Source organism: Scyliorhinus canicula, chromosome 6 (assembly GCF_902713615.1).
Source record: "Scyliorhinus canicula chromosome 6, sScyCan1.1, whole genome shotgun sequence".
Lineage (NCBI taxonomy): Eukaryota > Metazoa > Chordata > Chondrichthyes > Carcharhiniformes > Scyliorhinidae > Scyliorhinus > Scyliorhinus canicula.
Window position 1 is genome coordinate 161613122 of NC_052151.1, and position 72089 is coordinate 161685210.

The 72089-nt window shown below is 47.7% G+C and overlaps 1 protein-coding gene across 1 annotated transcript; it reads left to right on the forward strand.

Moving 5' to 3' along the window:
* The first annotated feature begins 28021 nt into the window (after window positions 1-28021).
* On the forward strand, window positions 28022-44612 carry tmem18 (transmembrane protein 18). The gene is made up of 5 exons (XM_038800371.1): window positions 28022-28149; window positions 33203-33320; window positions 41275-41329; window positions 42861-42954; window positions 43051-44612. Exons 1-5 carry the CDS (start codon window positions 28063-28065, stop codon window positions 43147-43149), a joined length of 453 nt encoding a protein of 150 aa, XP_038656299.1. The 5' UTR covers window positions 28022-28062; the 3' UTR covers window positions 43150-44612.
* The last annotated feature ends 27477 nt before the right edge of the window (window positions 44613-72089 follow it).

A 72089-nucleotide genomic window follows, 5' to 3' on the forward strand; every position in this document is an offset into this window, starting at 1 on the left:
CCCCATATCCCCTTTCCCCATATTCCCTTCCCCCAAATCCCCTTCCCCAAAATCTCCCATATCCCCCTTCCCCATATTCCCTTCCCCCATACCCCCCTACCCCCATATCTCACTTCCCCCATATACCCTATATCCCCTTCCCCCTTACCCCCCTTCCCCCAAATCCCCCTTCCCCATATCCCCTTCCCCCATATCCCCTACCCCCATATCCCACTTCCCCCATATCCCCCTTCCCCATATACCCTATACCCCCCTTCCCCCATATCCCCCTTCCCCCAAATCCCCCATATCCGCCTTCCCCCAAATCCCCCATATCCCCCTTTCCCCATATTCCCTTCCCCAAAATCTCCCATATCCCCTTCCCCCAAATCCCCCATATCCGCCTTCCCCCAAATCCTCTTCCCCAAAATCTCCCATGTCCCCCTTCCCCATATTCCCTTCCCCCATACCCCCCTACCCCATATCTCACTTCCCCCATATACCCTATATCCCCCTTCCCCCATATCCCCTTCCCCCAAATCCCCCATATCTGCCTTCCCCCAAATCTCCCATATCCCTTTTCCCCATATCCCCTTCCCCATATACCCTATATCCCCCTTCCCCCATATCCCCTTCCCCAAAATCTCCCATATCCCCCTTCCCCATATTCCCTTCCCCCATACCCCCCTACCCTCATATCTCACTTCCTCCATATACCCTATATCCCCTTCCCCCTTACCCCCCTTCCCCTATATCCCCATGCCCCATATCTTCCTACACCCATATCCCCCTTCCCCCAAATCCCCCATATCCCCCTTCCCCATATCCCCCTTATCCCAAATCCCCCATATCCCCCTTCCCCATATCCCCTTCCCCCATATCCCCTACCCCCATATCCCACTTCCCCCATATCCCCCTTCCCCATATCCCCCATATCCCTCTTCCCCCTTACCCCTTTCCCCCATAACCCCTTCCCCCATAGCCACCAGATCCCCCATTCCCCAGATCCCCCTTCTACCATATCCCCCTCCCCCCAAATCCCCCATATTCCCCTTCCCCATATCCCCTTCCCCATATCCCCCTTCCCCATATCCCCCTTCCCCATATCCCCCTTCCCCCATATCCCCCATATCCCCCTTCCCCCATATCCACCTTCCACATATCCCCTTCCCCATATCCCCCTTCCCCCATATCCCCCATATCCCCCTTCCCCCATATCCACCTTCCACATATCCCCCTTCCCCCATATCCCCCTTCCCCCATATCCACCTTCCCCATATCCCCCTTCCCCATATCCCCCTTCCCCCATATCCCCCTTCCCCATATCCCCCTTCCCCCATATCCCCCATATCCCCCTTCCCCCATATCCCCCATATCCCCCTTCCCCATATTCCCCTTCTCCATATCCCCCTTCCCCCATATCCCCCATATCCCCCTTCCCCCATATCCACCTTGCCCCCGATCCCCGTCTGCGTGTCTAACCATGCTGCTGTATTGTGTGTTGCAGGACCAAACATTGAGGCACCCGTCCCCGCGGATGCCGACTGCCCCCAGGACGATCCAGGGCGGCCACGAGCCAGGGACAGACCCGGAGCACCAGGGAGACGACGTCCCCATCTCGTACGAGTGCGGCAGCGCCGGCGGGCCAGACCCAGCGATGAGGAGGGCAGCCACAGGAACAAGCCCCCGTCGCAGCTGACCCAGGACACCCCTACCTAGGACACACCTACCCAGGACACTGACACACAGGACACTGACACACAGGACACTGACACACAAGAACCACCATTCCAGGGGACCATGGACTTTGGGTCGGATGAGAAGCATGACACTACGCCACTGCTATCTCCTACACCCTCCATCATCACAGAGACACTCACCTCGGTTGGGCACTTTAGCGATGAGGCATCTGGTACACTAACTGGTGCGCACAACACAGCCGTCCCGGTACAGCAGGTGGAGGCAGGAGCGGTTGGAGGGCATCCCGGCGCGAGCAACCATCTGCTACCCAGACGGATCTCGGGTTCCTAGAGTTACCACACCCACCCATAGACCCGATGCAGTCACGGACCAAGGGACGACCGAAGGGGGTGACGGGCGGCTTGCGGCAGCTGCAGACGCAGGTGGAGGAGTCCACCCGCATGCAGGAGCAGGGAGTGGTTCCGGTCATACGTGTCACCCAGGTCGAAACCACAAGGGTGGCATCCGCGTGGGGGCAATGGGTGCGACGGTGTCAGACATGGGGAGCAGTATGCAAGGCCTGGGGCTTTCCGTGCAGGCGGCGTCTGTGGCCCAGGACATGGCTGCCCTCTCACAGGAAGCCATGAGCCAGAGCCAGCAGCAGATCACAGAGGTGCTCAATACCGTGGCCCTGTCTTAGCAGGCCCTGGCCCAGTCTCTGCAGGCAGTGGCCCAGTCTCAGCAGGCCATTGCTGAGGGCATCGGCGCCATTACCCAGGTGCTGGCCGGCGTCGCCCAGACACAGAGAGGGATGGCCAACACCCTGAGCTCCATGTTGATACCAGGGCTGGCCTCCAGGACTGGCAGCGCCAGGTGTCGGGGGGGCGTTGGATGGTTGGACCGTTCGCATCCCGACCCATGTAGAGGCCCGGGGGGCCATCGGAGACTGTGACACCTCGGACTCCCCCCCCTTCCGTGCCAGGTGCATCTGGTGGGCAACGGGCAGGACAGGCTGGCAGCTCGCCAACCCAGTTGCCCGAGCCGCAGCCTGGTCCATCTAGGCCGGGCCACCCCAGGAAACGACAGCCAAAGGGATCCCAAGTCACAGGGCAGGAATCACACGAGTCCACTTCCAGTTCTGCTGCACTGTCTAGGGAACCACCTGGACGTAGTCAAAGGGCCCGTAAGGCCAAACAATTAGACAATGAGTAAGTTGGGATGGGCACAGACGAGTTATAGGGACTAGGGACTAGTTAGTTTAATAACTGTTTGTTATTAAAATCACTTTCACAGCTACAGAAGCTGCCTTTATGCTCTGTCCGATGTGTGCGGGGGTGTGGTGTGAGGTGAGCGCCAGTTTGTGTGTGAGGGGCGATAGAACGTCAGCCTCAGGTGAGTGTGCCCCCCTGCCCCCGGGTCGCCCTCGCCATCCCCCCGGGCAGATGACAGGACCGTGCGCTGCAGTGTCACGGTCGCATGCAGGGACGGTCTGGGTGGAGGGTGGTACCATGGCCATGGGTCAGGCATTGTCCAGCGATGGAGAGCTCAGAGCTCATCGCAGAGCGGGTTGTCATCATCTTCCATTGCCTGCAATAGACACGCTTCCACCAGCAACCGTGTGAGACCGGCCTGTTGTGCCGCAGGTGGATATGCAATGGAGGGGTGGTACACCTGCGGGTGGGGTGAGGGTATTGGCGGTGGGTGGGTGGAGGGGATGAGGGTGGTTGGTGGTGGGTGGGTGGGTGAGGGTGGTTGGTGGTGGGTGGGTGGGTGGGGTGAGTGTGGTCGGCTGGTGCCGTGGTGTGCCGTCTGTGCCCATGCTCGGCGATTCCCACGCCCCACCAGCCCTTGAACCGGGCGGCTATCATACCGTCCCCTGCCCGCTGGCCCAGCCGGTAATAGTGGACAGCCTCCCGTCCATGTCCAGCCCGTCTGTCCTGACCATTGCCCCCCATCCTCCTCATCTGGGGAGGTCTGCGCCTCGTCTGGCTGCTCCTCCACTTTCCCCTCCTCTGCCTGCAGCACATCGCCCCTCTGCTGGGGTATGTTGTGCAAGACGCAGCAGACCACAATGATGCGGCCGGCCCTATCTGACGGGTACTGGAGGGCCCCTCCAGAGCGGTCCTGGCATCTGAAGTGCATCTTGAGCAGCCCAAAGCACCTCTGTATCAACCACTGCTGCATGGGCATCGTTGTAGCCGATCTCCATGACAGTCTGTGGCCTCCGTATAAGCGTCATCAGCCACGACCGCAACGGCTAATCCCTGTTGCCCAGCAACTAGCCCCTCAGCCGGGGTGGGGCATTCCTCGAACATGGTGGGGATGAAAAATTGCGCCAATACGAATGAGTCATGTACATTGCCCGGGTAGCGTGCGCAAACGTGCAGGATCATCATGCGGTGGTCACAGACCACCTAAATATTCATGGAATAGGTCCCCTTCCTATTCGTGAACACTGCCCTGTTATCCGCAGGTGGCCGCACGGCGACGTGCATCCCATCAATCGCGCCCTGGACCATGGGCATCCCGGCCGCTCCTCCTCCTGCTCCTCCAGTGCAACATGTAGAAGTGCGGCTCCCGTGACGGCGGCCAACATCGCTGGGTGATCACCGAACATAACGGCCTGCAGGGGGTGGGGGGGTAGATGACATGTCACCATTGCCCGTAAACCCCCCTCCCCCGACCCCCGCAGCCAGGTGCCATGGGCTGCATGTTCGCAACTGTTGGAAGCTGGCACCTGGCCAGGCGGACAACCTCCCCAACCCCCGCTCCTCCCCGGCACTCACACTCTCCTCCCCGGCACTCGCCCTCTCCTCTCCGGCACTCACCCTCTCCTCCCCGGCACTCGCTCTCCTCTCCCCGGCACTCGCCCTCCTCTCCCCGGCACTCGCCCCCTCTCCCCAGCACTCGCTCTCCTCTCCCCAGCACTTGCTCTCCTCTCCCCGACACTCGCCCTCCTCTCCCCGGCACTCACTCTCCTCTCCCCGTCACTCGCCCTGCTCTCCCCGGCTCTCGCCCCCTCTCCCCGGCACTCGCTCTCCTCTCCCCGGCACTCGCCCCCACTCCCTGGCACTCGCCCACTCCTCCCCGACACTCGCCCACTCCTCCCCAGCACTCGCCCTCTCCTCCACAGCACTCGCCCACTCCTTCCCAGCACTCGCCCTCCTCTCCCCGGCACTCGCCCACTCCTCCCCGGCACTCGCCCACTCCTCCCCGGCACTCGCCCACTCCTCCCCAGCACTCGCCCTCTCCTCCCCAGCACTCGCTCTCCTCTCCCCGGCACTCGCCCTCCTCTCCCCGGCACTCGCCTCCTATCCCCGGCACTCGCCCCCTCTCCCCGGCACTCGCCCCCACTCCCCGGCACTCGCCCCCACTCCCTGGCACTCGCCCCCACTCCCTGGCACTCGCCCACTCCTCCCCAGCACTCGCTCTCTCCTCCACAGCACTCGCCCACTCCTTCCCAGCACTCGCCCTCCTCTCCCCAGCACTCGTCCACTCCTCCCCGGCACTCGCCCTCCTCTCCCCGGCACTCGCCCACTCCTCCCCGGCACTCGCCCACTCCTCCCCGGCACTCGCTCTCCTCTCCCCGGCACTCGCCCTCCTCTCCCCGGCACTCGCCTCCTATCCCCGGCACTCGCCCCCTCTCCCCGGCACTCGCCCCCACTCCCTGGCACTCGCCCCCACTCCCTGGCACTCGCCCCACTCCTCCCCGACACTCGCCCACATCCTCCCCGGCACTCACCCTCCCCTGCCCGGCATTCGCCCCCTCTCCCCGGCACTCACTCACTCCTCCCCAGCACTCGCCTATTCCTCCCCGGCACTCGCCCTCTCCACCCCGGAAACGCACCCCCCCCCCCCATCCCCTCACTGGCACTGCCCCCCCTCCCAGGCAATCACCCACTCCTCCCCGGCATTCACCCCCTCTCCCCGGCACTCGCCCACTCCTCCCCGGCACTCGCCCCCTCTCCCCGGCACTCGCCCCCACTCCCCGGCCCTCGCCCACTCCTCCCTTGCACTCGCCCACTCCTCCCCGGCACTCGCCCCCTCTCCCCGACACTCGCCCCCACTCCCCGGCCCTCGCCCACTCCTCCCTTGCACTCGCCCACTCCTCCCCGGCACTCGCCCCTACTCCCCGGCACTCGCCCACTCCTCCCCGGCACTCGCCCCCTCTCCCCGGCACTCGCCCCCTCTCCCCGACACTCGCCCACTCCTCCCCGGCACTCGCCCCCACTCCCCGGCACTCACCCCCTCCTCCCCGGCACTCGCCCTCTCCTCCCTGGCACTCGCAACCCCCCCCCCCCCTCACGGCACTGCCCCCCCCCCCACCCCTCCCCGGCACTCGCCCTCTCCTCCCCGACACTCGCCCACTCCTCCCCGGCACTCGCCCTCTCCTCCCCAGCACTCTCCCCCTCTCCCCGGCACTCGCCCTCTCCTCCCCGGCACTCGCCCTCTCCTCCCCGGCACTCGCCCTCTCCTACGTGGCACTCTCCCCCTCTCCCCCGGCACTCGCCCCCCCTCCCCGGCACTCTCCCCCACTCTCCGGCACTCACCCTCTCCTCCCCGGCACTCGCCCTCTCCTCCCCGGCACTCGCCTTCTCCTACGTGGCACTCTCCCCCCTCTCCCCGGCACTCGCCCCCACTCCCCGGCACTCGCCCCCACTCTCCGGCACTCACCCTCTCCTCCCCGGCACTCGCCCCCCCCTCTCCCCGGCACTCGTTTCCCCCCCACCCCCGGCACTCGCCCCCACTCCCCGGCACTCGCCCCCACTCCCTGGCACTCGCCCACTCCTCCCCGACACTCGCCCACTCCTCCCCGGCACTCACCCTCCCCTGCCCGGCATTCGCCCCCTCTCCCCGGCACTCACTCACTCCTCCCCAGCACTCGCCTATTCCTCCCCGGCACTCGCCCTCTCCACCCCGGAAACGCACCCCCCCCCCCCCATCCCCTCACTGGCACTGCCCCCCCTCCCAGGCAATCACCCACTCCTCCCCGGCATTCACCCCCTCTCCCCGGCACTCGCCCACTCCTCCCCGGCACTCGCCCCCTCTCCCCGACACTCGCCCCCACTCCCCGGCCCTCGCCCACTCCTCCCTTGCACTCGCCCACTCCTCCCCGGCACTCGCCCCCTCTCCCCGACACTCGCCCCCACTCCCCGGCCCTCGCCCACTCCTCCCTTGCACTCGCCCACTCCTCCCCGGCACTCGCCCCTACTCCCCGGCACTCGCCCACTCCTCCCCGGCACTCGCCCCCACTCCCGGGCACTCGCCCCCTCTCCCCGACACTCGCCCACTCCTCCCCGGCACTCGCCCCCACTCCCCGGCACTCACCCCCTCCTCCCCGGCACTCGCCCTCTCCTCCACGGCACTCGCAACCCCCCCCCCACCTCACGGCACTGCCCCCCCCCCACCCCTCCCCGGCACTCGCCCTCTCCTCCCCGACACTCGCCCACTCCTCCCCGGCACTCGCCCTCTCCTCCCCGGCACTCGCCCTCTCCTCCCCAGCACTCTCCCCCTCTCCCCGGCACTCGCCCTCTCCTCCCCGGCACTCGCCCTCTCCTCCCCGGCACTCGCCCTCTCCTACGTGGCACTCTCCCCCTCTCCCCGGCACTCGCCCCCACTCCCCGGCACTCTCCCCCACTCTCCGGCACTCACCCTCTCCTCCCCGGCACTCGCCCTCTCCTCCCCGGCACTCGCCTTCTCCTACGTGGCACTCTCCCCCTCTCCCCGGCACTCGCCCCCACTCCCCGGCACTCGCCCCCACTCTCCGGCACTCACCCTCTCCTCCCCGGCACTCGCCCCCCCTCTCCCCGGCACTCGTTTCCCCCCCACCCCCGGCACTCGCCCCCACTCCCCGGCACTCGCCCCCACTCTCCGGCACTCACCCTCTCCTCCCCGGCACTCGCCCCCCCCTCTCCCTGGCACTCTTTCCCCCCCCCCCCAGCACTCGCCCTTCCCTCTCCACCTTCCCCGCCACCCCCCCTCCACATCCCCCCACTCCACACACCTCACTCCACACCCCCCATTCAACACACTCACCCCCCCACTCCACACACCCCACTCCACACACAACCCCCCCACTCCACACACAACCCCCCCCACTCCACAACCCCCCGCACTCCACACAACCCCCCACTCCACACACCCCCACTCCACACAACCCCCCACTCCACACACCCCCACTCCATATACCCCCCTCCCCCACTCCACAGACCCCCCTCCACACCCCCCCCACTCCACCGCCCACCCACTCCACAGACACCCCCCACGCCACATACACGCACACACCCTCCCCACCAATTGCAGCCGCGCCGTCACTTCTCCTGCGGCCACCCCATGCCGAGACCTCCCTCCGCGCTGGCCGGCGTCAACCATCACAACTGGTTGACGCCGTTAAATAGGTGATTTAATTTACCTGTGGTCACGTTGGCAGGACTTCGGCCCATCCGACCAGGGCCCATAGCGTCGCGCCGGTCCTCGCCATTCTCCGAGGCGGGTGGCGCAATTCGATTTTTTGGAGCCAGAGAATTCGGCAGCCGGCAGGGGTGGGATTCACGCCGACTCCCGACGATTCTCCGACCCAGCCTGATGTTACAGATTAAGTGCCAACGTGGCTGTAGTTCCAAAGGCAACTTCAATGTCAAGCCACGAGAGCTGGAAACATTCCTTCACTCACATGCTGACATATATTCAATCCAAAAGAATTTCCCCAGCTAATGAGCTGAAATGAAACAAAAAGAAAATGAGGCAAGCTCTATAACAGTAATGACCTCTGCCAGATTACTATTGAAGTGGAGTTAGGCAGGGAAAGCAAATATAGAGCATTACTGAAAAATTAGCCATTTACTTTTCATTGGAAGGAAAATTGGACGGGGTATATAATAAAATGAGCAGCCGATCTGATATCACCCAAGTTATACCATCGGCCAAAGTAAAAATTGTCCCCAGATTCGTGATTGTCTACTGGAGATGCAACTGGTCTCTGCTATAGATTACGAGAAGGGGTACAAGATGTGGCCTTAACACTAATGGAGGTATCTGTTTGATTTTGTTGATTGTCCATTGTTGAGAATATATCTGATCTCTGTATCAGTAACAAGTATGTGTCTGTTTTTCACGATGAACTGAATGATCCAGAGGAAAGTCTGCTTCTAGCCTCTTGATGGGTTTTAGCTAAAGGTACATGTCGGTGATATAATGGTTCTCCCATGTAGTCGAAGGAGATTTATATTCCCGGTACCTTTGTGATTTGCCCAACTTTAGTCATAATGAGGCAAAACACTGCGGACGCTGGAAATCTAAAATAAAAACAAAATGCTCAATCGTTCTGGCAGCATCTGTGGAGAGAGTTAACATTTCAAGTCTGTATGAGTCTACTTCAGTAGTTTAATCCTAATGAATCCTGTTTCCTCAATGGATAAACATCCAACATACTGTTCGGGACAAGAGAAGTCAGCAAAGGTTAGCATTCAGTCACCATGCTTTAATTTCCCAGGGAAATAAATAAATCTTCGAGTGCATAATCATCCTTGAAGAATCTCTGAATTGGTGTCATTTTCATTCCTATTCTGTTAATTTCCTGCTCAAGGCGGGAAGGAGAGATTTATTCCCAATGCCTTCTGCACTGTCACGAACATCAGCTGCAATATTTTTGTTGGCAATATTTATGGATGCATAATTAACAAGCTTGGGTGACAATGTTATGTCCACTATTTTAATGGAAGTATTAACCATTATGTTTTATGGTCCATGTGTTCAATAATAGAGAAACATTATTTGAATATTTTAGGTGCTCCTTAGCTATTATTTTAAACAGTAACTAGTAGCTAAATATAGGTTAAGCAAAGTATAAATTAGGCTCCGGTTAGGCTTTTACGTTTTATGTAGATGCACAGGATTTGCAGGAATGGTGCATCTTATGGTGCCAGCTCCTGTCAGAATATTTTCTCTCTGGCAGCATGGTGGCGCAGTGGTTAGCCTGCTGCATCACAGCGTCGAGGTCCCAGGTTTGATCCCGGCTCTGGGTCACTGTCCGTGTGGAGTTTGTACATTCTTCCTGTGTTTGCATGGGTTTCGCCCTCACAACCCAAAGATGTGCAGAATAGGTAGATTGGCCACACAAAATTGCCCCTCAATTGGAAAAGAAAAATGAATTGGGCACTCTAAATTGATATTTTAAAAAATATGTTCTCTCACCCTTCAGCTTAAAATGTTTGTCACTGTAAATTTGCTGGAGGTGCAAGCTAACAAGAGCGGAATGAGGGTCACGGGGCACCTGGGACTTTGCTGATTCATGGGTGCAATTGTCTTCACCACTGAAATCTAAGACTAGAAAATGGAACAGTGGAGAAGAGACAGACAGTAAAGTAAAAAACAAAAATTCACATGGTGGCACGGTGGTACAATGGTCAGCACTGCTGCCTCACAGTGCCAGGGATCTGGGATTGATCCTGACCTTGGGTGACTGTCTAGGTGGAGTATGCACATTCTCCACCTGTCTGCGTGTGTTTCCTCCCATAGTCCAAGAATTGCAGGTGAGATGGATTGGCCATGCTAAATTTCCCCTTCATGTCCAAAGGGATGGGATAACGTAGTTGCGGGGATAGGGTAGGGATTGGGCCTGGGTGGGGTGTTCTTCCAGGGGCCTGGTACAGACTCAATGGGCTGAATGGCCTCCTTCTGCACTGTAGGGAACCTATGATTCTATGTTAAATTTGAAGTTATAGAAACCTGGCGCCCCCTCAAAAGCGGAGTACTCTGTGAGTATGCCGCGCCACGTAAACATGGGCGCCGACCCCTGATGTTCCACCCCTGAATGGTCCCAACGGTGTGGGTCTCTCATGGAACTTAGCGTGGCAGCTGTGTACTCAGTCCAGCGTCATCACAGTCAGGGGAGAGCCGATCCGCAGGTAGGGGGGATATTATTCGGGGCTGGGGGGACTGTGGTGGGGCGGTCCGGGGTGCCTACTTCCCCACCCTATCTTCATAACCCCACCTAACCTGCACATCTTTGGACACTAAGGGGCAATTTAGTATGGCCAATTCGCCCAACATGCACATCTTTGGAATGTGGGAGGAAACCGGATCATCCGGAGGAAACCCACGAGGACACAGGGAAAAAGTGCTAAATCTACACTGTCACCCAAGGCTGGAATTAAACACGGGTCCCTGGTGCTGTGAGACAGCAGTGCCACCGTCTGTCTGCCATAGCTGAATAATGGAGGTGTGTGGTGGCTAGAGAGGTGGGTGTGAAGCTGTAAGCATTAGTTCTAATATTCTAATAATAGTGATGCACCATCAATTGGACACGAGACGAAGATGTGATCCAAACAAAAGGCTTTAATGCACAAGATGTGTGCCCGGCAGCAGACGTACAGAAGAATGGCCGACTGCCAGGGAACACGGGTTCTTATATCCCGCCTTGTAGGCGGAGCTACCTACCTCTCAGCCAATCGGCTGAGAGGCACATGACTTACCCGGGCCAATGGGCAGCGAGTCATCTGCACCAATAGCAGCTCACCTCTGAGGTACCGTAATAACCCTAGTCATACTACCACATACAGTAATACAGTTCTAATATTGAAGCCCACTCTGATACTTATAGCCACCAGGTCAGACACTGGCATTTTGTTTGTCAGCTCTCCAGATGGTGAGGTTCTGCTGCAAAGGTGACAGATAAGAACATTGATGGGGAGGAAAATAGGAGCATACTAAATGGGCATGAGATGCTGCGTGCATTGGCTGGCTTACCAGATAGGTTCCTCACACTGTCAAGGAGTAGGAAGAAGGCAGCCTATATGTTGACTGAGGGCAAAATGCAGAGTTTTAACTTTGTGCAGCCTCTTCTCCTTCCCCTATGATGCTGTAGACCCTGAGTCACTGTCACAGTTGCTCTCAAAGCTGTGAGGACTGATGTGGAAAATCTACATGTTAGACATGAGATCTGATTGCTAGGAAGTGCTGCTGGGTAAAAGATTGAATGTATTGCATTGAGCAACACAAGAGGTCAGAGGGAGAGAGGATGGAGAAAATCATGTAAAGAAGCATTAACCAACATTGATCACCTATGCGAATTCTGCATGCCCTGGTGTTTATGTTTCAAGAATGTCCACCTTGCTTTTCCGAAGCAGTGTGCTTTTGGGAAAGAGCAGGTTGCTTGAACCACATGATCAGGAACCATGCTACCAGTGCCACCTGCTGTGTGCCCACCATACTGGCAATACTGCAAAGAGGAGAACAATGCTGGAGGCGCAGATTCATCTGTTGAAATCATTCAGATGAGGTAGGTAGACCAATTTTTGCCTTACCCAATTCAATCTGAACAGGCATGGGTATGCCACAAGCTTTTCATTTGCCAACAATCAAGGCCATTGAATTCTGCTGTCATCTAGGTTTGAAATCAGAACCCAAACCAGTGGACCAAACTCCCCGTTAGGATTTTGAAACCCTAATGTATATCTGTGATATCTGTAAATCTATACTTGGGTAATTTGGACATTCTGAATTCTCCCTCAGTGTACTGGAGTGTGGCGATTAGGGGCTTTTCATAGTAACATTGCAGTGTTAATGTAAGCCAACTTGTGACAATAAAGATTATTATTATTATTTAAGTATCCAGATACATATTCCATGATATTTTCTCTTCCTTTTCTGAATACGCTAACTCGTGTTTCCTTATAGTTTAAACAGACAGTTATTGTCCTTACATGATCCTAGACAACAAGTATCCACAGAGCTATTATCCAGGAGTGCATTACCCAACATCCAAACATGGACTTTCCAACAATCAGTTGGACTGGTTCATTTTTTTCTTCAGCCGAGACAGTGGGTTCACTGTCAGCCAATAGCAGTTAAGATAGCAAAAAAACAGGCATCAAAACTGCAATCGTCCTATTCTGGATGGCCCAGTAACAATCTGATGCTATATATAGAACATAGAACATACAGTGCAGAAGGAGGCCATTTGGCCCATCGAGTCTGCACCGACCCACTTAATCCCTCCCTTCCACCCTATCCCCGTAACCCAATAACCCCTCCTAACCTTTTTGGTCACTAAGGGCAATTTATCATGGCCAATTCACCTAACCTGCACATCTTTGGACTGTGGGAGGAAACCAGAGCATGTGGAAGAAACCCACGCAGACATGGGGAGAACGTGCAGACTCCGCACAGACAGTGACCCAGCAGGGAATCGAACCTGGGACCCTGCCGCTATGAAGCCACAGTGCTATCCACTTGTACTACCGTGCTGCCCTATATACTGTCAGAGCTCTTGGAAGTGTTCCAATATTTCTATCGTTGACATGATAAAAGCTCCACTAATGATACACAGTTTTGTAAGCATGGTTGCAAGTTGTTTAATGAAATTAGTAGCTAATTATTACTTGATATTTGAAAATATATATCATTGATTTATCAGCCTTTGGCACTGTGGAAAGTTACATATTACATCAGAAACAAACATGGATTTGCTGCTGTATGCATTATTTAGCAATTAACTGAGTTTTGCCAGCTGGAGCGTTGGTTTACTGTAAGCTGAGCATTTACCAGAACTTGTAAAAACTAACCTTGCAGATCTCTCATTACCTCTCATTTTCTGTATTTAGCTCCAGGCTGGAGCAGATCTCCTAGGATATCAACAAATTTGGGGGTCTGGCAGTGAAGAATATCCAGAATATTAACACTTCGTAAATGACTGCAGCAAAGAGATGGACCTACTTGAAAATAAAAGGGTCAAAAATTTGTTGAATTCTTTTTAAAGCTGTGCAGTCAAAAGTAAATAGCTGCCATAAAAGAGTGGGTGGCATTATTGGGAAATTAGTCAATATTTTGAGGAAGATCGTCAAGGAGGAGAGAGAGCTGGAAAAATGGAGAGTTTTAGGGAAGGAATTCCAGAGTTTGTTGCCTTCGCAACTAAAAGTATGGCCGATAATTGTGGAACATAGGTAATCAGGGATGCATCGGGTGCCAGAATTGGAAGAATGCTGGACAGTTGGAGGAGCTCAGAGATATAGTGAAGAGAGTGGCTATGGAGGAATAAGCACATAGCAACGTCCCTCTGGTTTTTCCACCTCCACTATCCAGTTTTCAATGAAGGCCCATGTTCTTACATGGCCTGAATCCAATTGGCTAATAAAAATATTTAACAATAAGTCTTTTCAAGCAAACAGTGCTGCTTTTCTTCCAGTTCATGATCACATTATAGTTGCAATGATGTTAAAGCGGAGAGTGCAGCACAAAATCGCAGATGTGGCAGAATTCTTGTCTGTAAATTGAAAAACCTAGCGGAAAAGCTAAGGCCAAAGTGCAGAATGATACAAAGGCTGAAAGACTCAACAACAAAAAAGGTGATTTGATAATGTCAAGCTTGTTGGAGGAAAGAAAGACTGAGGAAGGTAATCAAAACAGAAAATGCTTGAAAAAGGGGGCGGCACGTGGCACAGTGGTTAGCACTGCAGCCTACAGCGCTGAGGACCCGGGTTCGAATCCCAGCCCCGGGTCACTGTCTGTGTGGAGTTTGCACATTCTCCCCGTGTCTGCATGGGTCTCATCCCCAAAACGTGCAGGTTAGGTGGATTGGCCATGCTAAATTGCCCCTTAATTGGAAATAAAATTTGGGTACGCTAAAATTAAAAAAAAAAGAAAATGCTGGAAATGTTCAGCATGCCGGGCGGGTGGAGAGAGAAACTGAATTAACATTTTGGGTATTGAATCATTGAATAACAGAATCAGAGAATGATTACTGCACAGTAGGAGATCATTTGGCCCATCATGTCTGTGCGAACCCTCTGAAAGAACAATTCACCTTGTGCCACTCCCTGCCTTCTTCTCTAAACCCTGCAAAGATTTCCTTTTCAGATAATGATCCAACTCCCTTTTGAAAGCCTCAATCTGTGCATGCCTCCACCGTAATAGACCCTCACTGCCGAGGACCCGGGTTTGATCCTGGCCCCAGGGTCACTGTCCATGTGGAGTTTGCACGTTCTCCCCATGTCTGTGTGGGTCTCACACCCGCAACCCAAAAAGATGTGCAGGGTAGGTGGATTGGCCACGCTAAATTGCCCCTTAATTAGAAAAAACAATTCGGTACTCTAAATTTTAAAAACATTTCCGTACTCTCACTAATTCTTTCGCCTCGTTCCTAATATGTGGTGCGTGGAACTGAACAAAATATTTCAGTTGAGGCTGAAAAAGTGTTTAGTACAGGTTGAACAGAGAATCATAGAATCCCTACAATGCAGAAGGAGGCCATTCGGCCCATCGAGTCTGCACTGACCCTCTGAAAGAGCATCCCACCCTATCCTCATAACCCAGTAACCCCAACTAACCTTTTGGACACTGAGAGACGGTTTAGAGTGGCCAATCCTGCACATCTTTTTACTGTGGGAGGAAACCGGAACACCCAGAGTAAACCTATGCAGACATGGGGAGAAAGTGCAAACTCCACACTTACCCAAGGCCAGAATTGAAATCGGGTTCCTGGTGCTGTGAGGAAGCAGTGCTATCCACTGTGCTACCGTGCCACCCATAATGCCTTTGCTTTTGTGCTCTATACTCCTATTGATAGATCCTAGGATACTGTATGCTTTAACTGTTCTCTCAACTTGTCTCGCCACCTCAATGACTCATGTCAATATACACCCTTGTCTCTCTGATCCTGCACCTCATTTAGAATTATGCCCTTTATTCTATATTGTATCTCTACATCCTTCCTACCAAAATGCACCCCTTCAGATTTCTCTGCATTAAACTACATCTGCCACTGATCCACCCATTCCACAAACCTCTCTAGATCCTTTGGAAGGTCTACACTATCTTCCTCACAGTCTGTAATGCTTCTAGGTTTTGTACCATCCATAAATTTACAAATTGTGCCCTGTACAATAAGGTCTAGGTCATTAATATATCAGGAACAGCAAAGGTCCTAACATTGACCCCTCAGGAACTTCACGATAAATGTTCCTCCAGTCTGAAAACATCCATTAACCTCTGCTCTTCCTTTCCTGTCACTCAGCCAATTTTGTATCGATGTTGATCCTGCCCTTCTATTCCATATAAGTCTGTTGTGAGGCACTTTACAAATGCCTTTGAAAATCATGTACACCATATTAACCGCATTACCTATTCAAGCCTCGGATATCTCATCAAAAGACTCAAGGAAGTTAGTTAAACACTCTAGTCCCTTAACAAAGCCGTGCTGGCTTCTTTTAATTCATCTGCATTTGCCAAAGTGACTATTATTATGTACCAAATTATCATTTCCAGACGTTTTCCCACTATGGACTGGACTATAGTTGCTGGGTTTATCTTTACACCCTTGTGTGAACAAGGGTCTTTGAACAACATTTGAAATTCTCCAATCCTCTGATATGTGATATTTGAAAATTATGGCCAGTGCCTCTGCAATTTCCACCCCTATGTCCTTTAACATCTTGGTTGTATCTCATTCAGTCCTGCTGCCTTACCAACGTCAAGTATAGACAGTCCTATCCATTCCACAGGGACTGTTCCCTCTGGGATATGCTGGTCCACTCCTCCATCACCCCCAACAGCTCACCGTCTTCCCACGGCACCTTCCCATACAATCGCAGAAGGTGTAACACCTGCCCCTTTATCTCCTCCCTGCTCACCAATTAAGGGCCTAAACACTCTTTTCAGGTGAGGCGTTTCACGTACACATCCTTTAATCTGATCTATTGCATTCGCTGCTCCCAATGTGGTCTACTCTACACTGGAGAGACTAAATGCAGAATGGATGAAGGCTTTGCGGAACACCTTTGGTCCGTCTATAAGCAGGACCCAGACCTGCCATTTTCTGTCACTTGCCATTTCAGTTCACCGTCCATCTCTCATGTCCACATGGCCGTCCTTGGCCTGCTGCAATGTTCCAGTGAAGCTCAGCGCAAACTGAAGGAAAAGCACCCCATTTTCCGATTAGGTACATTACGGCCTTCCGGAGTTAAACGTTGAGTTCAACAGCTTCCGACTCCGAACTCTCTCCTCCACCTTCGCCCCATTTTTATTTCTATCAATTCACTTTCTCCATCTATCGATTTTCCCTCACTAATGTGCCCCCTCCCCCCACCCCACACCACTCTGTTCCCCGTCCCTAGTTGTCCTTTGACACACTGCTTTACCTTTGTTCTTCCATTAATATATTCTGATCTCTTGATGTGCCACAATCAGAACCCTTCTTAGCTTCGATCACCACCATTTACATCCCATTTGTCTTTCTGTTCACAACATCATTGTCTATCTCCACCTATCGCTGGCCCTCTATCCAGCCCCGCTGCCCCATCCCCCACCACAACAGTTTAAATCTGACTCTATTTCCAGTTCTCTCTAACTTTGACAAAGAGTCATCCAGACTTGAAACTTTAGCTCCCTTCTCTCTCCACAGATGCTGTCAGACCTGCTGACATTGTCCGGTATTTTCTGTTTTTGTTCCTACCTAATACCTACTCCTTGTCAATCTAAACCCTTCATGTGTCTGATTTACCTCATCTTTCACCAAGAACTTCTCAAGGTCCCTGTGAAGCAGACGGAGGTCCCTGTGAAGCAGACCGGGAGCCATGTGAAGGTGGTTAAGGGCCATGTGAAGCTGGGTGACCCTTTTTCCTTGGTAAAGACAGATGAAAGAATTAATTTAATACCTCAGACATGTTCTTGCCTGAAGATGTAAATCTGATTTCTGGCCCCTAATTGGCCTTATCTCTCCTTTTACCAGCCTTTTACTATGTACATGCCCACAGAAAACTGGATTCCCTTCTGTGTTATTTTCCAGTCTCTTCTCATACTATCGCTTTGTCTCACTGATTTGTTTCTTCATTTCCCCTCCAGAGCAGATACATTCAGCTTGATTTTCTCTTGTTATCTATCTGACAAGTGCCATATACACACGTTCTCTGCTTCATGTTAATCTCTATCTCTTTCACCCTCCTCCCTGTCTGTAACTGTGATGCTGACCCACCCCAGGCTCCTCCCAATCTGCCTCACAGTCATCCTGACCTGCTTCACACTCCTCCAGTCTACTCCTTTGAGATCCGGTACTGATGGAGCATGACTCCGAACTGCTGCAGACCCATCCTGGTCTACTTCACAGTGACCCCTACCTACTTCACATTCTTCCCGGTCTGCTTCACAGGATGCCAACATGTTTCACACTCCCAGTCTGATTCACAGCGAACCCTCCCCGTCTGCTTCACAGTGATCCCACTAGCTTCACAGTGATAATAACATGCTTCACAGTGATTCCTCCTGGTCTGCTTCACAGTGACCACGACCTGCTGCAAACTCTTCCCTATCTATTTCGCCCTTACCCAAGGACATTAGACTTCTCCTTGATCAGTTTCACAATGATCCTGACCTGCTTTACACTCCTCCCAGTCCCCTTCACGGTGATCACGTGCTTCACACTCCTGCTCTACTTCACAGTGATTCCATCCAGCTTTACCCATCTCCAGTCTGCTTCACAGTGATCCCAACCGGCCGCACTCTCGTCCAAGTCAGCTCACACTCCTCCGGGTTTGCTTCACAGTGATGTTGACCTTCTTCACATTCAACCTAGTCTGGTTAACAGTGACCCCAGCACACTTCATAATCCCCACAATCTGCTTTGTAATGCTTCAGGTCAGCTTCACAGTCCTCGAAGACTGCTTCACAGAGACCACGATCTGCTTCACACTCCTCTTGGTCTGCATTACAGGGACGTCAATTAGCTTTACACGGATCTCAACCAGCTTCACATGGCTACCATATGCTTCTCAGAGAACCCGGTCTGATTCACAGGGACCCTGAGCAACATCACGGGGACATCAATCAGCTTTACATAAACGTCGACCAGCTTCACACTCCTCCCGGTCTGCTTCACAGTGATCCCGACCAGCTTCACACACCTCTAGATCTGCTTCACAGTTATCCCGACCAGCTTCACACTCCTCTCGGTCTGCTTCACAGTGATCCCAACCAGCTTCACACACCTCCCAGTTGGCTTCACGGTGAGCCTGACCTGCTTCATACTGCTCCCGATCTGCTTCACAGCGATCTGCACCAGCTTCAGATTCCTGTTGGTCTGCTTAACAGTGACCCTAACCTGCTTCGTACTCTTCCATGCCTGCTTCACAGTGATCCTGTCCTGTTTCGCATTCCTCCCGGTCTGCTTCACAGTGATCCTGACCTGTTTCGCATTCCTCCCGGTCTGCTTCACAGTGATCCTGTCCTGTTTTGCATTCCTCCCGGTCTGCTTCACAGTGATCCTGTCCTGTTTTGCATTCCTCCCGGTCTGCTTCACAGTGATCCTGACCTGTTTCGCATTCCGCCCGGTCTGCTTCACAGTGATCCTGTCCTGTTTCGCATTCCTCCCGGCCTGCTTCACAGTGATCCTGTCCTGTTTTCCATTCCTCCCGGTCTGCTTCACAGTGATCCTGTCCTGTTTTGCATTCCTCCCGGTCTGCTTCACATTGATCCTGACCTGTGTTGCATTCCTCCCGGCCTGCTTCAGTGATCCTGTCCTGTTTTGCATTCTTCCCGGCCTACTTCACAGTGATCCTGACCTGCTTCACAGTGATCCTAACCTACTTTGCATTCCTCCTGGTCTGTTTCACAGTGATCCTGTCCTGTTTCGCATTCCTCCTGGTCTGTTTCACAGTGATTCAAACCTAAGTCACATTCCTCCATATCTGATTCACAATGATGCCGACCTAATTCACAGTGATCCTGACCTGCGTCACACTCCTCCAGGTCTGCTTCCTGGTCACCCTGATTTGCTGCACACTCCTCCAGGTCTGCTTCATAGCGATCCCGACCTGCTTCACAGTGATTCCAACCTGATTCACTCTCCTCCCGATCTACTTCACAGGGATCCAGACCTGCCTCACAGTGATCCTGGTCTCCTTTACTATGATTCCAATCTGCTTCATTTTCTTTCCGCCTACTTCACAGTGATCCCGGTCTGTTTCAATCCTGAGTCACATTCCTCCCGGTCTGCTTTCCGGTCACCCCGACTTGCTACACACTCCTCCTGGTCTGCTTCATAGTGATCCTGACTTGATTCACTCGCTTCCCGACCTGTTTCACACTCCTCCCGCCCTTCTTCACAGTGATTCAAACCTGCTTCACACTCCTCTCGTTTGCTTCACAGTGATCCCAACTTGATTCACTCTCCTCCCGGTCTGCTTCAGTCATCGGGACCTGCTTCACATGCTCCCAGTCTGCTTCAAAGGGTTCCCAACTAGTTTCACATTCATCTCAGTCTGTTTCAGTTATCACTACCTGTCACACTCCTCCCAGTTGGTTTCACAGTGATCCCGACCTGCTTGACACTCCTCCTGGTCTGGTTAACAGTGATCCCGACCTGCTTCACATGCCTCCAGGTCTGCTTCACAGTGATTCTGACCTGCTTCACATGCCTCCAGGTCTGCTTCACAGCGATTCTGACCTGCTTCACATGCCTTCAGGTCTGCTTCACAGTGATCGAGGTCTGTTTCACAGTGAATCAAACCTGCATCAGACTTGTCCCAATCTGCTTCCTGGTCACCCTAACTTGCCTCACACCCCTCACAGTCTGCAAGACAGTGATCCCATACTGCTTGATAGTGACCCTAATGTGCTGCACATTCCTCCCGGCCTGTGACCTTTCATCAGAATTGGAAGTATTGCTGATATCACAGGTTTTAAGCAAGAGTGGACAAAAGAACAAAAACTGAAGTTATGTGATGAGGTGAAAGGTAGGAGTGATTTACTGTACAGCTGATTCATTACTAACAGCAGTTGATCTTGTAAATGGGAGCAATGCTTACGATCTGAAATTGTTGAACTCTTATGTTGAGTCCAGCACACTGAAAAATGAGGAAGGTAAACAATGTCAAGATCCTAGGAGGAATCAGTTGAAATAAAGATGTTACAATAAATCTTGATTCCAGCCTGGTCAGTATACAGGGAGAAAGAACAAGAGGAATGTCAGGAATACAATACTCATTTAAAAAGAGCCAAGAAAGCATGTGGAAAAAAGAGAGCGAGGTTCAAGGTTACAGGTAAGAGGATTGTTATCAGACTACAAGCTTCTTCTGTATCCTGTCCAGAGAGGAACGTCAGAATGATGGATGCAGTCTTCAGGTCGATTGAAAAAGAATGAATGAAAGTGTACACACTCCAGCTAATTTTGAGGAAGATGATTCAGTAAAAACTAAGGTAGGAATGTATTACCGGCCATGTGAGCCTTTGGATCTTAAAGAAAACAAACACAATAAAGTAATGAAGCAGTCGCTGGTAATAGCAAGTATGCACATTTGTTGTTTTTTTTTCAATAGATCTGCAAATGCAACAAGATCAGGCACCCAAGAGTCTTGTTACATAACTGATCAATATTAACAGTAAATGTATCATTTAATTTTTTCTAAAATCTCATTGATACTAAAAATGTTCAAAATCTGTGCGATCAACAGGGCATCTTTCCGGCACTTACATTTTTTTTCACCTCCGCCACTGAGTGGGAGAATTTTTCACTCGTTAGTCTGTAAACAATATATCTTAAAAATGAGTGGATGGACTCAACTTAATTTGGTACACAGGAATGAGGTGGCCTGTTGCTCTGTTTACTTGCTATAAATATGGCAGTCAATATGGTCGCCTTCCTTAATCCTAGTTATGTTTACACTTAGAGTCGCCAGGTATCTCTCAATACCGCCACAAGGTTCAAGCCCGAATACTGATCAAAGAGCCAATACACCAGTTAGTTAGTTCAAAGTCAATACTATTTATTTACACACACAGTAAGATCTACTCATGCACAAAGTACTACAAACTAAACTATCTCTAACATTAACACCTATACTTAACTTTGGATGCCCACTCAGAGGAACAATGGATCTGTTGTTCGGATCTGAGGTTGTTGGGTTCGAAGTGGTACAGGAGAACAGCTAAGGTCGTCTATCTGGTAGCGAGCGTTGACCTTGAACTTACTTGCTTCTGCTGCAGCTGGTGGAAGGGTCTCTCCGCTTTGAGAGCCAATTCCAAGAGGCCGAATATCTCGTGGGGGTTCCTTCTTATACCTGGAGGGGCTTCGCGCGCTTTTAGGCGGGCCTTGAACATGGTCCCAATTAATTGGCCCGCATCTTGATCACTGGTATTGATCTTGACCAATAAAGCGGTGTGCCCTGATGGCTGGGCGTGTCTTTGGTGGCCGTTGGCTTTGCTTTGTTTACGCTTTCGGTTTGGGGAACTGGCACCGGGATGTCTGAAACAGTATCGGTTGCTTGAGTGTCTTTCCTTTGTTCCCGGAGATGGGCCACCAATATGTTAATTGACCTACAGTTTCAGTCCCGTCTGGGAGCTGCCTTCTCAATACGCATACAGGCTCTTTGCCTGCTTGCTTTCCTAACATTGTCCACAGTTCCCTACATTATTTGCGAGCATCCATTTTGTATTCTGGAAGTGGCCATCCCAATTGGCTACAGGCCCAAGAAGAACTGTTTAGTTTATGACATTAATACGAATTTGCAACAAGATCCCAAAATCGGAAAAGGATCTGTTGACACTGGGAGATAGGGTGGTTTGACTTTTTAAAAAGTGAGTTGTCTCAGCTGCTGTGGCAAAATTTGACACAGCTGTCAAAATGTGTGCAGAGTTTTCAAAGCAGGTTGTTGGATGTGGATTGACTTGAGGCCTCCTCAGTGAGATGGAAGGTTTAAATAAAAATATTTATTTCAAAGTGCCTTCTTCACTTGTAAATGTCAACATTTTTGCAAAATATTTTGTGTTCATTAAGGGCTGGGATATCTTTCTTTGTCCTTTTGTCCTAATGCCAGCAAAAGGCAATTAAGGTAGGCTCAGACGAGACAATTAAATTAGGCTCAGAAGAGGCATTTAAGTTAGGCCCAGAAAAGGCAATTAGGTTTGGCTCAGAATATTTAGCAGTAAATTAATGATACTTCAACAACTTCTCAACAATATGTCTCCAGTGTAAATAATGTACCACTATTATACACAATGTTCTTGACACTATGTTATTATCAGTGTCTGCTGCTGAAGTAGTAAAGCTTTGTGCAAAACAAGTGATCCACAACCAGATGCATCTGGAGAGACAATGGGCCATTGGCAATCTTTGCCCAATGTCTGTATTCTTAGCTATTTGTAACTGACAAAGGGACCCCAAATTAAGGAACTAGTAAGGAATGAGGAAGGACATGTTTCAATGTGGCTGGACTATTGACCCCATGACTTTATGTAACCATTATCTATGTAATGAATTGATCGGGTAAGGAAAACTGCCAATTGGAGGCTATAGGAGCTAATTTGTAGCCATTTATCGCATTGAAGATGCATGTTATGAATTGTGATGCGAACAGAAATGATTGGGTATATGTAAATGCGAATGCAAACTAATTACGCTTTCCTTCTGTATATTAACCCAGTGCGACCTCCGCCTTGGCGAGAAAAGGTGCTACACAGACCGTGGGGATCAAAAGCCTTTTCTCCCAGAGCTCCGAAAATTAATAAATTGCTTCACTCAATGGTCTATTCGGGAATATTTTCACCTACATTGTATATACAAAATGAAACAAAAGACCAACACTTTAAAATCACGGATTTACTTAGAGATTAAAACATTTGTCACTCATAATACAGAATCACTCTAGTTATATATCAATCAAGACGTTTCTTCAAAGTCCACTTTCTCATAAGGATAAATTAACACTAGTAATAACTCATGGTCACTAGTCAGTTTTCCCAAACAGGATTTTCTATTTGCACCTGTACAAGTGAATTGTAGAGCCCAGGGCCATTATAAAGCTCAGGACCATACATTTACGAACTTTTGTTTTAGCTACTTTCCATTGCTGGTTTTGGTGGCCCCTGGTGAACTGTGATTGGTTAGATATTGTGCCAAAAATATTGTGAACTGCTAATGAAGTTAATTCAAAGTGCAATAGCAACACTTACTGGCAAGGGTACTGTACTGCATGAACTGCAACAGTGGGGTTGATAACACACCACAAAATCCTATGCACAGTTGGTGCAAATGTGAGCATTTTGAGATACAGAGAAAAGAAACGAAATAAAGGTTTGACAAAATATAAGTAACGACAATGAAGGCTGAAAACATAAAGCACCGACTTGAACTGTTCCTTGGGGTTTATTATTTGTTATTAAATCTAGGTTAAACTTTCCAACCTTATCAATTGCCTGTGGAGGGAACATACTAGTGCAGAAATAGGACAAATCCGAATATACCAAGGATACCTCAGCCAAATGTAACTTTACCTCAAGGTTAAAAACTGAACAAACAAGGTAAACAAGTTGAACAGAGTGAAGTAGGCAGTAAGGGAAGATAGAAAAGAAAATAATTTAACTGAATTCCAAACAAACTGAATGGAATACATTTGCTCATCGCTTGCTAGTACCAATAAGCAGTGTCGGAGGTGGATTTCAAACTCAATTTAAGTTTTAGACTGTGTAATTCAACTCTGAATGGGCTACAAAAATTTCAAAAAGCATTTAAGTGGAATGTCAAAATGTTGGGTTCTTGAATCAAATGGGGTCAATTTTTTACACTTCAGCCACAATTTGGCACAATTCTGTTCCCATAATAGAAGAAATAAATCCAAATTATAGAATCAGCCCAATTGTGTTAAAGCCCTAGTTGTCTGAGAGAGATAAACACAGGAACAGCAGTGGGCCATTCAGACCATTTAGCCAGTTCTGCCATTGAATTGTTCCTCACCTCCATTTACCTGCCTTTGATCCATATATTTTGATTATCTTACCCCAATAAACATCTGCCGCACTCAGTTTTGATAAATTCATTTAATACAGCATACACTGCCTTTTAAGATGAGAAAATTCCATATTTATATTGCCCTTTGTGTGAAAAGGTCCTTCTTCATTTCACTTCTCTCTAACTTTAAAATTGTGGACCCTTGTTCAGGATTCCTGCGCCACGGGAAATTAATTCTCTGTATCTTTTCTATTGAAGATTTTTGATATTCTTATCACTTTAACTCGATCGCCCTAAAATGGAAGGTAACTGTCCGGGACAATAAATCCTTCCTGAGGTGCATTGCCCAAAACAGAAACCAACTCGAGATAAGGAACAACATTCAAACTGCATCTTTTAAAAAAAATCTATTTTATTCCAAATAACACAGAAAGTTCAACAAACATATAAAACATGTCCAAATATATTAGAGTTTTTCATTTTTGTTTTTATATAACTAATTATCACTCCAAAGAAAACCCTCAGTTCCCCCATCCCTTCCCCCCTCTCCGCACCCCCCCCCCCCTCCCTTCCCCCCTCAATTTGCTGGAGACAAACAAATATGTGCATTTTAGTCATGTCAGCTCTATGGACATCTTTAAATTGTATCAGGCTCAGCCTGGCATAAGAGGGAATCGAGTTCACTCGATACAATATCGCACTCCAGGTTCCTCCCTCCAGTACCAGTTCTTCCTCCCACTTCCCCTTTATCGCTGCTAACAGAGCTGTAGCATCCTGCAAGGGACCTACGGGTTGCGAAAGCTTGTCTTCCCTGTGCTCTTTGTGGGGTACAAGCTCACGCACTGGGGGCAGGGTATCTCAATTCCCCAGTGTATATAAGATCGGCCAGTAAGCACCGACCAAGGAAGTGTAGATATATTGTTTGTAAATGAAACTTTGTTCTTATTTTTACTTGGTGTGGACTCCCCGTGTCCTTATTAAGGAGCCTTCCCCGTCTCCAGCAACCACCCACATATTTCCGAGATCCTCTCTCTCCCCCCAGCTCAATGCACGATAACAACCCATCCATCAATCTGTGATTCAGCAATTGGGGAACAAAGGAGGTTCTTTGTGAGCAAAGTCTGCACCTGCCTATACCTAAGCTCACTCTCCCTTGGGGGTTGGTATTTTTCATTCAACTCCTCATCCCGCGAACCTACCCTGAACAAACAGATCCCTAATCCTTCCGACTCCCTCCTTCTTTCAAATTCTATAAGTTGCGTTGGAGCAAATCTATGATTTTGGCAGATTGGTGACAATACCGACACTAACCCCACCCCCCCCCCCCCCCACCCCCCATCCGCAATGACGTCTAAACTGATTCTACCAGGCTCGTTGTATACCTGAAGTAGTCATCTCTATAGATGCTTTCGTACGGGTGGAGTGGAGGTGAATCTTTGAGATCCTAGGACATTTGGGTTTGGGCCAGCACCTTCTTAATAAAATCCGTGCCATTCCAATTTGGAGCATAAATGTTGATTACGACTGTCAAGACCCCACACACCATCACATACCGTCCCCCTGGATCCAGCACTATTGTAGCTGTCTTAAAGGCCACCCACATTAAACAGGATCACAGCCCTTCTCGACTTCGAATCACCATTTGAGATGAGTGCCTGCACCACCCATACCTTTCTTAGCCTTGTCTGATCCCTCACCCTCAAATGTGTCTCCTGCAAGAAAATAATATCTGCTTTCAAGCTCTTCAAATGCGCAAATACCTAGGATCTTTTGAGCAGGCCATTTAACCCCCTCACGTTCCATGTAATCATCCTAATAATAATATTTATTATTGTCACAAGTATGCTTACATTAACACTGCAATGAAGTTACTGTGAAAATCCCCGAGTCGCCACACTCCGGCGCCAGTTCGGGGACACTGAGGGAGAATTCAGAGTATCCAATTCACCCAACGACACATCTTTCTGGACTTGTGGGAGGAAACCGGAGCACTCGGAAGAAACCCATGGAGATACGGGGAGAACGTGCAGACTCCCCACATGCAGTGACCCAAGCAGGGAATCGAACCTGAGACCATGGTGCTGTGAAGCAATAGTGCTAGCTCAACTCCCGGAATTCCCTCTCTTAACGACACTGTGGGTGCACCTACACCTCAGGGACTGCAGTGGTTCATGAAGGCAGATCACCACCACCTTATGAAAGGCATCAAGGGATGGGCAATAAATGCCTGCGATGCCCACATCCCGCAAAACACAATTTTAGACTATTTTAGCTGGTGAAGTTTATTTTTGCTTAGAAACATGGTGGGCGGATCCTCTATCTAAAGATCATACTCCTGCATTTCCCCCACACCTCTTGATGACTGCAGTTTCGAAATCTATTTCCTTTTAAATATATTCAGTGACTTGCCTCTGCAACCTTCTGTGGTAGAGAATTCCACAGGTCTACTTATCTCATGTTGTACATGGCCTACCCTGTATCCTGATACTGTGACCCTTTCATAGAATTCCTACAGTGCAGGAGTCTATTCGGCACATCGGGTCTGCACCAACCCTCCACTCTACCCTGGTTTATTTACCGGCCCACTCTGCCCTGCCCCATAACCTAGCCTGCACTACCCTGAACACTGAGGAACAATTTAGCATGGCCAATCCACCTAACCTGCACATGTTCTGACTGTAGGAGGAAACCGGAGCATACAGAGGAAACCCATGCGTATATGGGGAGAATGTGCAGACCCCAAGGCTGGAATCAACTCAGGGTCCCTGGCGCTGTGAGGCAGCAGCGCTAACTATTGTTCCAAATTGATCCCCCAGCCAGAGGAAATAACATCCCCACATCCAGCCCTGTCAGAATGTTGTATGTTTCAATGACATCCCCTCATTCTTCCAAACTCCAATGAATACAGGCCTAGTCAACCCAATTTCTCCTCATCGGACAATGCTGCCATCCCAGGAACCAGTCTACTTTGTTTAAAACTCGAGGAATCTTGTGGTTTTATTAAATTAGTGGTTTGAATGCCAAACTTTGTTTTCTTCAAACAAAAGGGCGGAATTCCCAGGAGGGGGAGGCGCAACAATCGCATTGCACCGCCCTGACGCCAGCTCGCCGATTCTCCAGCGCCAATTTTCGAGCGCCCGCATGATCGCTGCCGTGCCGGTCTGGGGCCATTGAAAGCGGCCCCTCCAGCGCCGACCTAGCCCCCTAGAAAGGGGAGCATACTGGATAATTGAGGACCATTGACGCAGGAGTGGTTCACGCCGCTTTTCATGCTGCCGTCAGAACTTGGACGTGGGATTGGAGAATGTGGAGATTGGGCATGTGTTTGATGCCCAACTAGATCTTACCAAAAATCCTGGGGGTCTGGTCTCGGATCATAACAAGAGTTCATTGGATGTTGAGAGTTTATTAGGTTGACATGTCTGGTAGTGATTGATTACTAGCCAATTTAAATAGTTTGCCCAGTTTTTGTTTGCAGAAACACAGAAGTGAGCTCGATATGCTGCTGAGATTGCTGCAGGCACATCCTCACTCAGAGCCTTATCTGCGCCTGCTCCAGACTCACAATGTGTCGCGCGCTCGAGTGTGATTGACAGCTGGAACTGACCAATCGTGTCGCGACTTCCGCCCAGCCTGTGACGCCACTTGATTCATTAGCATAAACCGGATGGCCCGCCCTTTATCAGGCTGTTATGGAGAGGGAGGAGGAAGCGGCGGCGGTGCCGATTGACGAGTTCAGTAAACTGCGGATTACCGGCGTTTGGACCATCCTGCTGTCTGTGAGTCGGGGGAGGAGGGTGGGTTGTTTGGTTATAACGATCGGAATTGGGCTCAGATCCTGATCCCGCGGTAAGGCGGCGGCAGCAGCGGCGGCTGAACTTCCCTCTGGGGGCGGTCTCGGCGCTGTTGAGATGACGTCATTCACGGTGAACTTCATCCAGCTGCGACGGTGACGTCACCCGGTTGTCAGGAGCTGGGTGCTAGATAAATGCAATAACATGAATATCACTTTCCATTGAAACATCAGCAGGGATTAGCATATTGCATTGTGTTTATTTTGGAAATCAATCACAGCTTCATGCCTTCAATGAATTATCTTTTGCCATTCTGAAGAAGCTGTGGCTTGATGATCAACCCTCATGGAGAAAATTAGGTGACAGACTGCCATGGGGGACTGTGCAATGGTGGCTGTGTTGGCAGAGTTGTGGGGGTGAGAGTGTTGTTCTGTGAGCGGAGTAGGTGGGGGTCCTGGCAGAGCAGTGAGAGTGGAGCGGGTTGGTCGTCCTGGCAGAGCAGTGAGAGCGGAGCGGGTGGAGGTCCTGGCAGAGCAGTGAGAGTGGAGCGGGTGGGTCATCCTGGCAGAGCAGTGAGAGCGGAGCAGGTGGGGGTCCTGTCAGAGCAGTGAGAGCGGAGCGGGTTGGGGTCCTGGCAGAGCAGTGAGAGCGGAGTGGGTTCGGGTCCTGGCAGAGCAGTGAGAACGGAGTGGGTTCGGGTCCTGGCAGAGCAGTGAGAGCGGAGCGGGTGGGTCGTCCTGTCAGAGCAGTGAGAGCGGAGCGGGTTCGGGTCCTGGCAGAGCAGTGAGAGCGGAGTGGGTTCGGGTCCTGGCAGAGCAGTGAGAGCGGAGTGGGTTCGGGTCCTGGCAGAGCAGTGAGAGCGGAGTGGGTTCGGGTCCTGGCAGAGCAGTGAGAGCGGAGTGGGTTCGGGTCCTGGCAGAGCAGTGAGGGCGGAGTGGGTTCGGGTCCTGGCAGAGCAGTGAGAGCGGAGTGGGTTCGGGTCCTGGCAGAGCAGTGAGAGCAGAGCGGGTGGGGATCCTGGCAGAGCAGAGAGTTGACCGAGTGGGGGTCCTGGCAGAGCAGTGAGAGGGGAGCGGGTGGGGGTCCTGGCAGAGCAATGAGAGCGGAGCGGGTCGGGGTCCTGGCAGAGCAGTCAGAGGGGAGTGGGTGGGGGTCCTGTCAGAGCAGTGAGTGGAATGGGTGGGGTCCTGCCAGAGCAGTGAGAGGGGAGTGGGTGGGGGTCCTGGCAGAGCAGTGAGAGGGGAGTGGGTTGGGGTCCTGTCAGAGCAATGAGAGCGGAGCTGGTCGGGGTCCTGGCAGAGCAGTGAGAGGGGAGTGGGTTGGGGTCCTGTCAGAGCAGTGAGAGCGGAGCGGGGGGGGTCCTGGCAGAGCAGTGAGAGCGGAGTGGGTGGGTGTCCTGGCAGAGCAGTGAGAGGGGAGTGGGTGGGGATCCTGGCAGAGCAGTGAGAGGGGAGTGGGTGGGGGTCCTGGCAGAGCAGTGAGAGCGGAGTGGGTGGGGATCCTGGCAGAGCAGTGAGAGCGGAGTGGGTGGGGATCCTGGCAGAGCAGTGAGAGCGGAGTGGGTGGGGGTCCTGGCAGAGCAGTGAGAGGGGAGTGGGTGGGGGTCCTGGCAGAGCAGTGAGAGGGGAGTGGGTGGGGATCCTGGCAGAGCAGTGAGAGGGGAGTGGGTGGGGGTCCTGGCAGAGCAGTGAGCGGAGTGGGTGGGTGTCCTGGCAGAGCAGTGAGAGGGGAGTGGGTGGGGGTCCTGGCAGAGCAGTGAGAGCGGAGCGGGTGGGGATCCTGGCAGAGCAGTGAGAGGGGAGTGGGTGGGGGTCCTGGCAGAGCAGAGAGTTGACCGAGTGGGGGTCCTGGCAGAGCAGTGAGAGGGGAGCGGGTGGGGGTCCTGGCAGAGCAATGAGAGCGGAGCGGGTCGGGGTCCTGGCAGAGCAGTGAGTGGAATGGGTGGGGTCCTGCCAGAGCAGTGAGAGGGGAGTGGGTGGGGGTCCTGGCAGAGCAGTGAGAGGGGAGTGGGTTGGGGTCCTGTCAGAGCAATGAGAGCGGAGCTGGTCGGGGTCCTGGCAGAGCAGTGAGAGGGGAGTGGGTTGGGGTCCTGTCAGAGCAGTGAGAGCGGAGCGGGGGGGGTCCTGGCAGAGCAGTGAGAGGGGAGTGGGGGGGGGTCCTGTCAGAGCAGTGAGAGCGGAGTGGGTGGGGATCCTGGCAGAGCAGTGAGAGGGGAGTGGGTGGGGATCCTGGCAGAGCAGTGAGAGCGGAGTGGGTTCGGGTCCTGCCAGAGCAGTGAGAGGGGAGTGGGTGGGGGTCCTGTCAGAGCAGTGAGAGGGGAGTGGGTGGGGGTCCTGGCAGAGCAGTGAGAGCGGAGTGGGTGGGGGTCCTGGCAGAGCAGTGAGAGCGGAGCGGGTTCGGGTCCTGGCAGAGCAGTGAGAGCGGAGTGGGTGGGTCATCCTGGCAGAGCAGTGAGAGCGGAGTGGGTGGGGGTCCTGGCAGAGCAGTGAGAGGGGAGTGGGTGGGGGTCCTGGCAGAGCAGTGAGAGGGGAGTGGGTGGGGGTCCTGGCAGAGCAGTGAGCGGAGTGGGTGGGGATCCTGGCAGAGCAGTGAGAGCGGAGTGGGTGGGGATCCTGGCAGAGCAGTGAGAGGGGAGTGGGTGGGGGTCCTGGCAGAGCAGTGAGAGGGGAGTGGGTGGGGGTCCTGACAGAGCAGTGAGAGCGGAGTGGGTGGGGGTCCTGGCAGAGCAGTGAGAGTGGAGCGGGTGGGGGTCCTGGCAGAGCAGTGAGAGGGGAGTGGGTGGGGATCCTGGCAGAGCAGTGAGAGGGGAGTGGGTTGGGGTCCTGTCAGAGCAGTGAGAGCGGAGCGGGGGGGGTCCTGGCAGAGCAGTGAGAGGGGAGTGGGTGGGGGTCCTGACAGAGCAGTGAGAGCGGAGTGGGTGGGGGTCCTGGCAGAGCAGTGAGTGGAGTGGGTGGGTGTCCTGGCAGAGCAGTGAGAGCGGAGTGGGTGGGGGTCCTGGCAGAGCAGTGAGCGGAGTGGGTGGGGGTCCTGGCAGAGCAGTGAGAGGGGAGTGGGTGGGGGTCCTGGCAGAGCAGTGAGTGGAACGGGTGGGGTCCTGGCAGAGCAGTGAGAGGGGAGTGGGTGGGGGTCCTGGCAGAGCAGTGAGAGGGGAGTGGTTGGGGGCCCTGGCAGAGCAGTGAGCGGAGTGGGTGGGCATCCTGGCAGAGCAGTGAGAGGGGAGCGGGTGGGGGTCCTGGCAGAGCAGTGAGAGGGGAGTGGGTGGGGGCCCTGACAGAGCAGTGAGAGCGGAGCTGGTGGGGGTCCTGGCAGAGCAGTTGGAGCGGGTGGTGGTCCTGGCAGAGCAGCGAGAGGGGAGTGGGTGGGGGTCCTGGCAGAGCAGTGAGCGGAGTGGGTGAGGGTCCTGGCAGAGCAGTGAGCGGAGTGGGTGGGGGTCCTGGCAGAGCAGTGAGAGGGGAGCGGGTGGGGGTCCTGGCAGAGCAGTGAGCGGGGAGCGGGTGGGAGTCCTGGCAGAGCAGTGAGCGGAGTGGGTGGGGATCCTGGCAGAGCAGTGAGCAGAACGGGTGGGTCGTCTGGGCAATCTTCTTCATGTAAATGTCGCACCAAATTCCCTGTTTCCCTGTCTCTGTCCTTTTATACTCTTTTCCCCCATCCTCGCCAATCTTAACTCCACTGTAGGTAGCCATGCCATCAGCCGTAAGATATAGGAGCAGAATTAGGCCATAAGGCCCATCGAGTGTGCTCTACTATTCAATCATGGCTGCTCTGTTTCTCATCCTGATTCTCCTGCCCTCTCCCCATAACCCCTGATTCCATTATTAATCAATAACCTCATCAGGGTCTCTGCAGCACTATGTTTGTTTGTAGAATGCTGTCAGCAAAATAAGCCACTCTATCTCTGCTTGTCAAAACGAGTGATTAAGTTATGAGGTTTGCCAATGATCAAATCTACAACCTGCTAACAAACAAAATAAGATCTTTAGAAATAAAATGATGCAGTTTCAATATTTTTCATAGAATTTACAGTGCAGAAGGAGGCCATTCGGCCCATCGAGTCTGCACCGGCTCTTGGAAAGAGCACCCTACCCAAGGTCAACACCTCCACCCTATTCCCATAACCCAGTAACCCCACCCAACACTAAGGGCAATTTTGGACACTAAGGGCAATTTATCATGGCCAATCCACCTAACCTGCACATCTTTGGACTGTGGGAGGAAACCGGAGCACCCGGAGGAAACCCACGCACACACGGGGAGGATGTGCAGACTCCGCACAGTCAGTGACCCAAGCCGGAATCGAACCTGGGACCCTGGAGCTGTGAAGCATCTGTGCTATCCACAATGCTACTGTGGCTACCATGGTATGCTGCCATTGTATATGGGATCTTACTGAAAATACCGGACAGAAGAACAATTCGGGAATGAAATGGCAATAATAAATACCTCCGGCCTCACTTCCTGTGATATAGATCAATTTGTAATGATGTATCTTCTATGTCATCAGTACATTGCAAATTGCTTTGCAGGCAATAATTTTTGGTCTGGTCACTTGTCACACAAACAACTATGAAAATTAATTTGTTGACTCTCAGTACATTGCAATGCCATGTGAAATGTTTCAGTCAGGTGCTAGAGTGGGCCTTGAACCCGCTACGTTCTGACTCCAAAGTGAGAGTGCTATCATTGGGCCAAATGATTCCCTACCTGTTTCTTAACAAAATGTGGCAATGCAGTTGGGTAATTGAAGGGAAAAAGGAGTTTTGTTTAACGCAGGATATATTTTACTCCTCTGTGAGGAGCCATGTGGGATGGGTTGGCACATTGGGCACTTAGTAAATCATTATGCCCAATTTGTGACCCATGTTGTACACAACAATGTGATGAGAGAATTATTTTCCAAGGTCCACCCAAAGATCCTTTAATTGAGATCCATAACTTCGTAAAAATGTGCAACGGTTCGTATCAGAAGCCTTTTTCAATAGAAGTGATTAAGATGGCTTATTTTGTAAATCTTCTCTTCCCTGGTTTCTTTGCTTGACAGATTCAGTGGTCAGAGTCGTGGATAATTGGATTGCTAGCTTTTCATGCCGTTTGCTTCCTACTCACCTTGATAACCGTTAAATTCTACAAGTTCCAGATTGCTCATTTCCTTTTTATGAGTAAGTTGATTTTATGTCTGTATCAATGTGAAAAACACAAGGCCCGATAACCGACGTGTTGAAGCTGTAGAATAGATCGAGCACATATTTGTTGCATTTAATTCTGTTTACACCTTTTCATAGATTTTTAAACATGTCCAAAAGTGACTTGCGCAAACTAATTATTCTTGGATTCCTTGGTGACACCAGAAGACTTAGAAGGCCAAATTACTTTTTTTTTTGACATAGGCTATCAACATATTTTGAAATACTAAGTGGTTATTTTTAATATCATTTGGTGGAAATGCAAATCACTTTTATATTAGACAGTAGGGATGCATCAAATCCAAATCTTTCTTGCCCGATTGGAGATTGTTATTGAGCTAGTTTGCTTTTAAAATGTACTCCATCCCTTTCATCCCTTTCTCACTATTCTGACTTGGATCATGGTTCACTGACCATTCCATCTGTCACAGGGTTTCTGCACATCTCTAATCCCTCCCTAATTTCTGTAAATAAATAGCAGAGCACCTGGCATTGCATTGCTTTTTGACCATGAAAGGGAACGTGTGGCTCAGTGCTGAGGTGATACCTGGTTAACATTAGTTAAAGTTCTTCAAATATCTATTACTTATTCATTGGAAAAAAACTGGCCACTAAATGTTAGAAAAGGCTTTTCTGATATTCTAGTACTGCAGGTTCGTTCAAATAAATAACAGCGACATTGAGTCATAGAGGTCTACAGCACTGAAAAGGCCCTTTGGTCCACTGGTAAAAATTAACCACCTAACTATTCTAATCCCATTTTCCATCAAGGAATTCTCCGCACCTTTGGGGGCTAGGCCCGCGCCGGAGCGGTTGGCACCATGCTGACTGGCACCAAAACCGGCACCAGCGGCCTTTAACGCCTGGCGCTGGGGCTGGCCGAAAGGCCTTCGCCAGTTCGCGCATGCGCCGGTGATGACGTCAGCGGTAGCTGCTGCTAACGTCACCACCGGCGCATGCGCGCTGGGGGATTCTCTTCCGCCTCCGCCATGGTGTAGGCCGTGGCGGCGGTGGCGGAAGAGAAAGAGTGTCCCCACGGCACTGGCCCACCCGCCGATCGGTGGGCCCCGATCGCGGGCCTGGCCACCATGGGGGCACCCCCCGGGGTCCGATCGCCCTGCGCCCCCCCCCCCCCCCAGGGGCCCGCTCGCGCCGCCGATCCCGCCGCCACCAGAGGTGGTTCAAACCACGGCAGCGGGAGAGGCCTCCCAGCGGCGGGACTTCGGCCCATCGCGGGCCAGAGAATCGCCGCAGGGGGCTCGCCGCTCGACGTGGCGCGATTCCCGCCCCCGCCAATTCCCGGGTGGCGGAGAATTTCTGCCACGGCAGGGGCGGGATTTTCGGCAGCCCCGGGCGATTCTCCGACCCTGCGTGGGGTCGGAGAATTTCGCCCCAGACTTCTACCACCCTCAGAGTGAAAATGTTTTTCCTCATATTCTCTCTAAACTTCCTGCCCCATGCCTTAAATCTAAGCCCCCAGCCACTGATCCCTCCACCAAGTGGAAAAAGTTTCTTCTTGTCCCTCTATGACCCTCATAATTTTATACACCTCAATCATGTCCCCCTTCAGTCTCCTCTGCACCAAGGAAACAACCCCAGTCTATCCAATCTCTCTTCATAGCTAAAGCTCTCCAGCCAAGGCAACATCCTGATAAATCTCCTCTGTATCCTTTCCAGTGCTAACACATCCCTCCTATAATGTGGACTATAGAACTGCACACAATACTCTAGCTGCAGCCTAATCAATGTTTTATACAGTTCCAGCAAAACCTCCCTGGTCTTAACCGCTATGCCTCAGCTAATAAAGGCAAGTATGCCATATGCCTTCTTAACCACTGTATTCACCTGCTCTGTTACCTTAAGGGACCTGTACATGCACAGCAAAGTCCCTCTGATCCTCTATGCTTCCCAGGATACTGCCGTTTATCATGTATTCCCTTTCCTTGTTTGTCCTGCCCAAATACATCACCTTGCACTTATCCAGATTGAATTCCATTTACACCTGAACAGCCCATCTATATCCTCCAGCAATCTAAGGCTGTCCTCCTCACTATTTACCGCCTCACCAATTTCCGTATCATCCGCCAACTTACTGATCAACCCTCCGATGTTCATGTCTAAATCATTTATATAAACCACAATCAGCATGGGCCCCAACACTGATCCCTGCGGGACCCCACTGGACTGGCTTCCAGTCAGAAAAAACCCTCAACCAACATCCTCTGCCTCCTGCCCTCTGCCAATTCTGGATCCAATTTACAAGTTTTCCTTGTGCCCCATAGGCTCTTACCTTCGCTATACATCTGCCATGTGGACCTCATCAAAAGTCTTGCTGAAGTCCAAGTAGACTACGTCAAATGCTTTTTCCTCATCGTAGTCACCTCTTTGAAAAATTCAATCAAGTTGGTCAGACATGACATCGCCTTAAAAAAACATACTTACTGTTCCTGATTAATCCCTGTCTCTCCAAATGCAGATTAATTCTGTCTCTCCGAATTACTTCCAATAAATTGGCCACCACTGAAATTAGGCTGACTGGCCTGTAGTTTCCTGATTTATCCCTTCTGTCCTTCTTGAATAATGATACCACATTGACTGTCCTCCGGCACCTCTCCTGTGGCCAGAGAGGAATTGAAAATTATTGCTAGCGCCCCAGCTATTTCCTCCCTTGCCTCACTGAACAACCTGGTATATATTTCAGAGAAGTGCATAAGTAACAGGGGCGTGGTAGTGGAGCATTTCAACTTCCCCAACATTAACTGGGTCAGCCATAGTGTAAAAGGTTTAGAGGGAGCAACATTCTTAAATGCATCCAGGAGAACTTTTTAGGCCAGTACATAAAAGGTCCGAAATGAGAGGGGTCAGTCCGGGACTTAATTTTAGGTAAGAAAGTCGGGCAAGTAGTTGTAGCGTCGGCGTAAATCTGTGACAGAACAGTGGGGCACATTCAAGAAGGAATGTGCCTGGAGATTTGCCTATTTTAAGCCTGCCAGACCACTTAGAACCTCCTGTCTACGTTAATTTATTTAATTAACAGTCCTTTTCCCTGATTTCTATACCCACACCGTTCCTCACATGAGTTAACACTGACACAAAGTATTCATTTAGAACCTTACCTCTGTCCTCCTGCTCCATGCACAAATTACCACTGTGGTCCTTAATGGGCTCTACTCCTTCATTATCCTTTTTCCCTTAATGTAAAACAATTTTGGATTTTCCTTTATTTTACCTGCTAGTATTCTTTCATGTCCCCTTTCTGCTCCCCTAATTTCCCTTCAGCGCATTCTATAGGCCTCAAGGGCTTCTGCTGTTTTGAGACCTCAATATCTGCCATAAGCCTCCCTTTTTCTCCTTATCCAATGCTGTTTCTACCTCGATATCCAGGATACGCTGGAAATGTTGGTACCTCTCTTTGTCTTGATTAGAACATGTTGACCTTGTCCTTTGCCATTTCCTTCTTGAATGTGCCCCACTGTAATGTCACAGATTTACCTGAAAGTGTCTGCTCCCGATCCACTCTGGCCAAATCATTTCTGATCTTATTAAAATCGGCCGCCTTCCCTTGATCTCAGGCCCACCCTTGAGCTTTTCTACAACAATCTTGAACATAACGGAGTTAGGATCACTATCTGCAAAATGCACCCCACCCACGACGCTACAACTACTTGCCCGACTTTCTTATCTAAAATTAAGTCTGGGACTGACCCCTCTCATTTTGGACCTTTTATGAACTGACTTAAAAAGTTCTCCTGGATGCATTTTAAGAATGTTGCTCCCTCTAAACCTTTAACACTATGGCTGACCCAGTTAATGTTGGGGAAGTTGAAATGCTCCACTATCACTACCCTAATACATATGCACTTCTCTGAAATTTGCGAACATATCTGCTCTTCTATTTTTCTCGGCCTATTAGGGGGCCTATAGAACACTCCCCGCAATGTGATTGCTCCTTTTTGGTTATTAAGTTCTACCCATTTGGCTTCAGTTGAAGAGCTGTCTAAGGTGCCGACCCTCCTTACTGATGTAATTAATTATCTCCTTCCCTATCTTGCCTGAAGATCCTGTATCTGGAAATATTGAGCTGCCAATCCTGCCCCTCTGAACCATGTCTCAGTGACAGCAATGGCATCATACCCTCTTGTTTTAATTTGTGCCCTCAATTCATCTGCCTTGTTCGTCAGATACCAATAAAAACCATCCAATCTTGCCAAACTCCCTTGTGACTTAACTGGTCTAGACATTATGCGCCTACCTGACTCACTTGATGTCTCTTCTAATTTTGGCTGTGCATTTATCCCTGCTGAACCGTCTCGCAGGATCGCAGCCCTGTGCCAAGTAAGTTTAAACCCCCAACAGCACTAGCAAAGAGCCTTACAGTGAGTAATGTTGCTCCATCTTCAATAACATATTCTTGTTTTTACATTTTTTGATGTAGTGGTCCCCACGCTATCAAATATAGTAACATTAATGTTTCTATATTATAATACCTTTGTCCACCATTACTGGTTTGCAAGATTGTCTTCCAAAACATAGGGCAGGTCGGCTTGTAGGGAATGCAAACCTGGATACCTGATGTGGATTGGAAACACTGAAAATAGTGTTGCTGGCCAAATTGCTTGACGCCTTTGAAACTTTGTATGAACTGGTGTGAAGTTTGCAGTCAGGCTTGGCATTGCTGTATGGTTATTGCCACTGGAGGGCAGTGTGGTGCTTTGTAAATATTCTCCAAACCTCTTGCATCAAACGTTGAAGTACGTATACAAATAACCTGTTTAAATGTTACAAGACAATCAATTAACTGAAAAAAACTAAACAATTTATCTAACTGAATCCAAATTTCTTATCTTTTAGTTTGCACCTACTTTTTAGCATTTAGTACTTTGATCAGTATTGTCAAGAAATCGAGCCAGATTGGGAGCAGGTTGGAGGGAATCTTGACCAGTTGTTGTATTGGCCACCAGGTATCCACAAAATCCATCAGTCAGATAAGCCTTTGGTATATCTACATGTAATGCAATTTAATACCTATCTATAATATTTGTGGTTCATTACGAAATGATATATCATATACAAGGCTGTGAGATGCCGATAGATTTTATGACCTGCATCTTCCCTCAGTCCTCTGCAACCTCACGATGTTTTTATTGCCCCGACTTACTTTCCTTTCAAATTCCCCATTTAATAATTGACTCCATCATGGGCCTTGAGTTGTTACATTTAATTGTCTATTTTTGTTCAGTATCTGCATCTCATTGGTTATGAAGTTTTTTCAATTATGCTTTTTATAAAGCTGTTTAAAATATGTTGGAGTAAACTCATTAGAGATTATATTTTGCTGTATGTTAAGTTTCTATTTCACTGGAAACTGTACATGGAACGTGAGATATAGTGAGGAGTAGTTATAATTACCACTGAGTTATTTCCTTTGGTCAGGCACATTTTACAAAGCTAAATATGTTGGCATTGTGAATCTTAACCATTAGTATACAACTTGCAGATATATTATAATGTAAACGGATGTAAATATTTTGTAGTGAGATTCATTGCTGATGATGGCAGCTTAGTGGATTAATGCTTCTGAGTTTCGATTCCGCCTGGTATCTGCTACCTCAGTCATTTCGAGCTCTACTTGAGTGATAACCAAAATTTTGGACTGCTTAAGTTAGTTGCCATTGAGCTGTCTAAATAATTATACCATATATAAATAATTATAATATGGAATATCTTAAATTAAAATAACATTGCTGTACTACTTAAAAACTGATAACATAATTGGCATTAATTTTAATTCTATTTTCCAAAAAAACTTTAGTGAAAAGTGTAGAGCTACACCATAACTGAAGTGAAACATGATACTGTTATCTTTATCCAACCTGTCAATCCTGGGAGCCACGATGGAACTAATGACTGCTGTAGATGTACACATCAGCCCTGAAACACGGGGCTGGATTCTCTGCCAGCGTGATTCTCCATTTTGCTGGTGCCTGGGGGGTTCCCGACCGTGTAGGACTGCCCCACAATAGGAAACCCCATTGCCTGGCCGGCGTAACAAGAATCCTGCTGGCGGGTCAGAGCAGAAATGTGTCGTGGCGGGGGCGGAGAATCCAGCCCACGATCTCTCCGAATAAGTGCTTAAATAAGCAAGAGGCAGAGAAAATTAGCAAATGTTTGAATATTTATTAACATTCAGAAGAAATACAAGCATAGAGATCATGGTGTAGGTATATTTTGTCCTTTGAGGTTAAGTTTGTTTTAATGTAAAATAACATGTAATTTAATATTGATGGGAATGTGTGAACCCTTTGGCCTTATGGAGGTTGAATATATATGTTACATGACCATGGATTTGGATGGAAGATAACAGTACAGAGTTGTTTACAAAAACAGATAAAATGGGAAATGCTGCATGAAGTTGGTGCATGGACATTGGTGGGTGAGCAATCTGTATTGCAATGGCTTGCAGTTCCAATGCATCATAGGTTTGACAATGATCTACAGTTTTTATGTCCTTCGATTACAGTAAGTGGTGGTTGCTGATTCACATCAGTAAATGGTGTGTTATCATTGTCTTTGAAGTCGGGGCCCTTTTTTTGTAGACAGATGTACAATTTTAGAAAAGTAGTTTACAAAAAGAAAAAAATTCTCGAAATCTGCATTGATCAAGGTAGACTGAAAATACAATTGAAATTTTTTTAAATTAATGCTAGCCTTTGTATTAACTCAATTGAGGTATAAAGTATGACCAAATTTCATATCTGACTCAGATTCTGCTTTATTATATTTTGCACCTCAACACTGAATTCTTTGATTTAACTTATGTTAATGTATAATTTTCATCCTTCCAAAGTAAACACTGGATGCAACTTTCCAATCCTAACAGAACGTGTACAAATGTGTTTTATTTAAAGGTGAGCGCAGGGTTGCATTGCAGGGATTTAGAAAATAATATCTGTTCTATTCCAAAGCTTAGAATTGGGAAGTATTGAGAAACCACACTCCAGAACTGTGAATGTTACATTTCCCAAGTGTCCAAAATTTGAAAGATTATATAGAAAAAGCAGTAATTTTCAAGAAACATGATAGGTTGCATCCCCTGTCCTCCCACCTAAACAAAGCATCCCTGTCAAAGTCGGGGTCAATGTTGCTAACATCACTCTGCTTCTAATTTGTTAATTGACCTGCCTGGTCCAACATGGATTACATTTACTACTCAGCACGTACTCAGGGTATCATTCACTTTGACTGCACTCAAAACTGTTTACAATAGAATTGTACTGTTACTGCAAAGCAGAACAAGTTCACATGAATATCAAGTCACAGTCTTGAGCATTTTGAAGAAACCTGGTGTGACAAAATTATTACTGTGCCCAGTGTGAGGGAAAATGAAAATAAATTGATTTCCTTTACAAATATTGAATTCTATTATTCGCTTGATTTCCAATCACTTCCATGATTTTCATCCCTTCATTAATCCCCCACCACAAAACAATAATTTGAGGAATAAAGTGATCACATTCCTGAAGCTTCCTATGTTTTGATGTGCACAAGCTGTTGAAACAACTGTTAAATTGAGGTTACTCAATGGGATTGCATTTAACAGCAAAATCTGAAGCCAAGCCCCAAAACAATAACATCTGTTCTGGTTCTGTACTATTGGTTTGAGTCCACTTGTGCAAAATGCAGTTGGTATACCTTCCATATTAAATTCGCACCAATATAATGGATAAAGTATGTGTAGCTGACTGGCAATGATTTCTTTTAAAAACGTCAAATGCTGAAAACCTGATTTAAATTAATTGAACAATTTGAATATCGGGGAATATCTGCTGCCGATGACAACAGGTTGTTCATACAAGCTAAGTATTTTTAACTTGGTTGTTAAATGTTCATCCCCAACTAATTTTAATCACATTCTTTCTCTTTATTGCAGTTGTGTTGGTATACTGTGCAGAATACATTAACGAAATGGCAGCATTGAATTGGAGGTAAAGGCGTTGGGAATATTATGGCATAAAAACTGTTATTTAACCTTTCTAAACAGTTTATTATGCCATTGATTTCTCAGATTTAGACATTTTAGATATACCTTTCAAAAAGTCGCTGATAATTTGTCAAAGAAGAAATCAAATCCAATGTGTTAATTCAGTTGTGCATCAAATAGCTCTGCTCAGTTGAATACAGTTGTACGGTTTTGAATACTGTGAAGTATTGCAAAATATAGGTAGTTATTTACGTTGTTTAATCTGGGTTGAATCTGAAAAGCAGAAGTTGGTGTAAGACAGTAGTTGGTTTTAAAAGCTAGTTCTGACTCCATTGGGGGAGCAAGGGGCAATATCCAAGTTTGTAGATTATATTGAAAAAAGAAGAGGAGGAAATGGTTTTGATGAACAAAAAAAATGTTGCAAGGGGATATCGATAAAATGGCAAAATGGGCAAGAAAGTGGCAGATGGAATTAAATGTCAGCAAATCTGAAGTGCTTCATTTTCCAGCCAGAAAACAATATATAGTTATACTTTGGAAGGAAGGTGGATGAAGAGCAGAGCAATTTGGGGGATTCGGGTACAAAGATACCTTGACTCGAGTAAATAAAACTATGAAAATGCTGATGGAAAATTGAGTCTTTTGCTGATGGATGTAGAAAGTACAAATTGAGATGGAATGGTGATTTGATATAAAACCTTAAGGCCAGAGTACTTTGGGTTACCTGCTAAATTAAGAACATTGTATCCTCTATATTGCCCCAATGTAGATTTCCTGGGATGATGCCTGGTATAAAGAAATGCATATAAGAAGGTAGTCACGAAAACTTGGAACTGCTCATCAGAACAGAGGGTTTTGTGGGGTGACACGATAAGAGATGTTTTAAAATTTATTTTGAGACTGGATAAAAATAAACTGTTTCCAATGATAGACATATCTAGAATAAAGCGGCATGGTTCTAAGATTAAATGCGAAAGATGTACCATGAAAACAAGGAAAGCATCTTTGTACAGAAAGCTGAGTTAGAGATTGAAGCAGAGGCCATGCCAACCATGACGACATTTAAGAATAGAATAGATAGGTGATTGACTAAAAGGGGAATAAAGCAATTAATGTAAGTTCCTTGCATTAGGACGACTACTTGGGGGAGGATAAACACCAGCATAGACTAGTCGGACTGAATGGCACATTGCAGTAGTGCAGTTCTAAACTACTGTTTCTAAGTAGTGCAACTTGAATCTAGTATTTAATTTGATGAATCAAAATAATTCTAAATTCATTTTATTTGAACTTTTATCTAATTGTTAGAAATGGTAACATTTTATTTTAATAGTATGTGCTAACTGGAGATTTTTCGTTAATATTTGCTCTTTTGGAAAAAATGTAGCTGCAAGCACAAAGCACTTAATTGAAATAATTGAAACTTTCAGTTTTAGTTGTAAATCTTGTTTGTGTTGTTCAAATTAGTAGTACACTATAGTAAACTGCCTTATACTTTCAGACAAAAGCTCAGAATATAAAAAATCTTTTTCCAGATCATTTTCCACGCACCAGTACTTTGACTCCAATGGGATGTTTATTTCACTCGTCTTTTCAACTCCACTTTTACTGAACACGATGATCATTGTGGTATGAGTTCATTTCCATTTGCTTTGGTGCTTCCAGTTGCCTAAGAATTTAATCTTTTTCCCCCCTTAATTTAACCACTTTCTGCTGTTTTCTTAGATTGTGTGGGTGTACAGAACATTGGCAGAAATGACAGAACTGAAGTCACTGAAGCAGAGAAGGAAGGCAAACAAAGAAAAGGAAAATAAAGCTGCATAAGACTTTTTTTTTAACGTTCTAATCCTGTGCATAAACTCGCAATCATCTGGGATTTTTTTTTTTACTTCCATTCTTTCGCGTTAGTATAAAAAAAGTGTGAACACAAACCAGAGAAATGTTATAAATGCAAATTGTTGTTTCCACCCATGCTGACTTTTCACTAATATCAGTGAAAGGGGGAAAATACATCCCTTTCTGCTATAAATCTCTCTCCAATGGTATCCAGCATGGGATGTTCTTCTTGACTGAAGTGGATGGAGGGTAGGAAAACAAACCAGATCACTTGATTGGCCTGGATAACTCAGCAAACAATGATTTGGGGTTTTTGTTTTTAGCACTGCCAGTGTGGAGCTTCATGTAGTCAAGGTGTATACGTCTAAAACTGACCAAAGAGGGAGTGACATTTGTCTGAATCCAGGATATATACCTATGCAGGCGACGCTTTTCAGTGGAAGTCATAAATTGCCTTCATTGGAAAAACTTACACTTTGGTCCAGTGTGACCCCTACTTTCACAGCATGAAGAATTCCACAACTTGAAAGTGGTCTTGGGTTGGTGAACAGTACCGACTGAACTATGATATTTTACATCTGCTTTCATCATCAGTGTCTTTTTCACTCTTCTTTAGCCTGTAACAAGGGATTTTAATAACACTAAAACAGATGATCCTGAAAATACGAGTCCAGCACTAGGTGGAACATTTCCTGGAGTGTCTGTCTGTTGGTGTATCTGGTCCGAGGTGCTGCAGTGGATTATTTAACTCCAGCCACATGGGAAGTGGGGGTAGATTTAACCAAAATATCTGAAAGGGGTGATAGGCTATTTTTCCAAGTTCTTGCCGAAGGGGCATAGCCAAAACATTGTAGTTGTGTTAGAAGCACGTCTTGAAAGAAAATGACCTTCACTATCTGAATGGAATATGTCTCCGTAACTCACTGGAAACCTTTAGCACTGAACCTACCAGAGAATATAGTCCAGTGAAGATTACATAATCAAAATATCAACAATGAATGCCAAAAAGGGCTGGCATTTTTCTAAGACAGGCTTGGCTCTTAGGTGGGCTTCACTGGACAATATCCTGACATATTGTACATCCAACCATGATTCCCAGGCCACAAACAAGGAGATTCTTGCCCTTCCTCAGCCCTCCATCCTGCTGATGTAGTTTTCCTTTTTTTTCGGAAAGAACTTCCATCCAAACCAAACAAATCTCCATGGGAGCTGGTGGAGCTGGACAGGACCTGGTCCATCGGGGTTCCAGCCTGGTTTCCAGTCCTTGTTTCAAACTCCTGCCATACATGCTGTGTGGTGGAAAGGCCATAAATTATATGCTTCAATATATCTTGTGTAAAAAAATAAATTTGTAAATATATACATACATATATATCTGAAATGGATATTTGTGAGATTTTTGGAATGTGTTGTGCAACAAGATATTTAATTAAACCTCTTACTGCCCCATATTTTTGATTGTACTACTAAGGATACTTTAAAAGGGAAAAAAAAAAGTGCACCATATTATTAATTTTGAAATTTAGATTAGCAAGTCAGAAACAATTTTTATTATAAAGCAGTTATACCCATTTTGGCTGGATCTGAGTGCCAATTACTTTCCTTCCTTGGAAAAAAAAAACTCCTTTTCCGCAATCAGCTGACATTTTGCTAAGAAAGCAGAATCAATCAACCCCAAGGGAAGGATTTTTGGAAAAGTGAAAACATGACCAATAGGTCATTTGTTTCTGACATCACAATCAATGCCAAACACTTCATCTGAGTAATCCCATTGAGAAGCTTCAGATCTCCCTTTATCTTTAATACCAAATTTACATTTGTCATACCAGCTATTTTATGTGCTGTTTCAGGGCTGTCACATTGATTTCAATTAGTACCAAATTGCTGATAGTTTGTCATAAATGTATGCCTTGGAATCTTTACAAGAAATTGGATTGAAACTACTGAAGCTCACTATGTGAAACAAAATGAAACCAAATCTGTTGTTGACATGTACAGTTCTTAAGGAAAACTGTGGAGGATTAGATCTGAGTAATAACATATAGAAGTGGAAAGCCAAGGTTGTTTATCAAGACATTGGCAGTTAGTTCATCAGAGTTTTGTTTATTTTCTATTCTGCCTTAACACTGTCTTTAACACTTTTAAGACTCCCAAAAATGTTTTAACAGCTGCCTCTCCAGCTCTCGGTATGCATACCACTAGCCAACCTCTTGAACTCCTAAATTGAGAATAATAGCTACACTAATTTTTTTTTTTAACACAAAGAACATTTTCTTTTTGCTGTTAGAAATAGGTTTCTCCATACAAAGACAGGTTTTAAAATTCAAAAGTTAATACTTTTTGAACAGTTTGCTATTTCAATTTGATAGAGGACCATTAGTTTGGTGCTGTTTAATAAGGTGTCAGAATATATTTATTGTAGTGATAGAAAAGGGAATATGGTGACAAGTATTACTGTTATCACACGATGACATGTTTCACGTAATATCATTGTGTGATATGTTTTATATCATCAGAAATTAGTTAATCCATTTGAGATCCCATAAGAGTAGATCCGAGTAATTGCTAAATGGTGGAAAGCTAGGAACAGTGGAAGTCCAAAGACACATTAAAAACATTGGACAATATAGAAAAAGGCGAATAGAATTCTGACCTTGTATATCGAGAGAGCTACCAGCCTCCCCGAACAGGTGCTGGAATGTGGCGACTAGGGGCTTTTCACAGTAACTTCATTTGAAGCCTACTTGTGACAATAGTGATTTTCATTTCATTTCAAAATGCAAGGAGGTAGAAATTGTGACAGCCACGCAAAGTCCTGGTTCGACCATTCCTGGCAGTATTGTGAGCAGTTTTGGGCACCAGACCGTTGGAAGAATATCCTGAGCTTGTAGGTAGTGCAACATAGGATGCAGTTAAATTGCAAGGAGAGATTACGTGAACTAAGGTTAAATTTCCCTCTCATTTAGAAGAGGCGATTTGATTAAATGTTTCAAGAAGAGGGGAATGGATAGGGTAGCTAGAGATAAATTATTTCTGCTGGTTGCGGAGTCTAGTACTAGGGTACATAGTCCAAGTATTAGAGCAAGAGAGTTTCAGGATTGAAGGTGGGAAACGTTTTTACAAACAAGAGCTTTGTAACTGGTTAAAAAAAAATTGCAGCAGGCTGCTGTGCAGAGGAGCCTTGGTGTACTTGCACATGAATCGCAAAAAGTTGGTTTGCAGGTGCAAGCTGGCGGGTGAAACTAGAACTAGGGAGCATAGCCTCAAAATAAGAGGGAGCAGATTTAGGCACTCAAAGGGTTGTGAATCTGTGGAATTCCCATTTTTGAACAGTAAAGGAATTAAGAGTTATGATGAGCGGGTGGATAAATGAGGCCGAGTCCACAAAAAGATCAACCATGATCTTATTGAATAGTGGAGCAGGCTCAAGAGACCAGATGGCCCACTCCTGCTCTTGGTTCTTATGTAAAGGATTGGAACTCTCTTTAAACAGTGTTTGATGGTAGGTAGGTCAGTCATTAAATGTAAGATCAATATTTTTGTTAATCAGTGATAAAGAATTGTGGCAAAGGCAAGTCTATGGAGTTAAGTCACAGATCATTATCTTATTAAATAATGGAACAGGCTTTGGAGGAGTGGGAAACTAAATGCCCCTATTCCACATTGTCTAATGCTGAAATGAGCAAACCAATGACTCAATTATAAATATCAACCGAGGTTACAAATGTGAAGATGAGATTTTTCTTTCCGTAATATCAGTGGTACATAAGGGAAGATTTTTTGCAGCACCTTGCATAATAAAATGTTGTCTGAAATAATATACAAATGTGTTACATCAAAACAGAAAGGGCCATCGGGTCTCCGAATCGTAAAAGACTGGCCATATGACTGGGCATGCACGTGAGGATCCTGTGGAAGTCCTGATGTGGAACCAATGTGGGAATTGCTTGGGAAATTTCAACTTCTGATGGGCAATTCCCCTGCTCCCCAGGACCCTTTGTGAATGTCTCCAACTCTGAGTTAGAGTTGGACATTTATGTGGTACTTGCCTATTGGTTGGCCAGGGAACCTGGGTATTTATACAACTGACTCCCATCCCTCCGCCAAACATCACCCCTTGACTATCTCCCGAACCTGACTGCTACCTACCCTCCTGACTACCTCCCTGACCTGATCAAGTAGCACCCCCCCCCGCCCTGCTGTCTACAAAGACCCGACTAGCTCCCTGACCACCTTACCTAACCCAACTATGCCCCGATTACCCCTTAACCCAATCTGACTACCTGCCTGCCACATTGCCCTCTCTAGCCACCACATGCACCTGCCATCTCATCCACATCCATTCACTAACATTCAAACTGAATCTTTAAACTTGCCATATGGCTACTATGTGCCATAAAAAAGGAACATATCCTGCCCCCAGCTCTACTCCACTGACGTAGTGCCCTGAGGAACAGTGCATTGATCATTTCTGGGAAAGCAGAGTTTGCAAGGGTCCTGCAAGAAATGCAGAGCAATGTCTGGTCAGGGGAATTTGCAAAGCGGCAATGTGATGCTCATGGCCAGTGCTTGGAAAATCCAGACCGTTAGACATGAACGTAGTTCCAGCATTTAAGCATCTTATACTATATTAAGTAAGTACAGGACCTCTACTAAAATATTTCCTGAAAATGAACAACCACAAAAAACAGAACTTCCTTTTGTAACCTTATAATAATCAAAATGTTTTCCAACAAGTATTGAAGTGTGCCATTGCAAATATTAAGTTCAAAATTTGACGAATAACATTTCAATATTGCAGCAGGAGGTGGTGTGTCTGATGTCGCATCATTGCATTTTTTATCCATGGAATTATCTATCTGTTAATGGACATGTTACACTCAGTCATCTATTCTTGTCTGCATTGATGTAACACAATTCTCTGAGATACTTAACCAATTCCACCATAACAGCAGGAAACTAGTTCACGGGTTATGTAATGCTGCTTTAGGGCTGTGTACACACGGTCTACATCAATGACTCATAAAGTCAACATTGATTTACTTTTGGATAGCCCATGGTGCTTGCTTTTAGTATAATAGTCAAGATTGTACATGAAAGAGTATATAATGTGAAAGATTGTACATGAAGGAGTATATAATGTGATAGATCCTCTAATTTCCATCTCATATCCTCAGACCAGGTAATGTTTTCAAATATATCTCATATCACCTGTAGTAACATGGGATTAGAAGTAGGCCATTCTGTCTCTTTAGGCATTCAGCCCTTTAAGACTTTTATTTTTGGTTAGATCATGACAGATTTATATCTTCACTTGGCTCTGATAACTATTAATTCTGCCCAACAAAAATCTATCAATCTCTGTTTCCATTTGATCTAACCTCAACAGCTTTTTAAGAAGAGAGTTTCATATGTTCACTATCATTTAGATGCAGACATACTTCCTGACATCAATACTGAATGACATAGCTCCAGTTTTCATAGAATCATAAAATTTACAGTGCAGAAGGAGGCCATTTGGCCCATCGAGTCTGCACCGGCCCTTGGAAAGAGCATCTCTCTCCACCCTATCCCCGTAACCCCACTTAACCTTTATGGACACGAAGGGCAATTTAGCATAGCCAATCCACCTGACCCGCACATCTTTGGACTGTGGGAGGAAACCCACACAGACACGGGGAGAACATGCAGACTCCCCACAGACAATGACCCAAGCTGGGAATAGAACCTGACACCCTGGAGCTGTGAAGCAACTGTGCTAACCAGTGTGCTACCGTGTTGCCCTGTGCTACCATGCTTCCCCTTTACCGTTTTAAGGTTGTGATCCCTTATTCTGGATACTGCTACTGAAGAAACCATTTTCTTTCTCTGTAATACCATATCTTTAATCATCTGAACAAAAAATTTCAATTAGGTCACCCTTTTAATATTTTATAATCAAGAAATGCAAACCTAGACTATGCAAACTGTCCTCAAACTTTATTTCCTTTAGTCCCGTTATCATTCAGTGAATCTGCAACGCACCCACTCAAAAGGTCAAAAAATCAATCCTGAGATGCAGTGTCCAAAACTAAACATGGTACTCCAGTTGGGATCTAACAAGAGTTGTATGTAACTAACGAGATTTCCACTCCTTTGTATTCTCGCTCTCTTGAGATAAAGGATAATGTTCCATTAGCTTTTTTAATTACCCTTTGTACCAATTCCACTGGCCTTTAGTGGTTCCTGTACGTGGATCCCTAACATTCTTTTATTTATTCACAATGGGATATGGATGTCAATGGCAAGGCCAGCATTTATGGCCCATCCCTAATTGTCGTAATGATATCCCTCCACAATTCCAAGCTTCTCACCATTTGCAAAAATCCATGCTGTCACTCCAATGTGGTGGTCCTGAGGGTCCACTGCATTGCTGGAGGTGCCGCCTGTCAGGGGAAACCCCATCTATCCTCTTAGATGGATGTAAAAGATCACATGGCAATGTTCTGAAAAAGTACAGGAGAGTCATCCACTCTGTCCTGGCCAACATTCATCCCCCGATCAGCATTACAAAAATAAATTATCTGGTCTTTGTCACTATGTGGGAGCTTGTGTGCAAATTGGCTGCTGTATTTCCTAAATTACAAAATTGAACATACTTCAAGCGTACTTCATTGGCTGCAAAATGCTTTGAGATGCCCAGTGGTCATGAAAGTGCTATAGTCGGTTTTTAGAAAGTACTCTTGATCTATATTTCTTGGGTCCAAATTGGACAGCCTCACATTCCTTCACATGGAACTACATCTGTCACAGTCTTGCCTCTTCTTAATCTATCAGTATCCATTTTCAAACTTTGCTCCCATTTATTTCATTTACTATGCCACGCAATCGTATGTCAGCAAACTGAAATATATAGCTCTCCATTCCTTCATATATAAATTGAGCGAAACACTAAACGTCGTAATAATGATCACTGCAGGACACAACTAGTCATAAACTGCCAATTATAAGTATTTTCTTGTTTCCTAATCAATTTCCTACCCATGTTAACAGGTTACCTTTAATTTCATGTACTCCCATTTTTGTTAGTTGTCTCTTGTCAAATGCATGGTAGTCCAGAGACACATCTTTATCCATCAGGTTAGCGACTCCTCAAAAAATTCAACTAGGTTTGTTAGACATGTAGTTATCCTTTACAAAGGTTCTCTGTTATCAGCTCATATTTCTTCAACTGTTCAATCACTCTGTCCCTAACAAATTCTAGTAACTTTTCAGCAACAAATATTAATGCCTCTAATTTTCATGGTAGCTTTTGCCGTAAGAATAATGGTTAGGCAACAAACACTCACCATTATTAAGGACTAAATCAGACTGTAACCTCTATGACCACATATGCCCAGTGAGATGTGGAAATCAAAAAGTTATTGACAGAGCCACCCTGCTCTTTCAGGGGTATCTGATTGAATAACCCACCATTCAGATACATGAATTTGCAGTAATTATCCACTAGATATCCAGGGCATATCTGAAGAAATGCAAAGTACCTGCCTCGCTACTGTTTAAAGTTTGCACAGATTTAATTAAACATGGAGTCACACAGAAGGAGATTTTTGGATGGTAGAGACTTGTACAAAACAAGTTCTTGCGACTCAAATTGTTTTTCCAATTTAATTTACATTTCTGTGACTATCCCAGAAATGTTTAAAAAGGAGAGGCCTGTGGGGAAAAACACCTTTTTCTTTTAGGACAATATTGTTTATCTCTGTATGTACAGAATTGGAGAATGCCACAAGGAGCAACAAAGGAGAATCATACACCGTGTCTGGAGTCTCATCAGGAGAAACAATTACTCACCCAGAGATTGCACAGTGAGAAGCTGTCTTTTGAAATGGTGTCAAAAGAGATGTGTGTGAGATCGCTCTTTAGTAAGAAGGCAATCTCCCACCTCTGTATTAAAAGATGGTGTCTTGGAGGAGCCATTAAAGTAACCACAGAATTCAAGTTTGATGCACATATCGGCCATTTCAATCAGTTTGAAATAAAAAGTGACAAATACAAACTTAGGATCATCCAAAACACAGTTGCCTCTGTCCTTAATTGCACCGAATCCCAACAACCATCTGTCCTGTGCTTGCTTCTGGCCTGTGTTGGCTCCTGGATTAACAAGACCTCAATTTTAAAAATTACTTGTTAGCAAATCCCTTCATGACTCTCCCCTATTCTTTCATTTCCTCCACCACACAATACTCCCAAGATATCTGCATACATCTACTTTTGGTCTCTTGAGCATCCCCGATGTCAATTACTCCACTATTGGTGGCCATGATTTCAGTTGACAGCATTTTAAGCTCTGGAACTTCCTCTCCAAACACCTCCACCTCTCGCTATCTCTTTCCTCCTGTAAGCTTATGTTCATCTGCCCTAACATTTTCTTACATGGCATGGTGCCAAATTCTCCCTTCTTGTAGTCCGGTGACATGCCTGGCATGTTTTATTATATCATGGTGTTATATATGGTTGTTATAAACAACCGCGGAGAGGACCCGCACCGACCATGCATATTACTCAACTCTGCAAGGAACAGCATTCACCAGGTTACGTTACCCAGAGCTCTGTAAGAACCTGTTAGTGGCTTATGTAGTTAGGCAGTGATGAAAGTGGTAAGAAGCCTTCCCCATTCCTGTCTCTATCTCCAGTAAAGCCCAGTTTAGAATGAAATACTGAGTGAAAGACTTCTAAGAAGAATTGGAATAATTATTAAAGAACTTTATGTACACATTGAGCACGGTGGCACAGTGGATAGTGCTTCTGCCTCACAGCGCCAGGGACCTGGGTTCAATTCCAATCTTGGGTGAGTGTGTAGAGTTTGCACTTTCCCCCAGTCTCTGCACTATCTCCCAGTGTCTGTGTGGATTGCTCCGGTTTTCTCCCCCAGTCCAATGTTATGCAGGTTGGGTGGATTGGCCATGATAAATTGCCCCTTAGTGTCCAAAGGTGTGTAGGTTAAGTGGGGATAGGGCAGGGGAGTGGGCTGGGTGGGGCGCTCTTTCAGAGGGTCGGTGTAGACATGGTGGGCACTGTAGTAATTCTATGATTGCTTAGTGCCAAACCTTAAATAAAAATTGAGGTGATTAGTCACTTTCTACTTTGGAAACAGTCGTAGCAAGATAATTTTAAACAATTAAAAATACAGCAACATTTATAATGAAATCATTAAAGAAACATACTAAATACTGACCAACAACATAACACCAACAATTAAAAAGCAGCAGGAATTATCCATTACATCAGTAATGGTAAGCACATGAATAAGCATATTTTTTTAATTTTCTGAAAATAAATCTGTACAAACTCTAGTGAATTGAATTAAAACATTGGACTGGATTCTCTGTTTTGAAGAAACGCCGGGCCGTGCTCCATGGCAGACTCAGCCCGCAGATCTGGACGGGCAAAGTAATGCCCCGCTTTGGCCGCTCGCGTGCCCTGGACTGCCTGCCCACATTGCCCCCAGCCCCGAAAGAAGCCCCCACCCTCGCCCACCGATCAGCCCTCCCTCGACTGTGGCGGCCCCAGACTGCGTTTGCAGCTGTCTCGTGAGGTTCACATACGATGGGACCATGAGAGGTCCACGTCATCGGAAATTCGGCCGATTGGGGACGGAGCATCGCGGGGTGGGCCTCAGGCAATGGCCTGAGGCGGTAGATACTCGCACGGCGTACTCCATGAGTTCACCGATTTTCGGGTGCCGGAGAATTTTAAAACCAGCACCGCTCCCGATTTCGACGCCAAAACGGATTCTCCGCCCCATCGCCGAATGCGATTTCGGCGTCAGGGGGCGGAGAATCCAGCCCATTAATTTTTGTAGCACTGTTACACTGCACCGAGCGGTTAGTACTCAGAACTTGTGCCACTTCCTTCCATGTCAACATGCTGACTTTCAGTGGCAACCTACACCTCTCAATCCCACATGATCGCACCTTATTATGCAGGATTCCAAATTCTGCACAGAGATGCTGCAGATCAGTGGTTCCCAACCTTTTCAGTAACACGGCACACTTCAATGAGACAAACAATTCCACAGCACACACACTTTTTTTCAGCTGAATCGATTGCTCATAAATGTCACAGGCTGGATTCTCTGCTCCGTGAGGCTGAAATCGCGTTTGGCGACGGGGCCGAGAATCCGTTCTGGTGCCAAAATTGGGAGCGGCGCCAGTTTTTGAATTCTCTTCCCCTTGAAAATCGGCATACTCGGAAAGTTCGGAGCCGCCACAATCAGGGGAGGGCCGATCAGCGGGCAGCGCGGACTTCATTCGGTGCTGGACGGGTGGCCGGGAGCACGCGAGTGGTCAGAGGGGGGCATTACTTTGGCAGTCCATGTCCGCGGGCTGAGTCCGCCGTGGAGCATGGCGCGGTCGCTGCATGCGCAGCCTCGGAACCGGAAGTGCTGAAGGCCATATCAGCAGCTAGAGCTGCGAGCTGTACGCTGCCTCCCTACTAGCCCCCAGCAAACCGGGGAATCAGTGGCCATTTTCCGGAGTGGGGACTTAATCGCCAAAACGGAGAATCCAGCCCCTCATGTATTATGGTTATGGCAAACTTCAAAGCAAATTCACTCGCTTACGGTTTTAGGATTTGGACCTATGTTTGAAGCTTTACTTGGAGTTGAAAACTAATAATTTGAGTTCTAATTTGTTGGATTCCTTGGACATTTTGCTGTTCATCTTATTGCATTTCTTAGCTAATTCATGTACAAGGAAACGGTTTAGTTATTCTTAACTATGTGTCATGCATGCCTACAACCCATTTTTCATTGTCAGCAGGACAAGGTATTCCTGAATGGATGTGCCTCCAGTTTAGCCACGGCTGTTGTACTGCAACTTCTGAGCCCGAGGCTATCAACATGGCTGAGTCAAGTAAAGTTGCACTGATACCGAGAGGCTCATTACAGTCATGAGAAATTAAATGGACGATGCGAAGGAGCTTTTTATTTGTATGTGCTTTGCAGTGGGGGTGGAGGATAAACATGCAATTACTTCCTCACATTGTCAGCCTTGCGTTTTACTGCTGAAGTGAGGTGCCAGGACTGAAGGGAGTGTGCCTATCGCTGTTATTTATTGTGCAAATATGTCTCCTGGTAGCAACCCAAACAGCACAGGCTGCTTCCGTACTGCCAATATGCACTCACAATAGGCAGGCCCACCAGTAATTCTGGCTAGAATTCATGCCAATGCCTGCAACAACACGTTATTTAAGAATGAAAAATGAAATTGAAACTAATTTTTGCAAATGGGTGACTGCTAATTTGGAAGGATGTTCCCCACTGTGGCTGATGAGGAAAATGGGCATGCACTTTCGCAAAATCACTTCCAGGCTTCCTGCGCTGCAGCACAGTGATTGGGAACCACTGCTGTAAAGGACGCCTCTTTACATTAGATGCTGAGCACGGGCCCATGGAAAGTCAATGGGCAGCAATAGGTGTAGCAAGCAGCAAACACAAATGGCTCATTCACCACTGCGTTCAAAACCTGGGCTTTTATCTTTCTTACCCTTCTTAAATAGCACTGAGGCATTGGCAATTGAAAGTATTTTGAAAGATCATGACTCAAGCATCTATGATTTCAAAACTTGCCACTTTTAATTTTTTTGACGGAGGCTATCAGGTCTTGCTGCTTTGTTGATCTACAGTCTCAATATTTTCTCCAAAAAATGTTTTCACTTGTATTAAATTAAGTCCATCCCTTTGATTTAAAAAAAAAACTTCCTTGTTTGCCTGGCCATTTTCTCCTAATCCTCGTGGAGATCATTTGAAGGCAATTGTTCAGCAAATCTGCCATTTCCTGATTTTCAGCTGCCATCTGCATTGCACCCACGCTCCCCGAATTCACCTATCCCCATCCCACCCCTCAGTTTTACCCTTTGTGGTAGGCTATATTAGGGGTATCGCGGTACCTAGGTGGGATGTACCTTATACTGTAGTATGAGTGGTAGAACCTGCCTGCTGGTTCCACCCAGCAGGCGGAGCATAAGAGTCTGTGTTTCACCCACAGCAGTCATTCTGTACCGGAGCTGCTGGGGTAACAACTTGTTCATTAAAGCCTTCAATTGGACTACAATCTCGCTTCAGTAGTGATTGATCGTGCATCAATTTAATGAACAAAATTGAAGAATGGCTGCTCTCCGCATCAAGCCAGAGTATCTACAAATCAACCCCCACGCGGCAAATGCAGCAGCAACTTTTAAACATTGCCTGGCATGTTTCAACGGGTACATCAGGACGGCACCGACTACCCCCACGGAGGAACAGAAAATGTAAGTCCTCCACTCAAGGGTGAGCCCAGAAATCTACACGCTTATCGAAGACGCAGATGGTTTCGAGGACGCAATGACTTTGTTAAAAGAGCACTACGTCCGCACTGTGAATCAGGTATACGCTCGGCATCTTTTAGCTATCAGACGGCAGATCCCAGGGGAATCACTGGACGATTTTTACCGCGCATTGTTAGTGTTAGGTAGAAACTGTAACTGTCCACAAGTCTCAGCCAATGACCACACCAAACTCTTAATATAGGATGCTTTTGTTGTGGGCATGCTGTCCTCTAAAATCCGCCAGCGACTGCTGGAAAACGACATGCTAGGGCTTAAAGAGGCACGGAAACTTGCGCACTCCCTAGATGTATCCTCCCGCAACACCCAGGCCTACGTTCCCGTACCGCTACAATGTCACCATCTGCAGCCAACGACCAACAGGACCACGACACCAACCACCGCAAATTCCTCCATACCGCAAAAATCCTGAACTTAACCTATAACAAGGACAAATGCATATTTAGCACCAATCGCCTAGCCATCCTCGGCTACATAGTGCATGATGGAGTCATAGGCCCAGATCCCGAACGCATGCGCCCCCTCATGGAGTTTCCCCTTCCCCACTGCCCCAGGGCCCTGAAACATTGCCTGGGCTTCTTATTACGCCTAGTGGGTCCCCAATTATGCAGACAAGGCCCGCCCACTAATCCAGTCCATGGTTTTTCCCCTATCGGCAAAGGCCTGCCAGGCTTTCAGTCGCATCAAAGCAGACATCGCCAGGGCGACAATGCGCGCAATTGATGAGTCCCCCCCTTCCAGGTCGAGAGCGACGCATCAGACGTAGCTCTGGCTGCCACCCTCAATCAGGCGGGCAGACCCGTGGCCTTCTTTTCACGCACCCTCCACGTCTCAGAAATCCGCCATTCCTCCGTCGGGAAGGAGGCCCAAGCCATCGTCAAAGCTGTGCGGCATTGGAGGCATTATCTGGCCAGCAGGAGATTCACTCACCTCACTGACCAACGGTCGGTAGCCTTCATGTTTGACAATGCATAGCGGGGCAAAATTAAGAATGATAAGATCTTGCAGTGGAGGATCGAGCTCTCCACCTATAATTACGAGATCCTGTATCATCCCGGGAAGCTTAACGAGCCTCCTGATGCCCTGTCCCGTGGCACTTGTGCCAGTGTACAAGTAGACCGACTCCGGACCCTCCACGATAACCTCTGCCACCCGGGGGTCACCCGGTTCTTCCACTTTGTTAAAACCTGCAATCTGCCCAACTCCATCGAGGAGGTCAGGGCCGTAACCAGAAACTGCCAAATCTGCGCGGAGTGCAAGCCGCACTTCTACAGGCCAGAGAAAGCACACCTGGTGAAGGCTTCCTGCCCCTTTGAACGCCTCAGCTTGGATTTCAAAGGGCCCCTTCCCTCCACCGACCGCAACACGTATTTCTTAAACGTGATTGATGAGTACTCCCGGTTCCTTTTCGCCACCCCCTGTCCCGACATGACGGCTGCCACCGTCATTCAAACCCTCCACAGCATCTTTACCCTGTTCGGTTTCCCCGCCTACATCCATAGCGATAGGGGGTCCTCCTTCATGAGTGACGAGCTGCGTCAATTTCTGCTCAGCAAGGGCATTGCCTCCAGCAGGACGACCAGTTACAACCCCCGGGGAAACGGGCAGGTAGAGAGGGAGAGCGGGATGGTCTAGAAGGCCGTCCTACTAGCCCTACAGTCCAAGAATCTCCCAGTGTCCCGATGGTAGGAGGTCCTCCCCAATGCACTTCACTCCATCCAATCACTACTGTGCACTACTACCAACGTCTCCTTGCCTTCCCTAGGAAGTCCTCCTTGGGGACCTCGCTCCCAACATGGCTGGTAGCCCCCGGACCCGTCCTGCTCCGCAAACACATACGGGCCCACATGTCGGACCCACTGGTCGAGAGGGTACATCTCCTCCATGCTAACCCCCAGTACGCCTATGTGGTGCACCCCGATGGCCGACAAGACACGGTCTCCCTCCGGGATCTGGCCCCCGCTGGATCCCCACCCTCACCCCCCCCCCCCCCCCCCCCCCCAGCAACCACAACCATTTTTTCACCGCCGCACACCACCACAGCCCCCTTCCCAGGAGAATCCGTCCTCCCACTGGCCCCATCCGGATGCGATGAAGCTGAAGGCGACACGCTCCCAGAGCCACAGATGCCCGAGCTGACGCCAGCATCACCGTCGGGACTGCAACGATCGCAGAGGACGACCAGGGCCCCCGACCGGCTGATAGTTTCATTGTAAAATGAACTTGTAAATAATTGTCTGTAAATATGTGTATTGCATGTAAAGGCACCGAAGGGTACTACTATAGCCTCTACCACTGTAAAAGCAAGGCCACCCCCCCCCCCCCCCCCCCCCCCCGCCGGACTCTTTTTTAAACAGGGGGTGAATGTGGTAGGCTATATTAGGGGTAACGCGGTACCTAGGTGGGATGTACCTTATACTGTAGTTTGAGTGGTAGAACCTGCCTGCTGGTTCCGCCCAGCAGGCGGAGCATAAGAGTCTGTGTTTCACCCACAGCAGTCATCCTTTACCGGAGCTGCTGCGGTAACTACTTGTTCATTAAAGCCTTCAATTGGACTACAATCTCGCTTCAATAGTGATTGATCATGCATCACTCTTTTCCTCTGAATCCCAGCACTCAGGTTCATCCCACTCCATCCTGAGCTTCAGCAGTCCCTCTCCCTCTGTTTCTGGCCATTCTCCACTCAACTCTTGTCTTTGCTCCATCTCACCCTCTCCCCCTCTCTCATGCCCTTAGCTTTCCAACCTCTCCCTTGCCCATGGATTCCCCTCACCACCCCTGCACCAGATTCCCATTCAGTTGCCCCCAGCTTTCCACAACCCATTAGCTTTCCCCATCATCTCATCTCCTCAGTTTCAACCCTCAGTTATGTCCCACTTTTCCTCCTCTTTCTCTCCCCTGGAAGGCCTCCTTTTTCTCTGATCTTCTCACACAGCATCTGCTAATGTGCAACCATAAGCAAATACATTCAATTATATGGGACCCAATCTGTGTGAGGTAAATTGCTACATGGTCAGATATCTAGGAATACCTTCCAACCACAAGTAAATTAAGTTGGTTCTCTTGGTGTATGGCATTACATCCCCAATGCGCTTCTACGAACAGTATCTAGGTAATCAAATATTCCTAATTTCAGGAAGAGGAAAACCTGACACATAATTTCCCACCAGCCTCAGATCTTCTTGCCAAGTAACATATTGACCAATAATCAGACGGTTTACAACAAGTCATCAAAAGATCAAATATATTCTCAATTTTCTGACCTAATTAAATTTCAACGTAATGAAGATAATTCACAGCGTGATCAAGACAAATCTTTTCACGGTTGCAAAGGGTTCAAAAACAGGGAACACGAGATTAAAAAAATTGGAAGCATTTAAAATTAGAGGTTCAAAGGACAGTCAGACAGAACTCTCTCATCCAAAAAGGAGTTGTTGAATAAATTAGCAGGGAAGGCCATTGAAGAAAAGAGCATAAATATTTCAAGAGACAATTAGATGCTTTTCAGGCAAGAAATAGATTGGAGGGATGTGGTGAGAAGATGGTAAGTGGTTCTTTCAAAAAGTAATAGGTGTGTGGGTTCTAATGTCCTTTCTCTATATTAAGAGGAGAGACAATGAAGTCCGCTCTTATGTTAAGAGGGAAGATAATGAAGTTCCCTCATGCAATGAGGCACAATAAACTTGAGATGCTGTCAATGTCACTTCCCTTTGACTGAAGGTATCAACTGGGGTGAAAATCTAGAGCTATGATGACTTTCACGGCTACTGACAGCATTCTTCGCAACCTGCTATGCAGTCGTATTTCCAGGTTTTGGCTCAGTTTACTTTCCATTTCCTAGATGAATTGTAGCTGCTTCAGACACATCTGCTGAGCTGGGGAGAGGAGAAATGCTTTCTGCGGAACATGCTGGGTAGAGCTTTCTATCGAGAGACTTCTCTTCCTGCTGCACATAGCTCCCTCTCGCTGCTGCCTGTGCTCCATAGCCCAGTCAGATTGCAGCCCATTAAGCTGGACCTTCTGGCTGTTCCAGTTAATGGTGACCCCCCCCCCCCCCCCCCCCCCCCCCCCCCCCCCCCCCCCCCCCCCCCCCCCACCTCCCTCCGGCGCATTCCTCGGCGGTGGAGGAGGATGCAAATAATGGGAAAACCCTTTAACAGCGGAAGATCTCACCGCCGGCTAATGGCAGGCTGCCTCTGCTGCAGGGGCTGGAAACATCTTTACGATTATTCTAGAATTAGCAGACGTAATATTGTGAACCTTTAACAGTAAATTGTATCTTCTTTCTTTCTTTTGAAAACAACATTCTTAGAAGCCGGGGACAGAGGTAAACAAAGATAATTGCAAAGGAGAATATTCTGTCAGCGTCTCATGACGAGGTGTTTTTTTACATAGATTTACATAGAATTTACAGTGCAGAAGGAGGTCATTCGCCCCATCGCGTCTGTATCGGCCCTTACAAAGAGCACCCTACTGAAGCCCACGTATTTACCCTATCCCCGGAACCCCCACTTAACATTTTTTGGACACGAAGGGCAATTTAGCATGGCCAATTCAACTAACCCGCACATCTTTGGACTGGGACAAAACCTGGAGCCCCTGGAGGAAACCCACGCAGACACGCGGAGAACGTGCAGACTCTGCACAGGCAGTGAATCACTGGGACACTGGAGCTGTGAAGCAACTGTGCTAACCGCTGTGGTACCGTGCTGCCCTACAGGGCAGTGTTCTGGTACAGGCTCCCATGTTGTCATTCCTAAGTTTGTAAGATTTGTGTAAATGCCTGGCAGGAGCCCGTAAATGACAGCCAGCATGAGACAAGCTAAAGGAAGGCCTCAGCTAAAAACATGGATGGGGGAAGGTGACACCTTGGGTAACTGTCCAATAGCTGGACAAGTGATTGAATAAGGTAAACAATGGCAGCACATTAGCATAGTGGTTAACACAGTTGTTTCACAGCTCCATGGTCCAAGGTGTGATTCACGGCTGGGTCACTGCCTGTGCGGAGTCTGCACGTTCACCCCGTGTCTGCGTGGGTTTCCTCCGGGTGCTCCGGTTTCCTCCTACAGTCCAAAGATGTGCAGATTAGGTGGATAGCTATGATAAATTGCCCTTAGTGTCCAAAAAAATGTTAAGTGGGGTTACTGGGTTACGGGGATAGGATGAATACCTGAGCTTCAGTAGGGTGCTCTTTGTAAGGGCCAGTGCAGACTCGATGGGCCGAATGGCCTCCTTCTGTACTGTAAATTCTAGGATTCTATAACTGGCTTCTATAAACAAAATATATTAACAGCTTCCCAGGGTTGAGGGGGAAGTCCATGCCAGGTAGCTGTCTTCTTCAGACAGAGGAAGACCAGGTGAAGAACTTCCTGACACTTCGGCTAGACAACAGAAGGTTACCATCATAAAGCTACAAAGATCAACACTCTGCACCATCTGCTCATTCATCCTCCGGGATCAGTAAACCGTGCTCATCTGTCATTATTATTATTAACCCACCAGTGGATTAATGCCACATCCGCCTGCAGTCCACCCAATACATGGACGAATTGACTGGTCTTCCAAATATGGAGAACACAGGTAAAATAAATGTAAATAACATACAGCCACAGCTCAGTGGTAGTAGTTACTTAATATCATTTGAATACCACAACTTTTCTGACTGAAAATTGCCCCATAATTACTGTTGGGGTTGGTTCAGTTTGAGCCATTAACAGTTGGTGTTTTTCCTCACCTCTGAAGAAAAATATATTTTTGCAAGAGATTTTCTGAAAATTTTCCGGTTAATAATAATTTGATTTTTTTTTACACTTTTTTGCTACTTCTGTATATACTGTGTAATGTATATAACAAGTTACCAGGGTTTATCTAGACATATGTATATTTGTATATATGTGTAATGTATTTAATATTTTGTTCAAGGACAGGTAGACCCATGCAGATCTTTTTGCATATGAAAACTAGCATTTAAAAAATATACTCTGACATGCAGGTGCACTAAAGAATTTATTACCAAGTGTGAAGAATCCTCATTTTTGTAGCAGATTCGTCAAGTAGTCTTCATTCGCATGGACAGACTCGATGGGCCGAATGGCCTAATTCTGCTCCTATATCTTATGGTCATGTGTCGTATGCTCTTTCTGCCTATTCATCTTATTTCATCATAACTTAACTGTTGCTTCTGAACAAGCTATTTAATCGATTACTTTAAAATTACTTATGACTTTGACTCCTTTTTTGGTAATCTGCGACCTCAATCTCACACGGCTCCTGCTTGAAACCAAAAGCTTTTCCAAACACCCCCAATAACACAGTAATTCCACTCATTCTGCATCAGAAAAGGCCAGTCAAAAACATCAGTCCTGGAAGTCAAATGCATTGGAACAGTCAAGACTGGAGGCAACAAAGGTCTGGATGGGCATTGTCTTGTGGCTATGCCCCTTTATTTTTGAAAATATGATTTAAACTTTCAACTGACCAGAAATTTTGCAACCTTCACATTCTGAGGTTGAGGTGCAAAACCAGTCACCCGGGGGCAATGTGAAGAGATACACACTTCCTATCATTCAGAGAACCATCAAAATTCATCACTATCCAGGAAAGACATGTTAAACTGCAAAATTCTGGATATTGAAACAAAGGATGCCACAGGCAGATGCACCCAAAACTCCTTGGAAATACACAATGGGTGAAGTATAACAGGCCAGGCTTCAGCCACATAATTCCTATTCTCCGCAGCAGAGAGTTTGAAAGAATGTTTTCAGCAGAGGAATCAGGCTGAAAGCTGGGCTCGCCCTCTTTTGGAAGAAGTTTATTACCTGGTTCAGAAACCAATGTTGCCAGAAATCTACCATCAGACCGAGATCTCATAATCATTGCAATATCGTCCACATCTGACCGCATCCACAAAAGCAGCTAATGCAAATGGGCCGCAGCATTTAAAAATCTATGATCCAAGGACAATCAAAGGACACTTAACTGTATTTTATTTTACCTTTTTTTTTATTGGACTCTACATTCCTTTATTTCTAATACCTACATCTGTATGAGGGCGAGTTTTATTATTTTATCCCTTGCATTTAGTGGTTAATAAATTTTCTCTTTCTTTAACTGAAGTAAATGTTGATTTATTGTCTCCTTATTACTTACAGATTAAATAGTTAAATATATTTGAATTTGGAAAATGCATAGTCTCATGAAAAAGCTACTTAAACCTTTTGTTGTGGCCAACTGAGGAGGCTGAATAGAGGGGAGCCAGTTATATAGAAACGTAAAAAATAGAAGCAGGAGGAGGCCATTTGGCCCTTCAAGCCAGCTCCACCATTCATTATGATCATGGCTGATCATCAAGTTCAATACCGTGAACTTGCTCCAAGAGCTGTATCATATTTATTTTGAAATGACATCACGGTTTTGCCTCAACTACTTTTTGTGGTAGTGAATTCCACAGATTCACCACTCACTTGGTGAAGAAATATCTTCTTGCCTCAGTCCTAAACTTTTTACACCTTATCCTCAAACTATGGCCCCTAGTTCTGGACACCTCCACCATCGGGAACATTCTTTTTGAATCTACCCTGTCTAATCCTGTCAGAAATTTATAAGTTTCTATAAGATCCCCTTTCACACTTCTAAATATAATCCTAGCCGACTTAGTCTCTCCTCATATGACAGTCCCGCCATCCCAGGAATCAGCCTGGTAAATGCTCACCACACTCCCTCCATAGCAAGAGCATCCTTCCTCAGATAAGAACACCAAAACTGCACACAATACTCCAGGTATTGCCTCACCAATGCCTTATACAATTGCAGAAAATCATCTTTATTACTATACTCAAATCTTCTCGTTATGAAGGCCGACATACCATTTACCTTCTTTACGGCCTGCTGTAGTTGCACGCTTACTTTCAGGGATTGATGCACGAGGGCACCACGGTCTCGCTGAGTATCCACCTCTCTCAATTTACACCCATTCAAATAATAATCTGCCTTCCTGTTTTTTCTACCCAAGTGGATAACCTCATATTTATCCACATTATACTGCATCTGCCCAGCATAAGCCCACTCAATCAGCCTGTCCAAATCCCGCTGAAGCATCTCTGCATCCTCCTCACAGCTCACCCACCCACCCAATTTGTATTATCTGAAAATTTGGAGATAATACATTTAGTTCCCACATCCAAATTATTAATATATAATGTGAACAGTTGGGGTCCCAGCACAGATCCCTGCGGTACCCCACTAATCACTGTCTACCAATCGGAAAAAGGACCCATTTATTCCAACTTTTTGCTTCCTGTCTGTTAACCAGCTTTCTATCCAACTCAAGGCACTACCTGTAATCCCATGCACTTTAACTTTACATAGTAATCTGCTATGTGAGACTTTGTCAAAAGCCTTCTGAAAGTTTAAATAAACCACATCCACATCCTGGTCAGCTCTACTCGTTACATCTTCAAAGAATTCAAGTAGATTTGTCAAGCATGATTTTCCTTTCATAAATCCTTGCTGACTTTGTCTGATTGTACCACTGCTTTCCAAATGCTGTGCTAAGAAATCCTTGGTAATGGATTCCAGCAACTTCCCAACTACCTATGTTCAGTCACTGGTCTATAGTTCCGTTTTCTCTCTACCTCCCTTTATAACCAGTGGGGTTATATGAGCTCCCGTCCAATCTCGAGGAACCATTCCAGAATCCAAAGAATTTTGAAAAATGACCACCAATGGATCTACTATTTCAAGGGCTGCTTCCTTAACTACTCTGGGATGAAGATTATCAGGCCCTGAAGATTTATCCACCTTCAATCCTATTAATTTCCCCAAAACCATTTCTCGATTAATACTAATTCCATTCAGCTCCTCACTAAAACTTGTGTTTCTCAGAACTTCCGGTAAATTACACATGTTTTCTGTAGTGAAGACAGAAGCAAAATACGAATTTAGTTCCTCAGCCATTTCTTTGTTCCCCATTATGAACTTTCGTGTTTCTGACTGTAAGGAACCTAGATTTGTTTTTAACAGTATTTTTCTCATTACATATCTACAGAAACTTTTACAGTCAGTTACCCCTTTCTCACCTGATCATGACAGGATTTTATAGCAGAGAAATTGCTGCAGGAGCAACGTTTAGTGATCTTACTGGTGTGGAAATATGCAGACTTAGAGATGGTTTATATCAGTTTTTAAAAATGATCCTTGAGTATCAAAATCTCTAACTGAGTTTTCAACAACAAGGCATTTTCTCTAAGCACAATCCCTGATTAATGTTTTCGCCATCACTAAGAAATTAAAGTAAGAGATGGTTAATTTCCTATCACCTTGCTTGAAATAAAGCTTTGGAAATTCAATCTTTATCTTCTCTCTGAATCAATTATGGGGGAAATGCAACAGAAATCATCAATAACTCACAGAATGAAGTGACTATTCAACTCCTGGTGAGATTTCTACAAATTGGGAAATTTTGTCAACTGCACATACTCATAATCCACCAATGTAGTGAGAAGCTGTGTACAACTTTCCTGAAGTAAAAATTTCCAATTGAACTCCAGGCTTTTGAAATCACAACTTTAAGGAAGGCATTAAAAGACAAATAAATAGATAAATGTGATGTTTGATCTTTATTACTGTCACCAGTAGGCTTACATTAACACTGCAATGAAGTTACTGTGAAAATCCCCTAGTCGCCACACTCCGGCGCCTGTTCGGGTACACTGAGGGGGAATTCAGAATGTCCAATTCACCGAACAGCACGTCTTTCGGGACTTGTGGGAGAAAACCGGATCACCCAGAGGAAACCCACACAGATACAGGGAGAACGTGTAGACTGCACCGGGAATCGAACCAGGGACCCTGGTGCTGTGAAGCAACAATGCTAACCACTGTGCAACTGTGCACCCATGTTATTGTAGAATTTTTTAAAAAATACTTTAATGTCTAATTTTTGATTTTATACATTCTGAGAACAAAATGGCAGACTTTCTTTTCAAGCAAAGGCACTAGCAGCAATTCACATTGTTTATGTGGGAAATTCCAATTACAACGGTCTACCATAGCTATTTCAAAGGTTAATAAAGTACTTTTACTGGCGTCAGGATGTTTAAAAGCACTTTACAGCCAATGAAGATTAATGCAGGAGCAGGAAATAAGGTTTGTGGGCAGGATATGTATATGTAAGATTTTTAACAAGATATATACATGCTTGCCCTGAACCCAGAAAATCAATGATAGTGTACAGCATTAAAGATACTTCCCTTGCTCATTAATCAGGATGGGGTGAAATTATAAAAGCAAATTACTGCGGATGCTGGAATCTGAAACATAAACAGAAAATACTGGGCAATCTCGGCAGGCCTGACAGCATCTGTGGAGAGAGAAGGGAGCTAACATTTTGAGTCTGGATGATTCTTTGTCAAAGCTGGAGAGAATTGGAAATAGGGTCAGATTTATACTGTTGGTGGGGGAGCTAGGTGAGGAACAGTGCGGCTCGATAGAGGGTGAACGATAGTTGGAGATTGATGTCAAGGATAGAAAGAGAAAGGGAATGTAAATAGTGGAGATAATGCCTAAGAAGGGTACTGATAGTGGCACATTTATACATCGGAATGCGTTAATGGCAGAACAATGGTGAGCAATGTTTCAAAGAACAACCTGGAAAGAGGAACATGTAGCTTAGGGTGGGAGGAAGGGGAAGAAATGTACCTCGATGGAAGAAATGTAAATAACTGTTCCTCCAGTTTGCGCTGAGCTTCACTGGAACATTGCAGCTGGCCAAGGACGGACATGTGGACATGAGAGCAGGATGGTAAATTGAAATGGCGTGCGACAGGAAGGTCTGAGTCCTGCTTGCGGACAGACCAAAGATGTTCTGCAAAGCGGTCACCCAGTCTACATTTAATCCTTCAAATGTAGAGTGGACTGCATTGGGAGCAGTGAATGCAATATGCAGATTGAAGGAGGTGCATGTGAAACACTCTCATGGGAAAATAGTGTTTAGGCTCTTGGATGGTGAGCAGGGAGGAGGCAAAGGAGCAGGTTTTGCACCTTCTGTGTTTGTATGGTGAGGTGCCATGGGAAGAGGATGAGGTGTTGGGGGGTGAAGGAGTTGTGGATCAGGGCATCGTAGAGGGAATTGTCCCTGTGGAATCCTGAAAGGGGTAGTGAGGGGAAGATGTGTAACTGGCATCATGCTGGAGTTGGCAAAGCTGGTGGAGGATGATACTTTCAGTAAGGAGGCTGGTGGGGTGAAAAGTGAGAACAAGGGGGGACCGTACCTTGGTTCTGGGAGGGAGGGGAAGGTGCAAGAGCAGAGGTGTGGGAGATGGGTCGGACACGGTTGAGAGCCCCGTCAATCACATTAGGTGGGAAACCAGAATTAAGGAAAAATGAAGGCATATCACAGCACCATTTTGGAAAGTGGCATTAACAGAACAGGTGTAATGGAGGCGAAGGAACTAGGAGAATGGGATGGAGACCTTACAGGATGTGGGTTGTGTAAAGCTGTAGTCAAGGTAGCCGTGGGAGTCATTGGGCTTGTACCAGAGGACAGTCTATCCCCAAAATTTGCGATAGAGAGGTCAAGGAAGGGAAATGTCAGAGATGGGCCATGTGAAGGTGATAGAGCAGTGGAAATTGGAAGCAAAATTAATACATTTTCCAAATCCAGACGGAAACATGAAGCTGCATCAAAGCAATCATGGATGTACCGATAAAAGAGTTGTGGGATGGGGCCGGAGTAGGACTGGAATAAGGAATGTTCCACATACCCCATAAAGAGACAGGTTGAATTAACACAGAATTCTGAAAATTTCAGGAAACATTCTGGAACAAAGAAACACACTATTCTACCCTTGACTAGTTAACTGACCATGAAGAACGTACATTCCTTATGAAAACTTATGGACATTTCAGAATAATTTTTCAGGTGATCGATGGAAAGACACTTCTGACCTCAGTGTCAGTGTAGAGGAAAGCTCTCATCAGTAAGATTTGAAAGATTTACAGCTTTGTATAAATATGGTGCATTTCCTTCCTTTGAGAGTTCAGACTTTTCTGTCAGTTTTTTTCAAAACACGTCATAATTAAAACTAACTGGATTTCCTTTCCTCAATTCATTACTCTCTGGTTTCACTTGTGGAATGTATGAACACATATTTAAAATGTTTTAAAAACTAGAAGCTCTACCATTGAAGTACATGAATTATTTTTTGGGAAGGAGAACACAGACTCATTGGGACTGAGGGAATCTTAAGATTCAATTGGCCACCTGGCAACCTGTGGGTTGGCCAGGTACAGTGTTCTGGCTGACAACAGTCAGTGATTGGTTCCTGTAGAATGTTTCTGGGAGAACTGGTCAGAAATTATTAGAATTTTGTATTAATTCCAGACATTAAAAGGACAGCACAACAACTGTATGAATAGTTCTCTGAGGTGAGAATCTAACGGAACTCATAACCATATAAATCCCGCCCAACGTTACAAATTGGCTGGTAGTAAAATTAATTCTATGGTATACGAGTGCAAAGTAGAATAACACGGGCCACTCTACAGAAGTGTTTTAGCTGCTATCAGTTTGAAACGGTGTGGCACGGTGGCACAGTGTTTCGCACTGCTGCCTCCCAGCACCAGGGTCCCAGGTTTGATTCTGACCTCAGGTGTGGAGTTTGTACATTCTCCTCATGTCTGCGTGGGTTTTCTCCTGGTGCTCCGGTTTCCTCCCACAGTCCAAAGATGTGTAGGCTAGGTGAATTGGCCATGCTAAATTGCCCCTGGGCTAGGAGTGGAGGGTTGGGCCTAGGTCGGGTGCTCTATCGGAGCAAGGACCGGTGCAGACTCGATGGGCCGAATGACCTCCTTCTGCACTGTAGGGATTCTATGGGCGCGATTCCCCACTCCCACGCAGCATGGGAGAATCGCGGGAGGGCCCCCCGACAAAATTCACGCCCCCCTGGCGCCCCCCGCGATTCTCCCCCCCCCCCCCCCCCCCCCACGCCCCCCCCGCTCGGAAGAATCGCCGCTCGCCGTTTTTCACGGCGAACGGCAATTCTCCGACCCGGATGGGCCGAGCGGCCTGCAGTTCGCGGCCATTTCACGCCGGCGGCAACCACACCTGGTCGCTGCTGTCGTGGAAACGGCGAGATATGCCCATTTGGGGCTTGTGGGGGGAGTACAGGGCTCTGCTATTTCCCCTCCGCAGCCCCGCAAGATCAAGCCGCCACGTCTTGCGGGGCGGCTGAGGGGAAAGACGGCCACCACGCATGCGCGGGTTTGTGCCGTCAGCGTCATGACGTCAGCCGCGCATGCGCGGGTTGGAACCGGCCAACCTGCGCATGCGCGGCTGACGTCTCCGGCCGGCGCAAGTTGGCGCATGCGCTGGAGCGCCAACGTGTACTGGCGTCATCCCAGCGCAAGCACAGGGGGGTTCTATTCCACGCCGGTCATGGCGGACTGTTATAGCGGCTGGCGCGGAGGGAAAGAGTGCCCCCATGGCACAGGCCAGCCCGCGGATCGGTGGGCCCTGATCGCGGGCCAGGCCACCGTGGGGGCTCCCCCAGGGCCAGATCCCCCCGAGGACTCCGCAGGCCGCCCGCAGAGCCAGGTCCCGCCAGTAAGGACCTGGTCTAATTTACGCTGGCGGGACCGGCCGAAAACGGGCGGCCGCTCGGCCCATCACGGGGCGGGGAATCGCCAGGATGGCTGCAACCAACAACCCCCGACTCGCGCGACGCGATTTCCGCCCCCGCCGAAAAAAACAGCGATTCTCCAGCCCGGCGGGGGGTCGGAGAATCCCGCCCCATATGGAAGGTCTGACTCTATATTTTAGACAATGACCCTTAGTTCAAGACTTCCCAAACAGAAAACATTGTTTTCCACTGTCCACCCTATTTATTTCACTTCATATTCTAAAAACTTGGATCAAATCATAGAATCGCTACAGTGCAGAAAGAGCTCATTTAGCCATTGAGTCTGCATCAACCCCCTGAGAGAGCACCCTACTGAGGCCCACGCCCCACTCTACCCTTTTAAAAAAAATTTAGATTGCCCAATTATTTTTTCCAATTAAGGGGCAATTTATCATGGCCAATCCACCTACTCTGCACATTTTTGGGTTGTGGGGGCGAAACCCATACAGACACGGGGAGAATGTGCAAACTCCACACGGACAGTGACCCAGAGCCGGGATCAATCCTGGGACCTCAGCGCCGTGAGGCAGATGTGCTAACCACTAGGCAACTGCACTACCCTTCCCCTCCCCCCCCACCCTCCCCCACCCCCCTCCCCCCCAACCCCCTCCCCCCCCCCCCCCCCCCCCACTCTATCCTGTTAACCCAGAAACCCCACATAAGCTTTTGGACACTTAGGAACAATTTAGTTCCCCCCTTAGTGTTGCCGTCTGCCTTGGGTGTCACGTATTATGCTCCTCTTCTTTATGCTCGGGCTTTTAGATTTTATTGCTGAGAGAAGGAGGGAAGGGGGGTGGTTGCGTGTGGCTATTCCCCTCCTCCACTTGCCGCCCATGCTTTGTTTTATGCTTTCCTTCCCTCCTCTCCCCCCTCTGCACCTTTCTTTTGTGTGTGCCTTCCCTTGCCTTCCTCCCTCTCTCCCCCCCCCCCCCCCCCCCCCCCCCTTCCTAATCGCTGTTGGCCTCGAACAGGTCTTGGAACGGGCTGGTGAATGGGCCCCATGCTTTGTGGAAGCCCTCGTCCGACCCTCGGATGGTGAACTTGACCTTCTCCAGGTGGAGAAATTCCGCCATATCTGCCAGCCAGTTTGCAGCTATGGGTAGTGCTGCTGATCGCCAACCCAGCAGGATTCTCCGGTTGGCGATTAGGGAAGCAAGAGCCAAGGGGTCAGCTCTCTTCCCTGTATGAAGATCTGGCTGGTCCAATACCTCGAAGACTGCCACTCTTGGGCATGACCATCCTCACCCCCACAACCTTGGACATCGCCTCAAAGAAGGCTGTCCAGAACCCAGCAAGTCTGGGGCAGGCCCAGGACATATGGGCGGATTGGCCGGATTCCCTGGCACCATTCACATTTATCCTCCACCACCGGGAAGAACCTGCTCATTCGGGTTCCAGTCAGGTGTGCTCTGTGCACCATTTTAAACTGCATGAGGCTTAGCCTAGCGCAGGAGGAAGTGGAGTTGGCCTGCTCAGTGCTTCACTCCAGAGTCCCCAGCCCATTTCCGTCTAACTTTGTCCAGTGGTAGTCTTGCCCTGTCCAGCAACTGTCCATTTATGTTCCCACAGTTCCCTCCCCCGCCCCTCCTTACTGTCCATGTTGACTAGTTCCTCTATTAGAGTGTCTCTTGGGGCCCTGACTTTGCTGTCTCCTTGTGGAGAAAGTGCTTAATTTGGAGGTGCTGAGCTCCTGTCCCATCGGCAGGTCCAAGTTCTCCGTCAGCTCGACCAAGATCATGAGTCAGTCCCCGATGTAAAAAGGTAAAAAGTTCCTAACCGCTAGCGTCCCCCCCCCCCCCCCCCCTCCCCCCCACCGTCCTGTCTCCATTTTTAGAGGTGGCGTCAAGCATGGCTGGTGGAAATTTGTGGTTACGGCAGATGAGGGCCATGGAGGACATCTCGCTTAGACCGGAATGTTGCCTACAGGCGGCACGGTAGCACAGTCAATAGAACTGTTGCTTCACAGCTCCAGGGTCTCAGGTTCGATTCCGGCTTGGGTCTGTGCGGAGTCTGCACATCCTCCCCGTGGCTGCATGGGTTTCCTCCGGGTGCTCCGGTTTCCCCCCACAGTCCAAAGACGTGCAGGTTAGGTGGGCTAGCCCTGATAAATTGCCCTCAGTGTCAAAAAAAAGGTTAGCTGGGGTTACTAGGTTACAGGGACAGGGTGGAGGTGTGGGCTTAAATAGGGTGCTCTTTCCAAGGACCAGTGCAGGCCCAATGGGCCGAATGGCCTCCTTATGCACTGTAAATTCTCTGATTCTATGATTTGGTTCCTTGTCTTCAATGTGGTTACCACCACTGGGCTAGTTGTGTACTTTGATGGGTGAGGGAATGGGAGCACTGCCGAAGCGAGTGCTCGGATGGTCATTCCTTTGCAGAAGGACACCTCCAGTCTCACCCATTCCATGTTTGGTTCATGTATCCATCCCCTCACCCTCTCGGCTGTGGCTGCCCAGTGGTAGTATTGTAGATTTGACAAGGCTCTACCGCCCACATTTTTCCTCCTTTGCAGTGTCGACTTTGGGATCCTCTGGTCCTTACTCCCCACACAAACGCTCGAATAATTTTGTCTACTTTCTGGAAGTAGGCCTTGTGGATGAAGTTTGGTATGGATCTCAAGAGGAAGAGGAACCTTGTTAGTACATTGTTTTGATCATCTGCACTCTCCCCACCAGGGAAATTGGGAGTGTATCCCATCTCAGTAAATCCCTTTTTTACTTCCACCACGAGACTGGTCAAGTTCCACTTGTGGATCTACGTGCAGTCATGGGCTATCTGGATTCCCAGGTAGTGGAATTTGTTTTGGGCTAGTTTGAATGGTAGTCCCTTCAGCTCTGTCCCTACCCTGTTCGAGTTCACCGGGAATGCCTCACTCTTGCCTGT

What these genes read in the sequence shown, in the direction of transcription:
- tmem18 (XM_038800371.1), top strand. Translation starts at nt 28,063, where the DNA reads ATGGAGAGGGAGGAGGAAGCGGCGGCGGTGCCGATTGACGAGTTCAGT. An exon ending in TTTGGACCATCCTGCTGTCT is followed by an intron (nt 28,150 to 33,202) that starts GTGAGTCGGGGG and finishes TTTGCTTGACAG; the next exon opens with ATTCAGTGGTCAGAGTCGTG. An exon ending in ATGGCAGCATTGAATTGGAG is followed by an intron (nt 41,330 to 42,860) that starts GTAAAGGCGTTG and finishes ATCTTTTTCCAG; the next exon opens with ATCATTTTCCACGCACCAGT.